Genomic DNA, 70,111 nt, shown 5'->3' with positions numbered 1-70,111 from the left:
AGGTAAAGCAATTTTGGTTCAACATATTTAATCTGATTTTTTATGTATATAAATCTTATTTAATTTTCCACCTGGAATTAATAATAATAAATACCTTTTTTTTTGTGAAATTTTCAGAACACATTTTACAGATTTATTTTAGATACATATAATTAGCAATAAAACAAGTGAATGTCTCCTGGTTCACCGACCAAGTCAAGCAATTCTGCATAAATCAGCGACAAGGCAGTTCAAAGTACTTTACACCACAAAAGCATAATACAGTCACCAATTAGGAAACAAGCAATAGACTTTACATTTTTGTCATCAAGAAGATTCATCATGAATTACATTTGACACTGACTCAGATGTTTTATTTGATTGCTCTCATGCTCGCAGAAGCCAGCTTTAAAGAAATGGGCTCTCCTCTGATTTCTTTGATCACCTAAAAGCTCGTTCCTTCACTAATTACGCAGATTTTAGTGAAATCCTCCGTCTGCACATCCTTGCCGTTTCATTGTGCATTTTCTCTCACGTGCAGCTACGCTCTCCGCCTGGAAGCCGCCTTATCGCCAGACTCTCATGCATCCCCCAGACTCCACTAATCAAGACAAACTCCAGCCCTCATCTCCTCCAAAAACCCACCCTATCATATCCTCCTCTCATTCCTCTCCCTTCCCAATCTCTGCCTCTGACCCAGAACTCTTTCCCTCCCCTCCTGGCTGCTGGGCCGCACAGGGTCCCACTGTAATTGGTTTAGACATAATTTACTGCCCACTTGGTAATGTAGCATTTCAGCATCTGATAAAAATCATATCAAGTCGCAGCGCTGGCCGCCACGGCTTGAAAGGGTTTCATTGTAATCATTTAGATACCAGAAGAGGTTCCTGCTCTCTTTCACTCAGCTTCGCTCGGTTACTCCCTCCCCCCACGCCCCCCATCAGCCTCTGTACTGCTGTTCTCTCCACCAGGACTTAAATTCACTTTTATGTATATTTCACTCACATGTAAAACTCCTTGATGACATTTCCCTATTTATTTCTTCACTTTCTTTTCTTTTTTTTTTACTGCAAACCATTTTTCAGGGTCAGGACAAAACGTTGAAACGATAATTGTGGCTGCTGTTACTCGCTTGACTTCTCAGGGTAATAATATTCTTGTTTCCCTTTATTCTTTAGAGACGGGGCAGGAGGAAGAAATGAAACTTGCCTCTTGAAGGAGGAAATGCCTAAAAAAAAAACAAAAACAAAAAAAAAACAAGTGGGGAAATTATGAAAGTTTTTATAACTGCTGCAGTGTTTTGCCAAAAAAAAAAAGAAATAAAAAATCAAAACACTTCAAAGTGTTCTCATTTTATGATGTTGCAACGTCAAACTTCAATGTATTGTATTGGGATTTTATGCAATAAACGTACAAAAAGTATAAAATTGTGAAGTACGAGGTAAAATATACATTATCTACAATTTTTTTTACAAATAGAAATCGAGAAAAATGTCTAGCAAACAGGGTATGTAATTCAATCACTGTATGAAAATACTGGTTTGTTAGAAAACATTAAGGACCAATCAGTATAATGAAGATAAAGGAACACGGTAGACAGGTCCGGGGGAAAGTTGTGGAGAAGTTTCATGCAGGTTTATACCAAAGCCTTGAAAATCTCAAGCAGCACTGTTCAATCCGTGACCCAAAAATAGAAAAAGTATGGCAACAGCAAACTTACGAAGTCATGCCCTTACCTAAACTGACAGGCAAGTGGATTATGAATCAGAGGAGCCACGAAGAAGGCCGTAGTAACTCTGGGGCAGTGGCAGAGATCCAAAGGTCAGGCGGGGCAATTTTTGGACAAGAATAACTTTTCCACTGATACACAGTCAATGGAGCTAAACTCGACTCTACATGGTGCAGGATTTTTCATTATAACTGCATAGCGGCTCTGTGTGGGTGGGGTCATCCACGGAGGGCGGCCGCAGAGTCTGGACAAACAATTGACTTAAACACAACAAGCACAAAAACACAAAAGCACCTCATTGTTAGACAACGCTGTGGTTTTCAATCACGCTATTTTCTCTAAAGCTACCAATATGCTCAATCCTTGTTGTAAGTTTTTACAAAAGGCGAAGTCTTTCTCGTGTGACCACCAGGGACTGGAAGTCTTCTGACATCGTGTTTTGAGTGGCATCCCCAATGAAGTAGGTTTTAAAAAAGTAGTCAGGACTGAAACAGACATAAAAAGTATCAAAATGAACGAGAAGTTATCTGTTGGAATTAACAAAACTGTAGAAGAAACAGTCCTGTACACGATTTTGTTAAATTCATAGTAGCCCAGACTCCTCCAGTTAAAACGTTAACAGGATATTGAGATAATTAGCAGGATGCATAAGGATATGAACTTTGGGTTCAATTGCATGTGAAAGGACTTTTCTTCCAGGCTTATGAGAGCGGAAAGGAGACTTATGAACCAGCTAATCCAATGATAACACTGATTGGCTCTTAGCTTGCAGATTTTCAAACTATGTATATACATATATATTTAAGCCAATAGCATGATTTAGAAGACTGATATTTAGACACTGCACTGTGAACCGGTGATGTAGTCTTATCAGTAAATTAAAATTTATAGAACACGTAGAGATTTTTCTGCTGTGTTTTACCCAATAAGCCTGTTATAAAAGCTAATTTCAAAATAACCTAATACTGTTTTCCCTTTTAGAAGGAGTGATTAGGATCAAAATTTCCACCCACCCACCGAGTTGCAAGTGGGTGGAAAACAAATCCTCATCGCCTGGCGGTGGTATTTGAGATGGAAATTTAGTGGAGCCGATTCCTATTTCCAGGTCCTGCAGTGGATCCCTATAAGTGCACAATTTGCCATGTGTTTTATGAGCGGCACTAAATCTGGGTTTTATCAGTGTTAGGGAAAATTCCAGGGGCTCTCCTTGGGTGTCGTTAACATTCGGAGCGACAGCCACGAAGGTCCGTCCACTTGCTCCAGAGCTCATCTGCCGCCTGCCTGAACACAGGAAGGAAGAAACAGAGAACAAAAGATAAGTATCTAAACTCTAAGCAGGGTCTTTGTGCAGAGAACATCTTAGATTAAGTAGGAAGGTGACCAGGTAGCAATCGCAGCCTCAGCACTACCTGCTTGAAAGGAGGTTCTTTACTATAAAATCAGCTGAGTTGAAGTAATTATTTGTTTTGATAAACATTTTTAAACCTATTTTCATGAAGTTTCATCAGATGCTTTTTCTTATCCTTTTGGAAATAATCTCTGCTAGTAGCTAATTTCTCACACGTGCAGCGTATAGTTAACATTTGTTGTCAAATGTTAACTATAACCTGATTTAATCTGTTTCAGTGTCAACATTTAGTCTTTTGAGTTTCAAACAAAAATTCTTGTGAATCAGATTAGCATGAAATGAAGTTCAGCTGTCCTGGTAGGACCTTATCAAACTGTGTCACATTTGCAAAACATCTTGTTCCACCAGGGTGTCAGTCAAGGGAAGGCTGAAGAGGGAAGGAACGAAGAAGACATTCATCAATCATTGGAGAAAACAGGTGTTACAAGAACTGCGCACTTCCCCAAAAGTTTGGGAAAGAAGAGGTGGGAGCTGGTCAGGAAGAGCCAAGAGCGACACTGTCCTACATGGACTGGTCTTGTTCTAAGCAGGACAAGAACCTCCTCTATTTCACCATATTTCCTAGACCAGCAAGTAGGGTTGCGAGACAGAAGCCTTTTCATTCGAAGAGAGCATCCAGGACTAGCAAAAATGTTCCACAACAGTGAAAAACAATGTTGTAGGAACCAAGACTTGAAGCTCATGGCCACAATTTGAAAAGTTTGGCATCACCAAAAGAACAACATGACCACTGTTCAAATTGAACAGAATTATACAGTGAAACTACTTTTCTCCAGATGAATTTGAGGGTGTGTTTTTTTTCTATGAAGTTAGAGCAAATCTAGAACATGTTGTGTGCTTTCTTCTGATGACAGGAAAATGTAATTTTTGGAAAGACTTTGCAAGAGTGCAGAGCTAAATCTGACAGAAAGTCTCAGGCCAACTCAAGAGGACAGAGGACAAGAGGAGTTCTGATAATCTGATAGATTTAGAGAATGAGGCAAAGTAGACAAATATTTCCAAGTCAAGATGTAGGATGATGATGTACTGATTTTGGGAATCAGGTCTGTGAGAAGTCAGGAAGACATGCCTTTTTTGTGTGTCTTTTATTACAGAGGTCCAACACGGGACATGACATCGCCAAACTGTTTCACCAGCGAGTTCATAGGAAAGAATCACTTCCTGTTCAACTCACCGCACTCAGTCAGTCCCAGCACTTCTCTCTCTGCTCAGTTTACAGACATCAAACATCAAGCAACCCCCCTAAAAAAAGTCTAGTATTTTCTTTAAAATAATTTTTATTTTGTCCATTTTAAAACATAAACTAGCAATATAATGAGTCACTAGAGGGTTCATGTAAGCTAATTATATTACAAAACTGTAAAATTTGATGTGAAAATAAGAAGTTTTGCTTTGCACAATAGTAAATGTTTCAGAAATTTAGATTTTTTTTAAACAGGAATGTAAAATAAAACACCCCAGAGAAATGTAAAAAAGTCTGGTTATTTTGAAAGTCTGTAAAAGTTCTTCTTTTTGAAGAACCAATGAACAGGTTGACGATGATTGTGCTGTTTTCTCAGCGTCCTCAGGGAAGCAAGTCAGAAGAAGACAACTGACCTTGCTTGATAAATGCAAAGCCAAAGTTTAGTTCTATCCTAATTATCTTTTAATGCATCCCTATTTCCTTTGGTTTTGCTTTTTTTTCCTGCGCGATTCTGCTCGACCCGAGGGGCACAAACAGGTGGGGAATATTAGACCATCATACGAGACTCTAATGGGATAGCTTTGCCTTCACTCGACGGCCTAAACAAAGTGCCTTTACTGGAAGAATAACCACAAACCACCAACCAGTCCATGATCCAACCATTTAGGTTGTTTGGATGCATCGGTGTCCACCGGGCTGCACGGGCACCAGCCTGAATCGGCTAAATCAGGCGTCAGCTGAGGTTAACCTTCTCATCTGTTTGGTGTGCCTGTGAGCCGTCAAAATGCTGAAACTCTCCACCACCGCAGGGCCGCCATCCAGGGGTGAGCCATTAGTACTCATTGTGAAAAGTGAGTTTTTAAGTGCTCGCTAAATCAAAGGCAGGCTTATATTTTCTGAGGAGGAAGGACTTGGGAGTAAATAGGTGGTTTTCCTGCTCATTCCAAAGTAAATAAGATAGAAAACTGCTTCCATCTACTTCGGAGCTCAGCCGTCTGGGTTCTATTTACACCGCCAGCTATTAGCCATCTCGCACCATCACATTTATGACCGTGTGCACAGATGAAAGGTATTTGTACGCATGGAGAAAAACCTTGAGAGAGGCCAAGTCTTGTTTAGCTGAAATAATAGAAAATAGATTATCGATGCATGTGGTTGTCTGCTTAAATGCCCAACCTCTGACTTGATAGTTTTAACAACTTAATAGCTTGTACAAAAGGGCAAAAGTGAGGCCCATTATGCTGGGAAAAATGCAATCTGTTCACAGGACTGGAAACAATTTCACAAGCCAAGCTGCAAGTTAAATGTTTTTTTTGTTTGTTTTTTTTTATTGCTTGGGCTCGTTTAGAACAGCTCTTAGAAATCAGGTGTCATTGGCAAACAAAGTAATTACATTTTAATCCCAACTAATATGTTTCAAAACTGTGTAATGAAACAATTAATAAGCAGCGCCGCCTCCAACCTCCCACGCCTGCAGGCGATGGAAAGCTGCCAAACCTTCGCAATCCTCGGCACCGTCAATGAAAACACAAATGAAACTGTATATCCGTCGGCGAGGCGGTCGTCGACTCTCTTCACACGAGAGTGTGCACTTGATAAGACTTTGTGGCCGCTTAAGAGGCTTTCTAGTGGTTTTCATCATCTGTCAGGTGTCAAGTGTGGTTCTTTGGCTTTGTTATAATAAAATCCCAACCCCTCCACCCCCTTTAGCTGTCACTGATCCACAGAGGTCCCCTCATCTACCGAAATTCGCCCTAATGTCAAGCCATGAGGGATTAACTTCAGGGCAATAACACGCAATTAGATTTATTTCCCCCCTCTTAAGCCTATTAGGCTACAGCTGAGCAGTCGGTGGTCATACTTTAGCTGAATTTAATTGTGTTTCTTATGCCCAATGAGCTGTGTACCGCGGGGGGTGGGAGGGACGAACAGATCCTCGTTTTGCAGGAATACGCACCTTTAAAGAGTTCACGAGTGGACGAGGTGATCGTGGCTCTGAGGCAGTGGTGTGCTGCCAGCAGGGGAGAGGTGGGGACTCTGCGAACTGCAAAGTGAAACTGACACCACCTCTAATCGTTTCACTTTATATGCCTTTCACCGACTCACTAATCCTGTTACGCGAAGATAAAGATGTGTCTTCCACTCTTAGCCCCTGTGCTGCTCTGACAAAGGCCTTTTTTTGTGCCTTTGTAGATGCATAGCTTCATCCTTTCTTTGCCGGTCGAGGGGCAGAACAGAAGGGAGAAAACATAGATGCAAAATTGCTGCTATTGGTATCAAATGTAAGAAAAGTGCTTTTTTTCAGCAACGACTGGTGACCCGAAAGTGGGAAGGTGCCTCTAACATGAATAATTACTGACATTTTCTTTTTCTTTCCAGACAGGACAGTAAAATCAACACTCTTTGGTGTGGAAATTGTTACTGAGCAAAGAACAGTAGACATTTCAAAATGTTTTATTTAAAAAGGAAGTCTTATTCCCTGTGACACATCTAGAGACCGGTGTGGCTCTTTCAAGCTGCAGGAGAGTGAGAGAGAGCAAAACCACAGCAGAAAACAGGAAGGCTGAAGGGGGATGCAGTTTTATTCTTTGAGCTTTCTGTCAGATACGAGAATTAAAAATGTTGGCAGCCCTCTGGACAACTTTCTCACACATGGTACCAGGTCGACTTTGCTTCTAATATTAGTAACCACTGAAAAGATATAAACAATGTCTTGACTACAAATTATGTATTCTTTTCTAAAGTCCCTGATGAGAAATCCAAAAGAACTATAAACTTCGGTTAGCCAAAGCTTTACACAAAAACAAGAATAAAAAATTGACAATAAATATCATAACAAACTATTTGTTCAATTTTGATACAGATGAGAAACAAATTTACTACTTAAGAAATCATTCACAAAAGGATATAAATGTGTTCAGATGCATATTTAGAGTAAAACATCAAGAAACCATGGTTCGCTGTTACTGCTTTCACCAGCCTTGTCCGATGCACAGCTTTAAAACGGCGCATTGAGATAGGCATGACTAATGACAGTCTCACGCAGTGCTTTGTTTGCTCAGAGTTAATCGTCTCCCAGGCTTCGGCGCGACCCTTCGTTCAGTTCCTGATTGTGGCATTGTCTCTCTCTGCCTTTGGTACGGTCCTCAATAAACTGAATGCAGCTCAGTCACACAGCAGAGCAGTGCATCGCAGCAGCCTGTGAGCCGCCACACAAACTGATTTACTGGTGCCGAGACGCTAATTCGCTCACTTTCTCTATATGTCTGGGCATGAATATAAATCTAAAGCTGCAAAAGTACAGAAGCTTTAAGTCTGTAGCCGAGGTTAGACGTGGATGCCCTTCCCCTAAAGCCCATTTTATCTAAATCTTTGGGCTTTGCTTTCCGTCTAGCTGGACTTTGTCAAAAGCAGCTATTCAGGGGTTAAAATCGGATTCGCGAGGGTTAAAAATAAATTGAACATGGCACAAATTGCACCGTATTCCAGGTTAGAAATGTCCTTTTCTAAACAATGATTGAAGAAAAAGTTAGCTGTAGTGCACACCAGAAAAATTTACGTATTTGGCCTAGTGTGGCGATGCAGACGGAAAACGTGTAACAAAAACAGTTTTTCCCAAAGAATAATTTGAAAAGTACAGCGTTCATTTGCCCTCAAATGAAGTCAGCTGGTTATAGGGTCAATATGAGTGAAGCTTACTCTCAGATGATCCGTGAAGGGCTTACATGTTGAAGGCCAAAGAACACAGCGGTCAGGTCAGGGAGAAAGATTTGGAGAAGTAAAAGCAAAGATAGCTTACAAAACAATATCCAAAACTTTAAATATGTTGCAGAGCTCTGGTCAAGCCAGTACCCTACAAATAGAAAGAGTATGGCACAACGCAAACCAATGAGGCAATAAAGCTTTGGAGGAGGTGCAGAGATTCCCTGCTCAGGAGGGAAGGGTCTCCACAAATATGGCCTTTAGTAAGAAGAAATCCACTATTCAACATAAGCCATAAGAACTCCAGCTTAAAGTTTGTCATTCATGTTATTCTAAAGGTTTTATGTGGCAGATAACACCTCTGTGGGGTGAGCGGCTGACCTTACTGGTTCTGCAGACGGATCCGGAAAAAGGAGGATCGGCGAGCCACCCAGTTTGGAAACTTGTTTACTGAGTTTCCTTGCTTTGTCCAGAACCAAGCAAGTCTCTGTGATCCCTGTGTGCAGCCCATGACACCGAGTCTGGGAAGACCCAACAAATTGCTGCCATTAAAAGTAGATCGCTCCACCCATAATGAGACCAGCGAGCACTCAGAGACCCATCAAGCCTCACGCAATCCAATCAGAACAAAAACAAACATCGTGAGCAGCGAGCCCTCGTTAGGCCATCATCTCCCCCAGACCCTCGCTTTCAGTTTAAAACACTGCCTGATGACTGAACAAACAAACCCTCAACATCTTTACTGTTTGGTGTTTGGGGTTCTCAGGGCCAGATCAGTAATCATATCTCTGTCCTGTTATTCTATGTCTCAGCAGAGGGGAGGAGGTGTGAGACGGTGGCTTCCAGCTACAGGCAAGGAGAGGGGCCGGTGGGCTTTCACTGAAAACATAATTGGCATGGCCCCAGTGACACTGTCCATCAGATTGCGCTGAGCCTCTCTGTGTGCATTCGCGGGGCCCCTGCAAGGTTTCATTAAACAAGGAGCAGAGGCCTCCGAGGAGATGTTTGTGCAGTCTCAGTGGCTCCACCACACAGCGAGGAGCGCAGCTTCGTAAGCGCAGCCTCGCTCAGAAACAATTAGCTTGGGAACTGTATCTAATAAGGAGCCTAAACGTTTTCTCAAGCGCTCGAATGTGTCTCCACTTTAAGGTCTTAATTTAAAAAAAGCTGATTTTGGAAACTATTTGTGATTATTTTAGAGAAAAAAAATTATATTTTAGCCCCATCAACGTTAGCTAGCATAACTAGCAATGATATGACTGAAGAAGAATTATCACCCACACATGAATATTTTCAAGCATGAACAGAACCTTAATGTTCTTGACACTGCAACCCAACTGGAGTGAAGTCCAGACTTTGACTAGGCCACTGGTAAACCATACTTTTTGAGCCATTCAAAGCTGGACTTCCTATTGTGCTTTAGAGACCATCGTAACCCAAACACACGCAGGAATTGATACATTTTTTTCTGCTAGTGAGGAGAATTTATAGTTTCATTAGTTATGAAAAAAATTGACCATGTCTTTAAGCGGCACAGAAGCCAAACACCATAATATTACCATCTCTATGTTTGACTATAGACATCATGTACTTTGTTCTGAAATGCTATTTTAGTTTTACCCCATATAAGACAGGTTGCGCATCTAAAATGTTTCACATTTATCTTGACAATGCACAGGATATCATCTCTTAAGTCTTGGGGATCTTTAAGATGCTGTTTGTGAAATGTGTTATCTGTTATTCAGCAGTGTTTTTAGACTTGGTACAACTCCATAGATGCCATTTGCCCCAGTTTCATTCATGTTATTGCATCATGAACACTGAACTTTAAGTGAAGTGACCTTTGGAGTACTTTCTATGCTGTGACCTCCTGGATGAGTCGTCCATGAAATCCTAAAGTAACTTTGGTTCACTGGCCACTTCTGGGAAGGATCAGCGCTTCAATGTTTTCTCTATGAAATGATTCTCACTGTGGTGTTAAGTCCCAAGCCCCTAAAAAAAGACTTTGCAACCTTTTGATAGACAGATGTAAACTACTTTGCTTCACTTTTGTTTTTTAATTCTTTACATACTTTAGCTTGTCAGTCAAGTTCTGTCCAAGTTATTACTTGATTGTGTAGGGAGTTATGTTCACCACTTGAAAACGGGACAATTTATTTAATCAGGATATCTATGTCTAATATTCTTAATTTGATATTTAAGTCTGACATGAAGCTGAAACAGAAATCCTCAATATATTCTTGCTTTGAAAAGCTTAATTCTTAACTTAAAAAGTGCATAAACTTCACAGTCTTTCTTTTACTCTCCTTCTCAATTGTGATTTAATGTAACCTTTTGTAAAGTTATATTCAGTCAACATAATGTTTTTGGTCAGCGAAGAAGACGCTGACCAAACATGTTTTTTGCACTTGAGATTGCTGGTGAAAAAAAATAATTAAATACATTTAAATGTTACAACTTTAGGTGTTTATTGCCTATAGCAGGAGTGGGCAATCCTGGTCCTCGAGGGCCGGTGTTCTGCAACTCTTAGATGTCTCCTTTTTCCAACATACTTGAATCCAACAGCTGAATCACCTCCTCAGTGCAGTCTAGTTCTCCAGAGTCCTGCGAACGACCTCATTATTTGACCCAGGTGTGTTGAAGTAGAGATGCATCTAAAAGTTGCAGGAGGCCGGCCCTCCAGGCCTGGAGTTGCCCCCCCCCCTGGCCTATAGAGAAACCTTTACCCTAACCCTAACATGTCTGGAAGGCAAAATGTGCTACTAACAATATTTTTGCTTTGATAAACTACTTTCTCATGATAAGAAGGAACATTTATCAAGTCAACTGAACACCACGATGAGCTGCTGAATAAAGTTTTTAGATAGATAGCGGTTATCCAATGATGCTGCCTGAGCTGGTTTGTCACCAGTCAACTTTCAAAGCCAATCCTTCTGTAAAACATCTGTACCTTTTGTAACCAAATATGCATGTCTCCAAACAAGTTTGTAATAGTTCACAGCAATAGCCAACAATCATCCATTGGCGTCCAAACCAAATGCACAACGGTTCCGCTATGACACAAAAAACATGAACCGAGATCCTGCTCTGCATAAAAGAGCCAAACCCGAAGTCATGGGCCTCAGCAAAGATAATCATCAGAGATATTGAATAGGAGGATAGAAGAATAATATGAACCGTAAAACCCAGAGGAATCCGTGTGGCCTTATAAGGTCTTCGGTGATGGAGAGAGGGCAGAGAGGGTAAGTGAGCCAACAAAACACCGGACAGTACCAGCCCGTCCGTGCATGGGAAAAACCTCGCTCTCTGAATGTGGAACCAATGAGTTTAATAAATAAAATCACATCCAAAAGAGATTCCATCGTAAGTACCTCACTTGGGTCTCAAAGCCTGGGTTGAATAAGTCAAGGTACAGCCAACTTTTCATCCTAAGAAGAAAGAAAAAAAAAAAAGAGGTTAATATTTTCTCTTAAGTTACCCTTAATTCCAGCGTTCAAGTGGCTCTTAGCATTTTCCACTAAGTCATCCAATCCTGTCCCCCAATTAACAGCCACATTCATCTCTAAATAGCGCACTTGTAGCTCTCAGTATGCTCATCTGTCCATCAGGTGAAATTTAATAATCATATTTGTGTAACTCGCCCTCATAATTCCCACGCAGACACACTCAACAGAAGCTAAATATACACCACTTCAGCTGGCTCCACAAGTCTACTTGTGTCTGCTAGCAATTAGTAAAGCAGGTTTGTGCGACTCCATTGTTTGGACTGCCGGCCTCTCGCGGAGATAATGAGCCTTAATCGTTGAGTGACACCATAATTGCCAAGGTGTATGGTGACACGACAACAGACGCAATTACCCTACTTTTGACATCAATGCTCTCATTAAATGATGTCATTGAAATGTGATGCTTTGGATACACACCCAGCCACGCTGCCTATACTATGTGCGCGTACACACACCTATTACGCTGACTGTGTACGAGGTTTATAGGTAGAAAAGTACTTGCCTGCCTGGGAATCCAAACATGATGCTTCACTATGTGTTTTTTTGTTGGTTTTTTTTGCTCGTTTATTTTTGTTTGAGTCAGTGTTTTAGATGTATATCAGTTTTTTTGCTAATGTCACTATTGGCACGTTTATGGTTTAAAAGTGTATAAAAATGAAAGGAAATACAGATTTTATTTTGATTTTATTTTTTTTTTGTGCACCACACTGAAAGATTTAACATTTTATTGTAGTCACATAATCTCTCACTGAAAATTTTAGAAAGAGCAAATGTTTATTTTGAACCGATCAGAAAGAAACTATACATAAAGACCACACACATTTCTGCTAAAATAAATGTACAAATACATTACTTAACTTTAATCTAATGGACATGATGCACTTTTCAAAAATGATCAAAACATCCAATTGACCTAATGCAGATGTGGGGTCTGTCATTGTTGGTGGAGGACCAGAATGCAGGCAGGATGCTGGCAGAATAAAATGAAAAGTTTATCTGGTAAATGAACTGAATTCATACTGACCAATCAAAACACTTTACCCAGAGCCACACACACACTCACAAACACACACACATTCATACACCGAAATGCAGACTGGAAGGCAAGATTGGGAGAAGAGCTTTGCCAAGGGGCACACAGACAGCAGGAAGCTGGAATCATGCCCACAACTTGGGAATTTCAAGCCACTGAGCCACTTTCAAAGTATTTATAGATGTAAATCGAAAAATTTAGAACATCGAGAACACAGTCCAACAAGCCAAGGCAGAAACAAAGGCTTGCGAGAGACCGGCAGCGATGGGAAACAAAACAGGAAACAACAGGAGAATCTTACAGGGCGGGGGATGAAAACAGGGACTTTATATACTAGAAGAAGTGATTACTGGAGTTGGAACAAGAGAAGCCGATTAACTGAATGAGAAGCAGCTGCAGGACAGCATTAAACTAATAGAGCTAAATGCGGAAATAAAAAAAAATATGAGCAAACACAACAATAGCGAAAGTAAACAAGCACTAAAGTAACAACAAATGCCAGATTAAAAGTGACAAAGCAGCTTAGAAATGCATGCTACAGAGAAAACAGAAGGAAATAAAACCAGTGTGCATAAAAAAATTACTAATATAAAAGAGAATCTCCACTCTCTCAAAAGCACTGAAAAAACTTAAAGTGCAAAACAAAGCTATAAGATAAACATAAAATCCTTCAATTTCAACTTGTGACATGCTGGTCTTAGTTGTTTTAGACTTAAAAATATCTGTAGTCAGAGCAATAATTCAAACATTTAAAACAACTGAGATGAATGCACTAAACAGTTTTTTTTTTTTATATTCTGGAGCAATAAAACGTAAAAAAGTTAAAATGTGAAGTTTCTGAAGCTGGGGTGAAGTTTAGATAGTGGGAAAGATTTGTTGTTTTGGCTCCTTTGGTTGGAGAGCTGCGGAAACCAAAGAAGGATCTTGGGGTTATCAAGTCTCCATAACAAAAGCATCTACATGCCAGCTGGACTGTAAATAGTTTTGCTTTTTCCTATTATGAAAAAGACATAAATGTGTGAAGTTTCCTAAACTCCACTGGAACGCTTTCCCCCTAGAAACACACGATTTGGCTGAGACTGAGATTGTGTTCTCCTGAGGAACAAGTTCTCCAATCGGAGTTAAAAAAAAAAAGCTCATGCCCACTATATGGAGGAATACGGAGGTGGATCTGTGATGCTGCAGGCTTGTTTCTCTTTTGAAGGCCCTGGGAAGTTTGAACCTTTGAAATATTTTAGAAAAATAAATCTGGTGGACTCTGCCAGAACCCTTAAAGCGGGTTGTCTTGGGGTCTCTCAGCAGGATTAAGATCCAAAACACATGTCCAAAACAGCAGAGAAAGGATTCACCTGACAGAACACCGACCTTTTTCAGGACCATCTCATCCCCTTCAGACCTGAATCCCACAGGTTTGCATTTGCAAAAAGAAAAAAAAAAAGAACATATTTGAAAAGCTTTCGTGGCATCTTTACTAGTGGTTCCTACAAACTTTATAAAACAGACTTGGCACAGATTGATATTTTTGGCACCTAAAACAAAGGCGCGCCCTTGTTTCTATCATTCGCCTCTGCAGACCTTAACGCAAGCAGTGTGACTGCAATATTCATTTCTGTTTTCACTTAAATAGGGCTTAGAAAGCCATTTACAAGGTGCTTTTGCAAAGCGTGCAAAAGTGTTTTTTTTTAATGATGTGCTAGGAGCTGCAGTTATGTTGGCTACCACTTAAATATATGCAGTAAAAATGTGTCAAGCAAATCGCTCATTTTGCGTTTATTGTCACACCTAACACCTCTGCTCCACCGAACGAGAGGCAAAAACAGTAAACTCAAACGCATTCAGTAATTGTCACCACTACAACTAATATTGTTTCACATCTTGGTCCCCACAAGGAGCAGTGGGTCCCCACAACGTCGTATGTGTCAGGAAAATGGTCCCCACAAGGTATTACAAACAAACGCACTACACACACACACACACACACACACACACACACACACACACACACACACACACACGCTCACAGGACACAGAAGCAGACAAACAGAAAACACAGGCAGAAGTCCGAGCCTATAAATCAACAAAAACGAAATTGTAAGGTTGACTTTAGCAATTGCATATGTGAAGGAGAATTTACCTCCATGTAACGTTTTAATGAGCTTCAGCTAAGTAGAAACGCTTTCAAGAAAATAGTGATAATAATTAAAAGAAAGTTCATCAGTCAAAATCCGCTCTTGGTGAAACTCTATAGCGTGTGAAATATTTGTCCCCGGCTCCTGTGAAAGCTTTGCAGAGATCCGTGGGTGCCATAAAACCTGAAGGCAATTAAAAGTGCTCATCTTTCACCACGTTTCTAAATTCTGTAGCAATTAATCTGCCCAATTTGATTATGAACTGCACAAATTAAACAATAAAGACCTGTCTAATGAGGGATTAATTATGGGTAGCGGGAGGGGAGAGGGGCTGGAGCCGCAGCCATGTGTCAGTGTCTCCTGCAGACAGCGCAGAGCCATAAGGAAGACAAAGAGGCTCGGCGTCCATGTGGTCCGGCACTGATAGGGCCCCCCTCATCACAGATCAGTAGATCCGCAGCCAAGAGAGCCCATAAAAGGCCCGGCCGTAATTGAAAGTGCCAAAATCAATAGCGCTGACAGGCCTTAATTAAATTAAATATGTCTCCCATAGGAGAGGACTGGGGCCCAGGGGAAGAAGAAAGGAGAGCAAGAGCTGCTGCCTGAGTGAGCTCACTGTGAGAGGACTGCTGAGACATCCAGACTGAGTGTCCATTACGGAGCAGTGACTTTACATAACTGATAGGAGATCAGACCAAGGAAAGGTGTGTTTTAAAATGCCAAATCATCAACGTAATCGTGTTGTTTTGTTTACCAAATTTGACGGTGAATTTTAGATGTAAACTGTGATATATATTTCCAAGCGTTGTTACGTTGAGAGCATCTTTCTCAACGTTGTTTAGAGTGTAGTGTTGGTTTTTATTTTTTGTATATTGATGAACTCCTAATCTGTAAGAGTCACTGTAAAAATGCTACACGTGTGTTACATTAGTTCCACTGCTTTCTTGCTAATCAATGACTTTGAGTCAACAGGTTTACTTTTACAACTCTTATTGCTATCCCCAAAAATAAGATACTGACCCGTGGAAGCTCTCCGTATTTAGACACGTTACAGTTGCAAAATTTCAAACATCTTATTGCAGTTTATTGCAATTTAAAAGTGCACACTGTAAAACAATAAACTCTAGTTTTAGTGCAAAGTAATGCGCTTTACTTAGCTCCGTTAATATTCCCATTAGCTCTGACCAGATTCCCTCTCCTCGTTGAAGAAAAACACCGCCACAGCATATTGCTGCCACCACCATGTTCTCCTCCCAGTTCTGGGTAATGCATTGTGCAATACTGTCCGACATCATTTTACTCCTTCAAAGCACTGCAATGTGGATTTAAGAATATGTTTTTACTACATCCGTGTTTTCAGACGTGAAGTGTGCTGTAATTTCTAAAGGTTGTGTTTCAGGATTACCATGCTGCTGGTCACACAAGGGCATCACCTGGATGAAGAAACAGAAACTCCTCATCATTTCAGGCTTTGCCCACATTTAAAAGATTAAGCATCAGGAGTCAGTGAAAGGTCACTGGCAGTGTGTTGCTGTGCGAAGAGGTGAGCAAAAGACAGGAGGTTGGTACGGAAGGGTGGTGACTGGGGGAAGGGAGGCAGGGTGGGGCGATACAGGAACCTCAACCCCTCTGGATAAACTTGGGTTGCAGACGGTTGAGACTTTTGAGATTAGAATGGAGCCAGGTCTGCAGCAGACTGGTTGGAGGACGTGGGCACGGCACGGCTCAGCCCCGAAACGTCTCAGACAAACCTTCCCTCCCAACCCCTCCTCGAGTTCACCCCGTCCTCTTCTGCTCTCATTTGGTTTACTTTGACCAAATCCACAGAGCATGATGGCCAGGAAGACTTAAAGCTTTTGTAAATAATAGTCTATGTGTATTGGGTCAACACAAGGGCAAGGCAAGATAGCAGGATATTTTTAAAATAGCTTACCAAGTTGCATATATATATATATATATATATATATAGTATTTAAATATCTTTGACCAAAGAAAATACACATACCCCCAAAATCTATTAATATATGGGTTTTTATTGTAATAATAGAACAAAATTGATTTAATGAGTAAGCTTTGTAAATTAAAACATTGTTTATTTTAAATGATGTTTTCCAAATAATTAAAATAATTTAAAACATTACTCTTAATTAAAAGATTCTTAATTAAAATATTCTTCTTCACATTATTATTATTATAATGTTTTACTGCATTGGTAGGTAATAAAAAATACATCTTTTACATAGCAACAACATTAATTAATAATAATAATAATAATAATAATAATAATAATAATAATAATAATAATAATAATTAGAGCTAGCATAAAGCTGTACATGTTTTTATTAGTTCCAAACGCGTGTGGTGGCGTTTCAGCGCTCCACTTCATTTAGCCAATCGCCGAGCATCTTTTTAATGACCAATCAACTGGATGATTTGTTTCCCGCAGCTATTGCTTGTTTCGCGCTTATTAAGCATTTAACACTAATTTGATTTCTAATCAACAAGCGCACTCTGCGTCTGGGGGCCCCCACCGAAATGATGGAGTTATCAAACGCTTCGCCATTAGTTAATCAATCCATTTTTTAGATATCATGTTAGCCAGACCAGTGATTTGCAAACGATTTCACCGTGCAAGGATGTTTAATGGCGTGAGAGAAATAAAGGGGAAGGCGATAATTTAATTTCACACCAAAAGCTGCACCGCGGGTAATTGAGATCTCTTTGGCTGAGCGATGAAATGTTGTAAATCTTAAAAAAAAAGAGAGAGAGAGAGAGAGAGAGAGAGAGAGAGAGAGAGAGAGAGAGAGAGAAAGAGAGAGAGAGAGAGTTTTTATCTGGATTTTACAGGGCATTGGGCGACAGGCTCAGGGAGTGATACGCCTGCTGGCACGGTGAAATGATTTTGATTTGGAAGTCAAGCAGGGGTCACAGCGTGAGGGATGCTGATCCTATCAGGCTGGGCGAGAGTGTGTGAGTGATGCTGGAATAATGAAGAGACGTGGAGCCTATGGAGCCTCTCAGCAACGCACCGTATACACAGCACTGGACCATAATGTGACTGCTAAATCCAAAATGAACCCAAATGAACCCAAACTGATTGGATCGGGTTGTTATGAATTGAACTGAATTGATGTTAAAGGAATTTGGACCGAATTGCGCTCTTTTCGATCACATATTAATCGCCTTGAGATGACGTCACCTGTAATTGGCGCTATATAAATAAACTGAACTGAATACAAAATTCCCGATAATTTATTTACGAGTGCTATTATTATTATTATTATTATTATTATTATTAATAATAATAAAAGTAATTGTAATAATAGTATTATTTCTATTAAAAATATGTCATATTTTATGAGAAATATTATTTATACTAAGATAAAAGTGATTTAACCAGCTACAACTTATAAAAGCGAAATGTCTGGGTGATATGGCTTTCTGCCCTGGGAGGCATGACCTTGGAGTAAAGGGGGTAAAAAAAACGCAAAACACCAGGAATTATTTGACATTTTTAAAATATTTGTCATTCTTATTGTAATAATAGGAGTATTTTTTTTAAAATAATATCCTCGGTTTAATAGGCATTGTTCCCCCCCCAAAAGTATTCATTGCTGATAACATAATTTATTAAACTGACAACATAAAAAGCATTTTAATAGAAAACTGATCTGAATAATAATGTCCAGATACTTTATAATAAACTTGTTAAACTGAAATATTATCCAACACCACGAGTGCTTTTAAACAGTTGAAATATCTAAAAAAAACAAAAAGGAGGGGAATCTCTCCGACATTTTAATTTATATCTGTTGTTAGATCAACACTTAATTGGCTACATAATAACATTTTTAAATGCATTTATTTACTCCCAGAACGGGTTTGTAAGGGTTTACATCGGTTCTTATACAACCAAACCCCTACAAACACTGATCAGTGTGGAAGCAACTTTCACTTCTTTTAAGGTGGACATACTGGATCCGTCACTCCTGTCAAAATTACAACCACATTCCAGCTCACAAGGTCAAAATAAAGTGCTGCTATAACGACTGATAATTATTTGTTGTCGCCGTTGCTTTTAGTTGGATTATTACCCCAAACATTAACCCTCTTGCAGACCGTCTACCAGCGTTGTCCATAAATATTAATGCTTAAAATTGTGCTTCATTGGTCAGATAAAGTTTAAACACCTCTGACTGCGCCGATTACGACAGAACTGTGAATTTTCCTTCAACCAAAACCCCAAAGTTTGGATAACATTTCCACCTGTATCTCGCATCGGACCTTCTTAAATCACCGTGCCTGATTCTGCAGGCACATTTTTCTTTGCAGAGCTTCTCCTCAGACAATATGCCCCCCCGCTAGTCTGGCGACAGCCGAGCTGAGAGAGTTTTTTTTTCTTCTTCCCCTCTTCTTCCCTTTCCTCTGAAGCGCAGAGAGTTTTTTTTTTTTTTTTTTTTTTTTTAATCATCCCCATCTCCGCAGGGACGCATTCATCCAGCCTGTCAGCTCGGGAAAAGGTGAGAAAAGATAAATGGGGAATAAAATGTATTTTATTCTTGGTCAATTTAATAGACTTAGGAAGTTAATAATTTGAGCAGGTAAAAAAAACAGCAACCATTCTTCTACTTTAGGAGGAGTTTTAATTGTGGAAGCTTTAAAATAGTTTATTTCCTTCGACGTGCCTTGATATCGGGACTTTATTTCTCTGCTTCCTCCCGTTTGCTGTTCTGCGAGATTTATTATCTGTAACATTAAAATCTGGACATAAAGTATAAAGTGAATAACTTGTGCCTTTTGTTTCCGTCATGACTTGATGGAGGCACGTCATTTCAGTCACACTGACAAGAACTGGCAGAACAAATGAGGCATTTTTAATATTTTCTTTCTTTCTTTCTTTCTTTCTTTCTTTCTTTCTTTCTTTCTTTCTTTCTTTCTTTCTTTCTTTCTTTCTTTCCTGTCCCAAGTTATTCCATGCAGACTTTTTTGTGAGCCATTTCATTGTTACTTATATTTGATCGTAAGAACAACCCCAGGTTTGTAAAGAAAAAAAAAGAAAAAAAAGAAAAAGAAAAAAGTTCCCTACCCAAGCAATATGGCGGACAGGGGCTGAGTTATCACATTAAACTGGAAGTAATGTTGTTTCCACACATTTGAACTGACAGCCGGTCCATATTACTTAGGTCATTTTGTGAAACAAACACAAAACTGTGAGGATCAATTTCGCAGTTTACATGGGTCAAAGTTATTTATTTATTTATTTATTTATTTGCTTATGTAGTAAGTTATTTATTTATTAAAAACTCACTCGTCTTAAACGTCTTATACACATAATAGCTCACACTAATCAAAAAAATAATGCAAAGTACATTTTCCAATTTTATATTTTTAAAAATTTATGATATGCTTTTTTTTACGAGAGAGAGAGGGTGTCATTAATTGTATTTTTTTTTTTGTAACAGTTATTCGCAACATAAAACGGATCCTTTATGCTGCCACCTAAAGCGACGAACAATTAATCCAGGAATTTGGAAATATGTACCGACTAATCCCGGACTACTTTTTCTTTCAAATGAACGCTGTGGATGGACGTTCACACAGGTACAGCTACACCTGCCACGCTGATTGGCTGGAGCGCATCCTGAAGCTTAAATGACCGAGAGGCATTGTTGCTTAGTGGCAGCAAAGTGGCCCGCTCCGCCTGATTGCGCTAATTGCTCTGAAACAGGATCCATTATGTATAATTATGGAGACCTTGGGCCGGACCGAAGGCTGCTGCTTTCATCTCTCCGCAGGGGGAAACTCACCAAGAGAAATCCACTCAAACAGTCACGGAGGCGGCGAAGTCACTTTTCTTCGAACATATACTTGAATCTTCTCATTAACAAGTAAATAAATAAAATAGCATACCTACCCGTGCTTGAGTGTTACTGTCCCCGGATGGAAGTCACTTTACAAGCACCAAGAGCAAATATTTAACCTAAAACAACAACTCCTTTTGACATCCACTTCTCTTTTCATGTCTTTACAGTTTAAATTGACAGAGCTCGCATGAAAAGGGTTAAGACAACTTTCGGAGGCGGCAACAATGGGGCCTTTGTCTGCAGCCCCAGCCCCCTGCGGAGGAATCAAAGGTAGTTTATGAAGTTAAAGAAAGGCCCGATGGGCCTTAAACCTTTTTTCTGTAACTTAACTCGGCCCTCATTTGTTGCCCCGGGATTTAAATAAAACGGGATGGTAATCGTCTCCTCCGTGGCACATCAGTCTCTCTCTCTCTCTCTCTCTCGCTCTCTCTCTCTCTCTCTGTCTTTTTTTTATATAAAGGCTCGAGTTTGGGATGTTGAATGGCACTAAAGTCCCGCTGCTGCCACATGGAGCTAAAATATACAAAAGTCTGCAGTGGAGCGCCTTAGGGGCTCAAAAATGCACGTATTTTTATACAAAATTGTGTTTTAGTGACGACTGAAGAAAATGTGTCCGTGAAGCAGACACTTGTCGGTTTATAATTAATTCATCGTCTTGACGTGTTCATAATGTTACAAAGCAAACAAACACGCAATTTCGCATTTGATTCATTTCTCTGCATAAACATGAGCCGCCTAAACCGAGGCTGCTTCGTGCCAAACATTAGTAAACTCAATTAGCCTCTTAATTATTTTACTCACATTAGTCATGTCTCGCCTTCTGTTAATACCGCTGTGCATCTTTTTTTTTAAATTAAGTAATAAATAGTTTAACAAATCGTGTGACTTTGATGTCATGAAAAGCGTGGTGAAATATTTAAAAGTACGTGACATTCTATTTTCATTTCTGCTGCTCATATAGTCCCTCCCTACCGATTTTTTTTCCTTTTTTGTTTTTAGTCGTTTAATACCTTACTGCGTTTCGTAATCGTTCTCACTGCTGGTGAATTATAATGTTCTGGATTCCACTTGTGATTTTGAATGAAATTTGAACTGATGTATCATAACTAACTTAAGATGTGACAATTATATTGTCACATCTTAAGAAATGTGACAATAACTGTCATATTTCTTAAGAGTCAATTGGCCCCAAAGTGGATCAAAAGCAGAGTAAATGAAAATAGTGTAATCGGGTATTCAGAAAATAAGGTACATTTCAATTAGATAATAGCAATTTCTTAACAGTTTTTTATTAAACCATGTTACCACAATTCTTGTAACGACCAAGAATAATAAATTGGTAGGCAATAGCTTATTCACATTACGTGTTTGTTTACATGTACGAAATGGAAGTATGAAGGAACGAAGTGGCAGCGCGGGGGCCAATTGATCCGGAGCTTAAGAAGTCATCAACTGATGCCTCCTGTGTATTAGTGTAAAGGCACACTCCTGCACTAAGGTAAGTGTTTGAGCCCCCAGGCAGAGAGGTCTTCCTTCGGCTGACGGAGCCCTGGAGCATCGGGTCTCTTTTAAAAGTGTTCCGTGTTGCAGGTTTTGGTTTTTTTTTTAAAGTGTTTCCAAACGCACAGCTGCACAAAGCACATGCATCATCTGCAAATGCAGGATGTGCATCTGGGGGGAACGATTAAAACTAAGACAATAATCACCTGCAGCTGTCAATAAAAGTCCAAAAAAAGAGGGGAAAAAAACCCCGATACGTACCTTGATTTTCATGACTTTAGCAGTCAAGTTCTCATTAAAAACTAACATCGGTTTTCATGGCCCTCTTAACCGGTCACGACAAGCCTCTCTCTCTCTCACACACAAATAGCAGATTATTTACCTTATCTGGCTATCTTTATTGCTTTGCAGGAAAGGTCGGCCGGGCGCCTCCGTCGCAAATCATTGTGTCACCTTGAATGTTAATTGCACTTTATGAGAAGCGGTTTTTTTTTTTTTTAAACGTTTTAACCATTTCAAACCACCGCAACAAGCCCAGACTTAATGAGGCGGCGTACCGCCAAAAAGGGAGGGAGATGTCCCTCTGACCGTGGAGAGCCGCACCAGCAGCTCTCCGTCCATCCACAGCCACGGGTCAGCGGCGGTGTGGAGACTTTATTACGTGCGTCCCAGGAATCCTTCATTACGTCGCTGCTGCCTGCGCCGCTCGCGCAAACCTGTGGGCGCCGAGCCCCTTCCTCCACATACAGCCTGACACCACACGACTCTGGCGCTCATTTGAATAGACTGCAGCGGCATGTGATCAGCTGAGGACGGACTAATTTCTCGGGCTGAATGGCTCAGTGTCCCTGGGCTAGGGCGGACAGAGGAAGAGGAGAAGGAGAAAAAGAAAGAAGAAGAGGAGGAGGAGGAGGAGAAGGTGCCGCGCTCTCCCGGGTGCGAGCGAAAACCTTTTTTTCCCCCCCAATAGTCTCCCTAAAAGTGCAGCCCTTTGATCCGGGCCGCTGCTGGCGCCTAAAAACAACATAAGTTGTCTGCCCATTAGAGAGACTGACAAATCGTGACAGATTGTTTGTGCGTGGTAATTAGCGGTGCTGACGCTATAGCCTGAGAACTGATGCAATATAAAAAGACTCTACCTGCCTTCACTGCAAGGGAGTTAAATAAATAAATAAATCCTATTTTTCTTTATCCCTCTTTAAAATAGAAAAAGACATGAGTACATGCCATTCCAGGAAGACTGACATCAGCATTTCTTCTTGCATAAAACTGTCCATACCCTTTAAATGACGACAGTCATTTAAAAAGTTTGAAACAACTCGATCAGTGAAAACAGAAGGCTGGACACTGGCTTATTCTGACATCAAATCAAAAAACTGTTCACCAAGGTTTATTGTGTACTGTAGTGTCCTTTAATGGGAATGAGATATTACATGCATTTGTTTGGGAGTAATGGGAACAGAAATAATTTTCTTCGCTACCATCACAAATGTAAACATGTTGACTTTAATGATGCGTTGTTAGACAGCAAAACTCCAGATGGGACTGTCTGGCGCAGAACAAAAATAGATATGTGGGGGGAAAAAGTAGCTCAGTGGAGGATCTGTGATGCTGTGGGGGTGACCTCTCTTCCAGTAACCATGGAAACCTCACGAGAATGCAGAAGGAAATCTTGGAATGAACTATTTCATTTAAATAAGAAAAAAAAAATCGGTGATCTCTACCAAAAACCTGTAAGTGGGTCATGTCTCTAATACTTATTGAAGACACATTTCTCCCCAGAGAAATTATTTATTAGAGGCAATATCAACCTTCTCCCATATGTGGGTGAGCTAAGAGAAGGGAGATAACCTATATGCTCTCTGGACAATTTGGAGTAGTGTGCTTCAATCTTCTAGGGCTGCCCTAGTGGCAAAATGGAATTGTACACCAAACCAAACCTTGGAAACCGGCAACTTTTGCTGGTGTTAAATTTTGCTCATGTGATATTTTGTTTTCTCACCAGATTCTGTAGAATAAACAATTTTTTTTTGTGTTCAATGATGCGACTGCAACAAGATGTGAATTTATTATTCATCCTAACGACGAGTACCAAGAAATCTGTCCACATTTCAGTACTAAAAAAGAACGATAAGGTCAATCTTGCTAGCAAGCCGATCTTAATTTGATTAGCTCCAATAAATGACACTTCTAGCAGCTGTTTTCAGGAAAAATGGCAACTTCTTGGAATAGATTTTAAAAATGCTATGTCTTTTTCACTAACATGTTATGATTGAAGTAGCTTGGCCTCACTCACTAATTTTGACATAAAAGGACAAACCAGGTGCCAAAAACGACAACTATGTAGAATTACACTAATTTAGCCAAGTAAGCATATTTTAAAGTTGCCTTTACATTACATACAGCAGAATCTTCGATTGGAGTCAGTCCAAACACACTGGTTAAAATGTAGCAGTGTGTTTTAGCAGTATGAGAAAAAAAATCTTATTCTTTCTGTTCTTGGATATAATTAGAACCCAAACGCCATTTGGGAGCGCTTACTCTGATTAAACCACGGATCATAAAGAGTTTGTTTTGTTTACGTGTATTTGAAGTCGGTTATATTGCTAAACTTCCTCTGTCTGATTTTTTTTTTTTTAACCCCACATCTCACTTGGTCCGGCCCCCTGTCCACGCTGATTGGCCGCCTCTCTCTCCACGCCTGCTTTATTATACAGCTCTTCGCTCCAATCTGGCCGCATAAACATGAGGATGCCGTCACTTTAGCAGAACTCTTCCCACGGCCCGCAGTCACAGTCGAGACTTGGGGAAAAAAAGTCGTCTCTCTTTTCCCTATATTATTTATTTTTTTATTTTTACTTGCGCACAGTCGGGACCTGTATGGCCCCATCGATCGCCATGTCAGCACTGACCGCCGGTGTGAAAAGCGAAGACCTCTCCCCCCGATCGGCGCTCGTCAATAGAGGCGAAATGCAGACCAGCCTGAGCCCCGCAGAGGAGACCGGGAAGCCCAAAGTCGCGATCCTGCCTTTCAGCGTGGAGGCGCTGATGGCTGACAGGAAGCCCAGCAGAGAGGTGCCATCTCCGGACGGCGCGGCCGGGACGTCCCAGTCGTTGGGGAAGGGGACGCGGATGGGCGCCTTCGCCGGTCTGGACGCTTCTGTTCCCGCTTTGCCGATGAACTCTGCGTTTTCTGTTGGCGACATTATGAACATGTCCGATGATGTGCTGATTAAACCCGAGAGCCCGGATAGTCAAGAGAGGACTTCGTGGATTCAAAGTCCACGTTTCTCCCCGACACCCCCACGTAAGTCCCATTTTAAAATGCTTGTTGTGAGAATTACGCATGGGTAGAGTTTACATTGTACATAGTGTAAAACTAACGCGTAAATTTAAGAGACCAAAATGCGCCAGCCCACTTTTTTTCGCAAAGTTTTCAGTTGCGCAGAGGTAGTAAATGTTTTTATTATTACTGTTATTATTATTATTGTTTTGGTAACCGGATCGCTTTGTTGTCGTTGCAGGACGCTTGAGTCCTCCCGCCTGCCCGCTGCGCAAACACAAGACAAACCGAAAGCCTCGGACTCCGTTCACCACGTCCCAGCTGCTGGCCTTGGAGAGGAAGTTCCGCCAGAAGCAGTACCTCTCCATCGCGGAGCGAGCGGAGTTCTCCAGCTCCCTCAACCTCACGGAGACCCAGGTGAAAATCTGGTTCCAGAACAGAAGAGCCAAGGCCAAGCGCCTCCAGGAGGCAGAGCTGGAAAAACTGAAAATGGCAGCGAAGCCCATGTTGCCACCGGCCTTCGGGATCTCCTTCCCCCTCGGCGCACACGTTCCGGCGTCCTACGCGGGTTCGCACCCGTTCCAGAGGCACTCGCTGCCGGTGTCTCCTGTGGGACTGTACGCCGCGCATGTGGGATACAGTATGTACCACCTGGCTTGACAGGGGTGAGGAGTGAGATGGGGGTTGGGGGAACACACAAAAGAAAGAGGGCACCAGCAGGACTACGTTTTAAAGAGAAATTGGGCCCCTTTTGGACCTATGATGCGACAAATGAGAAAAGCATCCAGGTGGGGAGGTCAGTGTCGCGTCTGGTCAGGGAGGGTGGGAACAAGGCCTCCTAACGGACCCACTCTGACGACGCCGTGTTCTCTTCCGTTTCGACCTGGCCAGTAAATTCCCACGTGTGTGTGTGTGTGTGTCCATTTTAATCTGAAGTCTGAGATGTGTCAGACAAGATCTCTGAAGATGGATTTTTTTTTTTTTTTGCAAATATGGAAGATGACTTGCAACCTTCAAACGTATTGTGACCTTAAAGTCAAGTGTGGACATTGAACAGGGCGTCCATGACAGCCAGGTGAAAGGTGACAGGCCTTTTTTTTTCAGAGATCAAGGCGCAGCTTGACATATTTTTTTTGTACCTACGAACTTTGACTGGGCTTAAAAAAGACAAGCTGATGTCAAACTACACACTAACATCTCCGCAACTTTGGAATCGGTGTTTTTTTTTTTTATGTTTTCATGTTTTACTTTCATATAAACGCGCAACCGCAGCGTGTCATTTAGTCCGTAAAATCTGGAAAATCACAGCGTTTGTTTTTTTTAATTCTTTTTTATTTGTTTTTTTAATAACAGCACTGTCTGTTGTTTCATTGGTTCCCTTATTTTGGAAGGGGAAAGTGTACTGTAAAGTAATGTATATTTGAAAAAAATATCCTCATTTATATTCTGAATATATTTGTGACATAACTTAACAATAAATTGTTTATTCTTTTTTCCCCATGTTTTTCGTTTTAAATTGCGCTTTTTCATTTTAACTGCAGGAGGTATTCCTTAGACCTATTTAAATATATTTTAGAGCGATTTAACCGAAAAACAAATTATGTTTGGTGTTATAGATTTTAAACAAGAGATTTGGGTTAAAAAACTGAATTCTTCCAAGCGGGTGACTTTCACGGGTTATGAAGTGAAAAAGGGCAAATTTTCAACTTTTTTCTTTTTCTTTTTTCTTTTTTTAATAAAGACTTGTCTACACAAAAGACTTGTGTAAATCTGACAAGTTGGAGGATGAGACTCTTTTTCGCTGGTCAAACTTAAACATCTTCAGGAAAATGCATAATAGATGAAAACAAGGTGCATTCAGGAAAATATATTTGTAAAAAATGAGTTATTTAAATGTCACAAAGAAAACTTCTGATCTCATCGATCCCTGTCATGGTCTCTGATTCGGCTCATCTCAGCGTCGGTTTGAAGTGGATTTAATCAAGTTCCATGTTTTTCTGCGGTAAAGTTACAATGATAATGCTTTTGTTCCGATTCCAGTTTTTCGATTTCTTCCTATTTTGACCGATTTTTTCCCTATAATGTACAATAGAGGAAACGACATTCCCCTGTTGGAGGTAGTGGTTTTGAACCCAACTAAAATGAAGGAACTTGAACACTATGAGTATTTAGGCTTCAAAGGAAGTCTTTCTGATTTTCAGGACTGAAGATGTGATTAGCTTTGACGCATATAATGAATGATGGTGGTGGCAGGGTTCGATTTATCGAACATTTGATGTGCTGAGCTGATCACAGATCAGGGTCGATTGGAAAACTGGTCAGTTCGATTTTAAGCCAATTGTTCGGTACAACTCGATATTTTCTTAGCTGTGCGTGTGTTTCCCTTCGCCTTTGAATCACCTAACCCAGATATTAAAGGCGCCACATGGAAGCAGGAGGAAGAGTGGGAGGTGGACAATCACTTTTGCTGACTTCAAACCACAGAGATACACTCTGAAAATTGCCTCTCTTGGGTGGAAATTGCTCGTAAACAATCCGCCGTGCGACTGTCATTACGTGCGTTTAAGGGTGTAAAGTGAGCCGGGTGGCAATTCATTACGACATGAGGTGGACTGAGCCATGTGTCGGTGAGAGTCTGGAGACGAGTTTCTGACGCCCTGGAGTAAACGCAGACAGAAAAGTATCCGAACAGAAACTTAAAGTCGTTTTCTGCCATCAGGGAGGAGGGAGGGGGATGAGAGGAGAGGGATCAGATAGGATGGTTGGGGGGAAATTACAGACCGCTCCGCGGCGCTTTTAAAGGCTTTCTCCGGACTTTCCTGCCATTCAGGCAGGGGTTAAACTGGAGTAAAATAATTGCTGTAATGAGCAAAGGCAATCTGCCGCAGACAGAGGCCGGCTCCAGCGAGGCTGTAGCTCCAGGCAAGGCGGAACTTTTATCATTCCTAAAATGTCAACTGGGGACTGGGACGGGCAACACGCTCAGCTCAGAGCGCTGTGGTGAAGCAAGCAACCAGGGCAAGAGCCTCTTCACTTATTCAGGTAGAATCATTTTATTCGTTTTCATTATTTATTGTTTAGACTCATTTCGACAATGTTTTTTTTTTATTTTTTCGACTCGGCTCCTCAGATCACCTACGCTCCGTCTCGTCCAGCATGAAGGCATGAATTAATGTATAATCCCCGACAATAAGTTCAAATCACACGGATGGACGCTCCTTCTGAAAAGAGCAGAAACTTGACACAATGGAGCCAAAGGGGACCGGTCCTCTCTTCTGAAGCCTTTCATTCCTTTGTCCCCCACTGTTCTCTATGCTGCCCGGGGCCAAACACAAAACAAAAGTCGCTTGTTTATGTCGTGGAAAAGATCACAGGAGGTTTTTCTTAACTCCCTGGTAAAACCTCTTGATCCCCAAAGGAGGCAAATAGGTTATTATATTGGATAAATGATGATAATAAAAAAGAAGATAACTTTAATCGTTGAATGGACGGGGTATTATGGGCAATTTTAGCTTGTAAATGTAACCTGGGTATCTTTTTAAAAGCTTGTTGTCCCCGCTAAGCCCGTGTCTTTTTTTAGAGTTATGTGGGAAAAAATTGAAAGAGACTGACAAATAAAGCAAGCTGTCATATTTCTTTCAGAAACTCATCAAATGAACCGTTGAAATTTACCTTCTTCCTCTTTTTTTTTTTTGAAGAACATCTAATGATCCCTAAGCAATTTTTCACTTTGAGGCCTAATACTGTACACAATTACATGTATGACTCACTATGACTCAAATAACCCCAAGACTTTGAAATTCGGTCATAATAAGCTACGCTTAGTCTCATATTATACGAAAAGAAATAATAATTCGGCTTTAAATGTGCAATTAAGTGATATTTGAGTATTTTTGAGGGAAAAAAATATTGCAATTCATCCCAACTGCTTAATCACGAATAAAGCAATAGAAAATCAGTAGGTGTCGTTTTACCAGTACGAAATGAAATCATACAGGTACGAAACGGCTTCACTTTTGAAAAGACCAACCATGTTCGCAAATTTTTATTACACTGTAAAATCATATTTAGTAATTTTACTTATACGAAATAACATAAAAATGTCAATAAAATTCCAAAAACTAAAATAATTAAAAAATAAAATCACGGGGGGTATTTCTTTTTCAGCATCACTTTAAAGAACTGGGCTTTCACTGGTTCACGACCGGCATCCTCCATGACAGATCCCACACCACCACCTTATGTCCACAGGCAGATTAACAGAAGATACACTGCAGCAGTAAACACGCATATGGAACCACGAGTCCATTACAGGCTCATTTTCTTCCATAACACACATATTATTATTATTATTATTATTATTATTATTATTATTATTATTATTATTATTATACATATATATGCAACCATCAGCCCTTCTTTGATCTCACTACGATTTCCTAGAAGCAAAATAACCCCATATAATTACTTATAATGCAAAAATAAAATCATTTGAATTGAAAGTGTTTGAAATTTATTTCATGTTCGAAATAAATTTCAAATAAATTTCAAAGAAAAAAAGAAAAGAAAGTGAGCCAATTTCACCTGTTTATGTCCATGCGTGTAACTACACGCCTGTCCAGCGCCACATGCAGCCTATAATAACGCCACATGAACGTGATAAATCATGGCTCAAAGATTGCCATCATCTGCAATTTCTTGCGGATGTCTCTCCACTAAAAGCGAGGAGGCTAATAAAACCTGGCCTCCTGCAGAAAACCAGATGTTGACGTTTTGACGGGAATATCGCAGCGCATGTTTTCAGAAATGAAAAATCGCAGTAGTTTTTTTTTTTTTTTTTTTTTTACCATGGAGTCAGCTCTGAGAGAAAAGAAGAGATAAGGAGAGATGTAACTACTACTTTTTTTTTTTTTGCGTGATTGTGATTCGGCTGCTGAAACCTCATTTAAGCGGATGCATATATTATTGATAAACATTAATACACAATCACCACGGCTGCTTTATTATTTCACGTGTATACGCTATTCGAGTTATTCTACACAGGATATGTTGGTCTATATTATGAAGGCTGACAAAACTTAACCTTACTGCAATGATAAGAAAATGAGCTAATGCGTACCGCTAGAGGGCAGCACCGTATTGACCTCCATGCCATGAAAGGTTGACATGTTTTGCGCTGTCTGACTTTGCTCAGCCATTTTTGTGCTGCGCAGAGACAAGAACACAGTCTTCAACGACGAATTTGTTAAATCTTTCCACACTACATTAAAATTAATTAGATTATTCATCATTATGTAAGCCAAAACCAAATAAGATGTCTTTAGCGGGGGATGAATATGAACAACGTGATATGTCCCTTGCTATTGAGACAACATTGCTAAATAGCAATAAAAGCGCTAAATGCTATGAAACCCCCCAAAAAGACTCTGAAACGCAAAACACATGACTGCCAGTTCAGTGTATGGCTGCACTGTATTATAAGCTTCAGAGAAAAAGTCAAAGCCAAATTGAGAAGCTGCCAAAAATAAAAAATATGGCAAGAGGGAAAGCCACTGTTCAAAGAAAGTCATAAGTCTGACTTCCAGTTTGTCACAACAAACACATGGAACAAAGTGCTGTGGTCAGATGACACAAAAAGGTAACATTTCATCTAATAACATGTGGAAAACTAACATTATACCCCTGAGCACACAATTTCCATAGTGAAACATGGTGGTGGCAGCATCGTTCTGTGGGGGTACATCAGATGGTGACACGATTTGATTCAGGTGTGCTGGTGCAGAAATGCTTCTAAAAGTAGCAGGACAGTGGGAACTTTTTTATTTTTTGGAAAATCTTAAAGAAAAAAACAAAAAAATGGTATAACTAATCACCCACTTTAATCTAAGTATGGTTTGATCACCCTGAAAGTTATTTGGGCCTATCAGAGTAAAGTGGGATGAATAGATAACACATGCCACTCTTTTGCCTGATTTTCTTTATAAAAACGTTCAAAACCATATATTCTTTTTACTTAATTTTTTTCCCCAATATTGTAGATGAAACTTTGGTTTTAGTGTCACAATGAGTGGAAACGTTAGAGGGGGAGACTTTAGCAAAGCTCTACAGCGAAATAAGGTGAACACTTAGTCTTGTCACTAGTGCCTTGGATTTTCTGAAAACCTACTCTTAGCCTTTATCAGTATATAAAACAGCAGCCTGATAAGGTGTATTTAGTGTATGCAGGGGGACAACATTGTTTACCACAACACAGCCTCTCAATCGCCTGGTTTACTGACGAGCACAATTATTATAAACAGAGTAGAGAATGTGCCGGTCATCTATTGGGGGAAACATTTCCTTATGCGCACTAATGAGGCAACACTTCTCTAAAAAAATGCAATAAAAGCGCTAAATGTGATGGAAAATTGCCTGAAAGCCCTATAAAAGAATCGGAATCTCAAACTGCATGGCCGCTACTTTAATGTGAATAAGTTTGTGATGTGTTCTTTATAAGGGAATTTTATTTTAACAAAGCAGAGAATGATTACTGATTGCACAGCATTTGGGGTTTTTTTTTTGGGTGCAGTACCTGAACATTACATTGCCACGGCCGCCTGCGGTTTTAATGTTCTGTTCTAGTTTTGCTTTTAAGAGTAGGTGCATTGTGCTGCCCTATAATTATGATTAATAAGAACAGCAATTAGGCTTTATGAGCGCACTGTGGGCAGGTTTTCTCAATAAGCCACATGGTGCTGACTAACAGTTTGGTCCTTTCAGGGTCAGTTTATTATAGCTGCGAGGAGTTCGGACATGATGGTTCAGAAGCAGGGTCTACTTGGGGCAAAGTAAAAATTGGTTTGATGGATTCTAGGGACTCTTCATGGAGCAGATGTGACTCAGTTTCTGTTCCCATCAGACAGTTTTCAATACGGCAAACTGCAAGCTGGATATGGACAATAGTATCGAACAACTTATGGAAGACTAAATATCGGAGAGCTAAAATTTGACAATGATTTTACTCAAATATATAGTGCTCTTAAAACGTGTTCAGAATTTTTCAGATCTTACGTGGATGTATCACCTTCATGTGGTGACCTGACCAGCCCATAATAAACCCCACAGCCTGTTACTGCCACTACCGTTTTTCACCGAGTGTTTATGCTGAGAAGGAATTATAGATGGGTGGACTTTTTTTTTTTTTTTACTCATTACATTTGAAGGCAATTGGTTTCATTGAATTTTATTTAGGGGCACCAGGGTCAACAGGGCATATACCTTTCTCAGTCTGCTTCACAACTATGCAGAACTTTGTCTTGGTCTACTAAACAACATTTAAGCAAGATACCTTTAAGGTTATGGTTGATTGATGAAATGTGGAAAACTTAAAAGGATATGAATACTTTGTCAAGGCACTTTTCATAGTCAGAGAGGCTGAATAATCAATAAAGTCTTGTCTTAAGCTACTGAAGCATTAAAAATGTGATCCAATTCTTCTTCCAGTGTGGTACCTGGTTGACTAGCACCATCTGCTGATCGATCCAAGTACCTTAACCCTGCTGCCAAAAGAAGACCATGACTGCAACTCTACTTGTTCCTGAAAGCCCTCACGATTCTAACTCTTAAAAAATGGATCAACTGCGTGATTCCTACAGCAACCATAAGCTCAAGCTGGCTAAAGGGATAGACTGCAGAGGTGAAACATGACCATGGAAACTCAGGTCAGAATGAAGATTTTTACGTGAATTATTGAGGAATGAAGCCAATCAGACAAAGCAGCAGAAGCAATGATGCAAGTATTGAATCAGAGAATTTTGAAATGTTAGTATATATTTTTAAGTGGAATCAATGAACTGATGATTCAGTCTTTATTATAGAACAAACAATGTGACGCTTGAATAGTTTCTATTATTGAAGACCTGACTCAGCTGAAAGTAGCCTTGTTTTTAGTAATCGGGTCGTCCAACACGTTCTTCTTCTCAGGATTTCACAACTTTAGGTACCTTTAAATCAATAAGTAATGGCTAATTTGGTAAAAAGTAGATCTGAATGTGCGTTTAAACTGTGAAAGGTCATCAGGACACGCAATGAATCGTCATTGATATTTGTATCGGTTGATGTCAGTAATTTTTTAACATATTGTTATCGAATGTTAAAATGACATTTTAACATTCGATAACGATGACACCTTTTCCCAAATCTTCTGATTTGGGAAGAGGTGTGGTGTTTAACTGAAACAGNACACCTTTTCCCAAATCTTCTGATTTGGGAAGAGGTGTGGTGTTTAACTGAAACAGAGAAGAAATGTCACCTATGTGGTTGTTTTTTTCCTGGTGTCCAAACGGTAGGTAGACATATAATATCGATATTGTTTGGTTATTAGCCATTGCAGCAATATTAGTATCAGGTTAAAGTGATGGGTGGTAGAGTAATCTAGGGAGAATGAAGATAGCAGCCACTGTTTTAGCTCTTGTATTTATTGCTGTTATTCCAATATGTTGAGGTCATACATTTTTAAAGCAGCTTAAGCATCAGTGAAACTGACTGCACCAGCAGTTTCTGGGCTATTAAAAGTAGAGACAAAACACATTGAAAATCTAGTTAAAAGCTAGTCTAATTCAGTCTCCATGTAAGGATTTGAGTTTTCTGTGTGTTTATTTAGGTTTCTGTGTTGGTTGAGTTTCCCTTGACTACCCTCTGTGTATTTAAATCCACCTGTATCTCTTGTTTGTGGTCAGGTCCTCGTCTGGTGTCACCGTTTCTAGCTGAGTTACCAGTCGCTACCAGTGTCTGAGCTCTTAGCCTTCTGCTCACCTGTCCTGCCTGGATTTAGTGCTTAGTTCTTCATTAAACTATTATTTCCACTGCGTCTACCTCACCACTCTACTACTGCACAACATGGCGCTCCAGCTGGTTCATTAAAACACTTAACAGATTCAAAACAGCACCAAAAATGGAGGGAACACATTCCACAAACCTGGGTCCCTCTGTTCTAAATGGATCTCTCTCTGTCCAAAAATATATTATGGGAACCTTTGACAGCCTTCGACCAGAACATGCAGCAGAGGATTGGGAATCCTTTCTACTGCTGTTAGCAGTTCAGGGATACTGCTGGTGGGTTTAGTTCTGGAGGAGGAGAGAATGATCCTTGCACCTAGGGGAATGTATGTGGCATCAAGGGAAGGTTTGGTTCTTTCAGAGAGAAGCAGAACTGATTGAGTGGGCATGTGGCAACACCAGCGGGGAGCAGAACTGCAGACAACATCCTTGGGAAAGGTGAGTTTTCCAAGTAAGTTAATATCATGAGGGGGATGTGACTCTAGAGGTCTAATGTGAAAGCATTTTCTGCACTAGCTTGACCTGGGAGACAGAGTGAATAAGTCAGATGTGGGCAGGGGATAACTCAAGGAAATAAAACTGACCAGAGAACATAAAAACTCAAGAGATAGAAAACACACTGAAGGGCCTGACTCCACTTCACAGGCAGAGTGGTCACCCAGCTGCTTCTTTTATCCACAGAGATCTTGATGATGAGAGGACTGGAAGGTGCCTTCTTCCTGTTAAGGACATCACCAAAGCTAACATGGCTTCAGTAAGATATGTTTAAAATCAATCAGGGATAATGCTTGCTGCATTTGTGAGCAAACTGAGCTCAAACACAAAGTAAAGATTACATTTCATTATGTCAATAAACAAATCTAAAAATCTGATATCTATGCCTAAGATTCATGAATTTATGGGATGCCCCTGGTGGCCTGGAGGCCGTAAGCAGCAGCTTCATTTGCATATGCGGTGGGTCGATTCTGACTCGCATAAATCAAAATCAGGACAAGAGGGAACCAGCAGATAAAAGCCGTATACCATGCGTGTTAGTTTTGCCCAGAACAGACTCGTACTTTTCCCCGTGAATCGAAATGCAATGACGCAGTTCCGTCAGCAGAGGTCAGCAAAGGATAGGACTGAAATCAACAATCACCGGTCTAATGGTTTAGGAGAACTTTGGGAAGGCAGAGTTCATAATGTCCATAAGTGGGATGTTGATAGACTCCTAAAAAAAAGAGTTGATCACCTAAATCAAATCGAAAGGCATTTCAACAAAATAGTTAAAAAGCTTAGAAGATTTTTTTGTTCTAAAAGATTTGTTCATTTTTTCCATGCAGGACAAATGTCAGACTATACCAAGCACTAAAGTTTGTCTATTTTGGGTCACTGGGTACTTTTTACAACCAGATGACTTAGAAGCAAAATAAAATATAAAAAAGAGCTGTTACACTTAAGAAGGTTTTGATGAGATTTTAATGGCCCCTGTTCATAAAATTGCGGATGCAACCACGCTTGTGTTTTAACCAGCCCCACCACAGCACTGGACTCATACTTGATTTTTTCTTCTTCCATAAAACCTATCATTTACATCATTTAGTGTTAATTCATCGGCTTTTCCACTGTTTATTCAAAGACAGGAAGAAGAAATGCGATCTGAATGATTTGTCACCGGCATTTTAACGCAGCTTTCACGTTCTTGCCAGAGCAACATGTTCCTCAAATGTCAACAACAGAAAATCTCCTTAAAATATTTTTGTCAAACCAAGTGCCTTTTGCTGTTTCTTTCATTGGTTTCACATTTTTCAAAGGAGAGTTTGATCTTTTGTGCACCAAAACCTGATTTACACCTACCCAGTCCGCTCTACTTATTGGTTGACCTCTGAGCTAAAAAATAGCATAAATTGTAGCGGATGCTAGTGGGTGATGTCGTAGTGACTGGCACAAATACAAAGGGGTATGAAAAGTAACTAACTCAGCTGAGGGAGCAATAAAGTAAAGACTGAATTATAAATGTAGTTATTTTTAATTATTTGCGTATCAGATGAGAGCTGGTCATTTTGATTCTGTGCTGTTTTATCATTTTCTCCTTTAGTGTCAAACATTTTGGCAGCAAAAGAAGGAGCTACATCCCACAAGTCACCGGCATACAGTTTACTGAGTCTGAATCAATTTGTTTGTTTTGAAGCGATTTATATGTGAGATTTTGTTTCACATAACAAAAACATCACATTTTAATGGAGGTGTGTACTTTAGAGATCCCACCTCCATTAGAGTGCAGAACGATGGAAAGAAAACACGGACATGGAAACTGGTCGGAAAATAACTTTTTTTTTTTTATTACTTGAAAAAGAATAACAACCTCTACTGATTGCAAGTGTATACATATTTATGTGAAAAGTCGTTGCACTTCTTATTCACAATAACAAAGTAGCAGAAACATCACAGCTCCTTAGATGCTAAATCTATTCAAGAACATTCAGAGAGATACAAACGGTACAAGAAAGAGGAAGGAAACTACATTTGTTCTCCAACATGTTCGGCGTCCATGTCGAAGCCCTCAAATGTTTACAGGAGGCCACCCTGTAAACATCACAGCTGCGTTACTGGGAAGCTCCCAGTAACACAGCCTATTCCACACAAACCTTTGATCAGCCCCGGTAAAGAAACAGAGGTCAACGCTGCACACACAAGCACCTTGTACTGGTTTATTATTTGAAGGTTTTCATCGGAATGGCTGGTATTCAGCTAATTTCCTGTGGAAAGTTCTCCGCTTGCTGCTGGAATGTGACCACACGTGTCCCCCGACATGCAGCCGGTCGCCCGGCCCTCAGCCAGCAAACATGCAGGACGTTAAAACAGCCTCGTCTTCGGTGGTATATGCTTGCTTTTACTGCTCTACATTTGGATACAATAGATTTTTTTTTTTTTTTTTTTTACGAAGGTATATGTCTGTGTGAATGAGTGCGAGCCGTCTCATCTGTCCTCTTGCAGCAGCTGCAGTCTGTCTTCAGCCAGGTTTGGGCTGCTGCGTCCGGTGTCGATGGCCTCACAGTCGTCTGTGAAAAACACCAGGTCCTACGACGAAACAGCAGAAAAAAAACGCAAGTTTACGTTTGGTCGAGCTGCTCCGGCTAAAAAGTAGGGAAAACACGGCTGAGAGGCTCTCTCACCCGGTAACAGACTCTGGTGATGATGCTGTACAGCTTCTGGGTTTTCCGCTTCAACACGACCATTCTTGGCTTGTCTCTGCAGCTCTGGCTGGGATGGTTCAGCACCACGTAGAGAAAGTCACGCAGTTTGTTGGTGATGCATGCGTTCTAGAGAGATAATGGTATGTTTTTTTGAACTACTAACATCTTCATTTAGTTTGGTGTTTTAACCTTGATGCAAACAAACAGTTTGATTGAACGTAGCTCTTATCTGACAATCAATCATGTTCATCTGAAACAACCCTTAATGCTAGGATACGTACAAAGACAAAAAAACAACACCTCTATAGATGTTTTTTCCAACTTACATGCACATCAATGTGGATGACAGGTAGAACTTCAGCACACGCTTTCTACAAACCAATCAACATAGCAATTAAGAATTAGACAAAGTCAAAGCCTGAGGTCTAACATGAACACTACTGCAGTGAAGCGCTCTTACGGTTCGGTAGAAACTGTGGATCTTGTCCAGCAGGGTCATGATCTCTTTGCTCAGGCTAAGCGCTCTGGAGTAGCAGGTCGGAGGAGTGCAGTCGCACTGAAGCACGACGCTGAAGAAGCAGAGGAGAGCCGTCAGTCCCAGCCTCATGTCTGTCAGCTCCAGAGAGGTCCGGCTGCCTGTACGGGGAGTTCAACAAGTAGGCTGCAGAGAGAACGACTCGCTCCACTTTTAAGGATGGAGAGGGAGTTTAAAAAAAAAAAAAAAAAAAGAAAGAAAAATGAGGATGACGTGGAAGAACTGGAAGGTTCAGCAGGGAAAGAGAAAACAGATCGACTGCTGGAAAGGAAATCACAGAGGCTGTAGAAATGAGTTAATCTTACTCTGCAATAAGCAGATCCAATATTTTTTTAGTCGCTGACTGTTCTGGTTTGTTAATGCATACTATGGAGTACAGTCCATGCGGAAAACGAGACATGTTTCAGCTAAGGAGATAAGAGGTAGAGAATATGTTTTAAGAAACAAAAGCCAACACTGGAGATTGTAATATTTCCAGCAAGGGTATTTAGTTTCATGACTGTTTATACCAAATCCATATCTACAAGCATTACTGTTTGAACTGAATTACTGAACTAAATGAACATTTTCTGAAATGTTCCAGTGTCTAATGCAAATAAATGACATAAGGCGTAAAAAGTCAGCTGCCTTTAATTGAAACAAAGCCAGATGCTGCATACATGATGAAAAGTACAAAAATACACAACATAAACATTGGAAAAGGCACTGTGTTAGCCTCAGGTTGCAGGAGCAACTGAGCCTTTCTTGAAATTGAGAAAATTCCTCTTCTTTTTCCTTTCTGGGATGACAACAGAGTTACTGGATTCAGGTGGATCCCGAAACACAAACAAGCGCTCTCCGGTGGCGAGGCTGCCCGCTGCGCCGCAGACGGAGTCCGAGGTCACGCTTTCCCCTGCAGGGCCGTGCGCCGTTTCCTCCGCCGTGTCGCTCTGCAGCTGCGGAACGAGCGCGGCTGGCGTCAAAACATCCTGCGCACCTCTGTTGTCAGTTAGCGACGACAGTCCGGCATCTCTGGGACGCAGGAGATGGGATCTAGGGAGCAGCTTTTCCACCGCGCTCCGCCTCTTTTCCTCCAGCCTGACAGAGTTGGAAGACAAAGGGGCTGCTGTTAGCTGGGTCGGAGTGTTTCTGTGTTTACCTCATGCTTTTGCGGCCACTGGCGCCGAGCCACAAACATTCCTCTGATCAGAACCATGTTTCACTTTAATTTGGGATTTGTCAATGATGTTGGCGAACCACTGATCCATAAGTTATTCTCTGCGGTAGCTGAACATCAGGCCTTCATTTAAAAGCAAAGTTGATGATCACAGAAACGTGCTGAACCCACCTCTCTCTTTCCACAGCGCCGTTTGGCGTATTAACGATGGTTTTCCGCACCGCAATTTCTCTCAGCCTGACAGGAATGGCTCTGTTCTGCTCCCCGGCACAGCTGGGGAAAAAACATCGTCATCATCGTCGTCTTAAAGCAACTCCATGGCTTCACACCAAAGAACCGTAAAGTCACGTCTCTGTCGTCAGACGCCTTCCCCCACCCGCCCCACAAAGCAGTGTTCTCATTCAGAGGTGACTTCGGGGAGACCTCTTAAAGTAAAAACATTCAGTTCGCTTCACACTGCATGATGCAAAACTCAAACTCTGAGAGCATAAAAGCAGCCGTGAGTGAAGCTTTGCTTGTCCACAGCCCAGTGGAATAAAAGTTCCCGTTACGGCAAACTTCCAAAGGTCATGTTCATGTCTCTAAATCTTTTCTCCTTTTGACACATTACAACCACACACAGTATTTTATTGGAATCTCATGTGAAAATCACTGCAACAGACTGTCTTCGTGAATCAGACTAATTAGTAAGCAGATTCAACCTGTGAGGGTTTTAACCTCATCTTAAATGCAGCTGTTCTCTGAAGGCTTTGCAGGTTGTTCAGGGAACATTAGTGAACAAGCAGCATTGAGAAGACCGAGGAGCACAGCAAACAGGTCAGGGAGAACGTTTTGGGGGGATTTTAAAGCAGATTATAAAACAATATAAGTTCTCTTCTTACAGAGAACATTTGCATTGCTCAGATTCAATCTGAGCGACTCAACGTGAATCGAAAAAAAACAACAAAAAAAACAACTAAATCTGAATCAACATAATTTGAAATCCATGTACTGCTTTGGAAATGATTGTCACTAAAACACAGCTGGATTTAATATTTTGAAACTTAATTTGATTTGAAATATTTGTTTTTTTTCTACTTCATCTTCTTGAAAGATGAAATAAAAAAGTAATTGAGCGCAGACTGACTGAACTATGTTGGACTTCGAGGAACGAAGAGCATTTTGAGTTGGAATGGGACACAATGGGCTGGTCAGTCATCAGATATCATTCGTCATGTCAAAGGAGCTGCAACCAAACTTTTAAGGTGATGCTAAGCAAATTACATGTATAAGAGGAAGAGTGATGTAAACAAATGCTAAGTTAGCACAGTTTATCCCCGGGTTGGGGTCAGTTTTTAAAAGCATTTATAAAAGTTTAGCAAAGCAAATTTAAATACAACTTAATTTCAGTTTCTGAGTCAGCAGGGGGATCAACACTTGTCATAATGCGACACTCTCTGAATCTCTTCTTGATTTCTTGTACATCTTTCGCACTTGGTTCTAAACCCTACTGTTCACGTCATCTCTCTTTAGCAGGAGTATAAAACGGCTAGAAAAGACAATTTTTATGTAAAACTTTGAAAAGAAGAAAGACCTTGAAAGGGAAAACAACACATTGCGTGGCTTTCCAGACACAATATTTTCTGTTGGATTACTAAGCAACCTCCTGCTGGAGGCATTCCTCATCAGGAAGGCGAGCCAAACTCAGCAGGAGACAGAAAACAGCGTTCCAGGCTATTAGGATAAGAGAGGGAAGCGAAATGAAAAGTAAAATCGTTAATCTTTTCATCTTAGTTCAGGGGAAGCAGACTGCGGCGATGTTATATAAATTAAAGATCTCACTTGGAGATTGTTGTGTTTCAACAAGCTTTGATTAGAAAACCATCTTAACGAATCTGTTAGGAACAGAAGCAACACGAAGCAGCTGATTCGTCCAAAGATGTGTGCTAGCTTACGCTAATTTGTTGGTCGCCAAAAGGGCTGAAAGAAACAGCTGGCTCTGTTTTCAGTAGGAAAACAGATTTTTTTTTTTTTTGAAATGAAATGAAATGAAATTTTATTCGAACATGATACAAATATAAAATAAAATAGTGCACAGTAACAAGAAGTGCTTTTTTTAAAAAAACAAAACAAAAAAAAAAACAGATTTAAACTCCTCCACAGATTTCTCATGCAGTTTAAACATTACAATATATTTCATTATTTTTATATCATGTTAGTTTGACGAGGCGTCCAGATAGGACTCAGTTTACGAATGATAACCATTTGTTTTTGTTTTAGAAGATGTTAAAATGACTTTTTATGAAATTAGAGAAATACTCCAAAGGCTACTGAAGCAAAACTGATTATTTTCGGGGTTAAACAGAAGATCTCTGACTGACCTAGATTGCTTTTGTTAACTTAAAGTAATACTGGTACAACCTGTGTTTGCAGAAACACAGGTTGCTAACACTATCACTGTTATTTTTCAAAATTATTGTCCACATATTTTGGACTTAATTTTCTTTTTTCAGTCTTCCAACTGAAGAGTTTTTAATTTCAATCCATTCTTGGCAAATATTCCTCAAGAAATGATCAACATAGGTTTCTAGATACAGGTGTAGAGCCATGAATTGGCGGTCTTCACACTTCTTCGCTGTAGAGAAAGGAAAAGAAAACACTTCTACCCACTTTCCATCAACGAATAAAATAAGTTGATAATTTTAAATTCATTCCAGGAGGTTCAGTGTGTTAACGTGTACACTGACCCGATTTAACACCCTCGTCAACCCTGAAAAGTTTCTAAAAAAAAAACAAAACAAAACTCAAAAATGGACAATCAAGCGGATAGATTTAACTGGTTAGATGCCATCTGAGACGGGTTCTGATAAGCAAGACTACTTTCAAAAGGCACTGACTGATGTGAAAGAAAGTTAAAATGTATGGAGTTTCTGTTTAAATTGACAGAATGGTTTTTGTTTTTGACATGCAACACAGACTTAGACATAGATTTGGTGAGCAAAGGGAGAAAAGAGGCGAAAAACAAAGAATTTCTCTGGAGTTGTCTAATCATATCAGATTGCCAGAAAAAATCTAAAGTTTTTTTTAACGACTCAATAAAAATCAAAACTTTTATCATCATGTGATCCAATACAGTAAATCCTAAAAGAACGTGACAAAAATGAGGCTTTGGTCGTCTTTGCCAGATAATAAACCACAGACTCTCCTTACCCGGAACGCTCTTGCTCTGCAAAAGCAGAAACGGGACGTCGTTTGCGGCAGAGCGCGTCACCGAGCGAGAGAAGCTCACTCTCGGGCAGACTTGGGAGGAGGAGACGCAGGACCTCCAGGAGAACGTCGTCAGAGACGCGACTCTGCTTCACCAGCTGGGAGGCGAACTCCAGGTCCTGCCAAGTACAGACTCTCTTTACGCTCCGTTAACCGTCAGCAGGATTTCCACTGTGTATTTAACGTAGAAATGAACAGGGAATAAAATCCGACCTGGTCACAGTTTGAGTAAAGCCTTTTGAGCTCGATTTGTTCTTTTAATTCTTCCTTGACTTGATTGCTGGTGGAAATCTCTTGAAACCTGAACAGACGAACAGTTTCAACACCGGGAATGTCTAAAGCCTCATTTGACCCCTAAACCGTTTTATCAAACATTGTTTCTATAAAAAACATCCAAACACAAGGAGACCTGTAAGTTTTTTTTTGGTTTTTTTTTTACATAAAATTAAGGGGGAAAAAAATACACAGACAGTTGAATGCTAAATTAAAACAAATGAATAATTAAAACCAAAACTTCCTGAGTAAGCTACCTCTAAAATATGAATGTTTTCAGTCCTCATAGGAAGAACCAGATAGATTTTGATTGTTACTAGGGGAACGGTATTTGCTTTACAAAACCAAGTCCACTGTAAAGTTTAGAGAAGAAGAGCTTAATGAGGCGTACAGACTGGGTGTGTTTAACGTATGTTTATGTGTTGCAGTTGGGGGGGGAATGAAAGACATTTAGAAGTTTTAGCTCAGTGGCTCACCTTTCAAACGTCAAAGCAATGACCTGCTCACACTTGTGAAGCGCGTCCTGGAGGATGGACGTCATGCTGCAGTCGGGCTGGAGCTCGAACACCTCATCTTCCTCTCTGCCCTCCTCTCCCTCAAAGACGGTCTGGATCTTGTGTGACGGCACCCCCAGCCTGTCCAGCTCCGTCCTCTCCGACTGAAGCTGCTGTTCTGGTTCTTCTAGGCTCTTTGTGCAAGATTAGCAAAAATTAAAAACCCCCCTTGAGTTTAAAAGGCATAAAAAGAGACAATGGACGATTCTCGAGACAAGATCTACCTACCAAGCAGTGGCTGTGTATACTCTGAGCCACATCTTGCAGTTCTGAGATATTTCTCTCCCTGAGCTGTTGGATGAGCTGGCTTTGCAGGGTGACCATGGCCTTGGACGTCTCCAGCACTCTGGTCCAGCGCTCAGCCTTCTGGAAGACGATTGTAGCCATCTGCATTGCCAGGTTGTCTGCCTGACAGAGCAGATAGTCTTCCCTCTCCCTCTGCATCTCCTCCATCACCTGCCAAAAATCACAATGAATTTCATGGGCTGGTTTGATATGGAGAATTTATTGTAAAATGTTAACTCCAACTGGACTAGCTGTAAAAGTGCCTGGAAGTGAATCAAAAAAGAAGACGGCACTACCTTGTTCATAACACTGTTCTCCATCTGCCTTTCTTTCTCGAACAGATCAATCCTGTCCTGGAGCCGTTTTTGGAAACGCACCACCTCAGATGTATCTGCTTTCCTCCTGGCCTCTGTGCTTTTCCCCTTGGATTGCATATTTTCCTAAAAATAATAAAACAAAAAAAACCCCAACATAAACCACAAGTATTGTTGTGAAACAACTCCAGGTAGAGGGTTATGTTGTGATTAGAAATGAAACCACCCTATAAGTCACGTCTAATTTCTTAACGACACGGAGTCATCCAGAAGCCACGTTCTAATAGGCTGCAGCTGTCTTGTGCTCCCAGCGTACACCGCTCACCATTCCTCATCTATTTAAAGCAGCATGAGCCAGAAGAGTCTTTTCATGTAGCCCAAGTAATGTGGTTTAATGGAAAATATGGAGGAAAAATTGGATGTATGTAGTTGAGTTTGGAAGCTACAGCTAACGAAAAAGACTATAGAAATTTTAATTTAAGAGAACTACGACATTAAGGTGCACATTATAGTTTCTGCTCCAGTTCCGATCAGCGTTGTTGCTTCCAGGACTCTTATTTCTCCAAACAACTGCATCAATATAATGCTTTACTTTAGAGAGTCATGCAGGAACTGCACAAGACTTGCTTTTCTTCACATAATAAGTTTATCTTGTACTGCATTTCCCTGCAGAGGACATTACTTAAACCCTATCAGTCCATTTAGTCGTTCACCCACAACAACTTATTTGGCCCTTAATGTTCACCGCAAGTTCCTGTCACACACATGGTGGACTTAAAGGGATGTTGAAATAGTGGTATACAAACAGCTGCAGTTAAATGTTCTCTGCTTCATTTGGCTAAGACACAAGGAAAAAAAAAAACTAATGATCTACATCATTGTTTACTGGAGGGAGGGGAACCATGAAGGACCAAATTTGGAGAGAATCTGTTAGAATTTCACCCACTTTTGTTGCCTAAACAATCAGATCTTGGTGTTGGAGTTGTTTACTCCATACTTTTATTCTGTGGCTTTGCACACATTCAAATCATTGTAGTTTATCTTTGTCAAGTCTAAAAAGAAAAAAAATCTGTTTCATGTTTTCCAAAAGAGATTTTTATAGGAAGCCTCTACAAACTTTACATCTGTTTCACTCTGGATGAAAGTATCATTTCTGGTTCGAAATCCAGACTCAAAAAACTTTTTGTCTTTCAGAAAGACTAACTCGTGCTATTTATTTGTCACATTCCTTAGAGTTTTTTTAAGTCCTCCGACTCTAAAACACTGAAACGTGTTGGGCACACTTGTTTGATTTTATATTTTGAGAAAACAGAGGTCACTAGAGTCAACGATTTTTAACTGGGTCTGTAGAAGCGAATAAACTGATGTCTGTAATATGTGATTATCTATTCACCATCTCCTCTTCGCTCTTTGCTCTCCATTCAGCCAGAGCAGCATGGAGTTTAGTTCTGGAGACGGCGTGGGGAAGCACCAGACAGCGGTCTATTACAGATAGACTCTTCTGAAACTCCAGCTTCATCCTGAGCCGGTCGTCCTCAGACAGCGTCAGCTGAGACGAACACAGACACCTAAGTGGGGAAGTTGGAAATGAACAGGAAACTTTATACATACGAGGTAAGAGCTTTCTTGACAACGGAGCTGAATAATGGCAAATAATGCTGTTTCCGTTATTCATTGTTTTAGCCAGTCAATCATCTAGTTTCAGCTGCTTCAGTAGTTACTGGAGAATTTCTCAGCGTGTAATGTGGAAAACAGGGATTCAGATTGTGACGATGGAAAATCTATCATACAAAACACTCGGGGCGCACTGATTGCAGTTTTCTGGCCGATCGCTAATTACCAACTGGCATGATCTGGTGGGCGGGGCTAATAGTTAATTTTTAGACCTTGCTGAGGTAGGTGAGATCGGGGAATAAGATCGGCTTCACATGTAATTATCAACCGATCATCAATCTCCTAAAATTAAGGGAATTGGCACCGACAAATCAGTGCACTCCTACAAAATAATGCTCTTCTTTACTTCCTTTAATGCAGCTTTTCCTATATTTGGATGTCATGACTCATGTCATCGCATTGCTGACCGAAAGAAATCTCTCCAGTGAGCCCTGAGCTCCTTCTGTTCCCGCAGCTCCTGCTCCATGCCTTCCTGCAGAGACTGCCTGGTGCAGCTGAGGGTGCGCAGCGCCGCCTTGCCTTCCTGATGAAGCCTCTCCTGGCCCTGCAGCAGAGCACCGCCCCCTTGCCCCGCAGACTTGCCAGGCCCCGCCTCGGGTTCCACCTGCAGCACGGGGTGTTTGGCACCCAGCGGCAGCAGCGTCAGCACGGCCTGAGCCGCGGCAGGCTGGATAGCTTTCACATCAGCCATCACTCCCTGGATCCCTCGCATCGTCACCTAAAGAGAAAGCAGAAGATAAACCACAGATGTTCATATTTCACCATCCAGCTCGATTATATCACGGCGTCGGCTGTCCGAGGGGCACCTTGCGGATGTCGGCAGCAGCCTCCTCATCCAGACTGTTGATGAGCTCTGCGAGCTCCAGGCTGTGAGCGGTCAGTAAGTTCTGCCAACACTGCAGATGGTGCGTTTCGTCCATCTTCTCTTCCAGACTTTTGGTGATGCTGGACAAATCCCTCTGTCTCTGCTTGTGGACCCTCAACTGGAAAGGAGGAAACGGGGAGATTACTAACAATGCAATTTTAGTTTAGAAATGTTTTTTTTTTAACAACCGGTCTCCCTGTCTGTGCCCAAACTGACTGACTGAAGTAACTTCATTTGATCTCCTCACCATGTTCGAGATGAGCTCTCTCCTCTTATTGATCAGTCCACAGCGCATCGCTCTCTTCTCCTGGTTCAGGGTCTCATCCAGTCTTTGCCTCACCATGACGACGTCTTTCTGGGCCTTTTCTTGCAGCTGATCCAGCTGCTCTGAAGGTACAGCGCTCCCCCTGGTGGTCAATGCAAGCGACAACTTCAAATAATGTCTGCGATCCACAGTGATTTTAATGTACGGTAGAAAGTAAGGATTCTACGATACATGTCAGAGATGACACAACTGTTGTGTGGAACACAAGTAGATGCAAAATACGACAGAAAAGGATTTCCAGAAGTTTCGTTGGCCCTCTAACGAAACAAGTTGTGGGCGACTTTGCAACTCTAAGTATAAAAATGATGACATTTCGCCCAAATGTCATGTTGGTTGATTTGAGAAGTATCTGAACGCTGTGTTGAGTGAACATGCTGGTGTTAGCGGGACGGGGGAGAAATGGGTTGCGGCGCCGACCTCTTGATGTGGGAGAACCAGCTGTCCAGGTTGCTGGAGGCGCTGGAGAACGTTTCGGAGATCAGGTCCTCCAGGCTGTGCAGGCTGTGCACCAGGAACTTCCTCTGAGCGCTGCGTTCAGCCAGGACGTACCGCTGATTGGCAACAACCACATCCAGCACTTCCTCCAGCTGATCCTGGTCAGAAAGTTACATAATACTGCAATGAGTTAATAAAATGACATTTTGTAAATGTGGTATACATCCATGGTTTCTTCTTCAGTGCAATTTTGGAGCCATCTCACAAAGATTCAGAAATCTGTGAATCTGCCGTGCCATGCCCTGGTGGAGAGGTTTTTTTTCTTCATGTTTTTAATTCCTGTTTGTTTTCATTCAAATTTTTACTGTAAAAAACTATTTAGAATATAAAGAAAGGTTCCTAATGTTGTAAAAACTGGATCCCAGGTTCATAACATATTCATCTTCAATTGCAATTTCACGAGAGCCAAAATGCTTACGAAACTCAAAGTGTAGGGCTGGAACAATCAGATTCATCGTGATGAATCGATTGTAGAAATCGACAATTAAAAAAGGAGGAAAAGGAATTGAATTAACTCTCCATTAGTATTTTGTAATATGTTTCTTAACTTGCATAAAATAAGCTTAAGTTGTTAAATGAAAAATCTGCAGAAGGTTGACTAATCGTCAGTATAATCAATATAATAATCGATTGCTAACATGATGTTCACCTGACAAGCGAAGTACTCATGCTGCAGTCTCTTTGCTGTGCTCTTCTCCAACTCGCCCATCCTCGTGGCCTCCTCCAGCTCTTCTGAGAAGATCTTGTGCAGCTCCACCCGCCGCCACTCGATGATCTCTCTCTGGACTTTCGCTGAGCCGTCTTCATGTCGGACCAAGAGGACGCGACGAAGGTGACTCTGGCTCTGCTTGTGCAGCTTCTCCAGGAGGCGGCTGCACTGGAGAAACTCCTGGGAACATCACAGACAGAAGGTCAGCGAACGGGGTCATTTTAAGGGCATCTCTCCCGACCGAAACACGTTCTCGCCACCTGCTGGTCCGCGTGCTGACGAAGCCTCTCGGCCTGGGCCTTTTCAGCCTCTTGCTCCTGATGCTCCGCCTCCATCTCTTCGTGCGTTTCCAGGTTGCACCGTCCGGCCAGGGCAGCCATGCGGGCGCCCCGTTCCTCCTTCAGGCGGCCCTCCATTCCGAGCAGCTGCCCGTGAACCACACTGAGCAGCCTCTGCTGGGCCTGGGCGCTGATCTGGGCCCGTGACCGCAGCCCCCCAAGCAAGCAGGACATCAGGTCTTTGTACATTTGAATGCGGGTGGCCTCCAGGTTACTGGAGGCTTGCAGCAGGGAAGACGTTTCAAGGCTTTCAGGAAGAAAAACAGAAACAAGTAAAGCAGTTTGATTATCCTCAGAGTTAAATGGAGGGTTTTAATAGGAGATTTTGTTTACTGACTTATCCAGGGCTTGGTACATGTTCTGTGGATCCTCCAGCACCATGACGTCCACCATCTTGTCCTCAAATGCAGCCTCGTCTTTGATTGAGTCACTCATGCCGGACTCTGCATACTCGGGGTCCAAATGGCATCTGATTCTCTGCAGAACAAAATACAGCGAGTGCATGAATAATAAATCACACATTCACAGAAAATAAAAACAAACATATGTGTATTTTAAAAGTACATAAAAAAATAAATACTTACAGCTGAAACACCATATTTACATCTTTTGGAATATTTACAAAAGACACTTATTCAAAGATAGAAGGTTACAAACCAAAATACTTGGCACAAGTCATGCTGTTTAAAAGTCAATAACTCTTAATGTCAGACAGTCGAGAAAAAATATTGTTTTCTGATTTTACCTGTAAATATATATATTTTTGTTTTTATAAATGAATGAATAACTTATCCATATCTTTGAATTTTGATACCTTTTGCTGAAAAAGGCAAAATCTTTCTCTGGAACTGGTGAATTTAATGGCGAGAACCCCCAGCAACAGCAGCACCAGTGTGATGAAGACACCAGCAACGAATCCAGCAAAATGGACTCCATGGTTGGGATAAATCTGGAAAGAGTTTCAACAGAACAAGATTTATTATTCTCATGAAAGAGAAAACTTAAAGAAAGTTCACAAACAAATGCTTAATTATGCAAGAAAAACTTACCCTATCAGTTGAATTTACTGTCAGTGTCAGATTGGCTCTCTGTGGCCCAAACATACTGACGTCATTCTGTGGGGCAAAAAGGTCAAAACGCAGAAAACATACTTGGTAAGATTGCACTGAATAATCCTATTATCTTACTCTGAACAATTGTTGAGATTTTGAAAGAGTTGGTTTGGCAAAGGTACTAGTTAGAGTAAATAAAAATATCATTAAATAGAAGGAGTAAAAAAAAAATGTACCTGTGATGCATTAGAGAAGGTCAGGAAAGCAGGAAGATCAAGGAGCTCATTCTTGTGACTCCTTATGTGAGCGGTGTAATTGACCACAACATGAGATCCGGCTAAATCAACAAAATCCTAATCAATTTCTGGTTCCCAGAAAATACGTTTTAAATGTTAGTTAATAATACTATAGAACATTCTGATGCTGTTACACACCCAGCAGTGAATCAATAGTAAATGTCTGGTAGCCTCTTTCGACGACCCTGCCTTCAGTTTTGATGGGTTTGATCCCAGATATGGAGTCTCGTACGGCCACCTGAGACAGGTTGGTCCCGCCCAGGGGGCTCAGATTGTGGATCTGCAGGAAGAACGTCAACTGGGGGGGATCGGTGTCGGGCTTCACCTAGGTCGAGTTGATTGACAAGGAAAGGTATGTCTTTTTCTCCCAATAAAGTTCATTGACAAGCAAAACAGAAAAAAAAGTTTTCAAAATGTATAATGCATGCGGCTGATGTACCTGGGCGCACTTATAAAATCTAACCTCGAAGAAAGATGGAGGTGCAACATTCTGAACCTGTGGAACCAATAAAAAAAATATTTAATTTCTGACTATTTCTAAAAAACATATAAAAATTATTCCAATAAGCTTAACATTCAGATCAGAAACAGACGACCTGAGGAGGAGGCTGGTGTGGGGTGTGTCTGATGAGTGTGCTTCTGCTCTTTCTGAGGTGCAACATGTTTGAAACGTAGCTAAAGGAGGAGTAAATAGAGTGTCCCCATGGCCCTAGGGGAGCCGACGACGAAGATGGCCCCCATCCATAAACAGACAGGAGCCCGCTGTCCATTTTACCTAAAGACCAGAAGAGACGTGTATTTACAAAAGTATAAAGAGTCAGCATTTGTCTGCTATTGTTCACACAAACCATTAATCCTGAGCATCGTCAGGCCCGCTGACGTTCCTCCTTGGTCTTGATGCTTTGCATGAAGGGTGCAAAGGTTCTGCCAATGGGGAAAAAATACTATTATGCATTAATTGAGAAAATTTGTAGCTAAAAGAACAGAAAAACCCTTCATGGAAACAAACACATGACAACAACAACAAGGCAAGTTACTTACTCCATATTTTCCTGAGGTAAGAGGTGTTGTGTCCCATTTTGTACCCACAGAGGTACCGTTATAGCAATAATGTTCATCATTGTCCTCCGTGACACCGGCGCACAGTTTCACGTCGTGACCGCAGCCAACATTCAAAAAGTGCGAAAACAAACACAAAACTTTGATATGCAAGAAAAACGAGCACAATGTCCGTCTTTGTGCGATTAAGTGTACCCGAAACATCCGTAATTTAGTGAGCTACCAGCGGCTAGCTAACTGTCCGTCTAGTTTCTGCATTGTGCCGCGGCTAAAATCTTCTAAATATTTACTCAACTTTGCTTTATTTGCAATAAATGTATGAGGGTGTGTAGCGAACAAGAACATCGTTCCTGGTTGTCTTAATCTAATGACGCAGCATGGTAACAGACACACACAGCTTACAGCAGACTTCTTCACCGTAGACAAAATTATAATTGGGGGGGGGGGGAAAAAGATGTCTGGAAAAGTTGGAAAAGATGAAAAAACAGACTACTCCTTTAAGAATTATCAAAACAACAAAGTACACCATGAAGCTTCCTGTTAAGCCTTTCAAAATAAAACATACATTGAAGTTGAGTGTTCAAGTATCTGGCTCTTGCATAGATGGACCCCATGGGCTTCCTTTTCTAATGTCCAAAAAAAAAAATAATAATAATAATAATAATCTTTTGAATATGCTTATTTGTTCTTAAATCTTAAACAGCGTTCAAAGACTCTGTCAAAATTTTCAGCTGAGTCTTAGTATTTATGATTATCTAAAATACTCCAGGTGTTCAGACTAATTAAAAAGACTTAAATAGACTTTTAATTATTCTGGGATTAAAAGCCCTAATCAGATTCCAATTTCAGAGTCATCTACTTTTGTAGTGTACAGCTAATGCCTATAGGGGTTGTACTGTATATACAAAAGGTGGATAATTTCTCTCAATTAATGAAACACAGATAGAAGATAGAAAACCTACAACGCATCACAAAGTGCCACAATTCTTAAAATATGAAATCATTAATGACTTACTTTATTCTGTGAAAAATTGAAAACAAATGTTGGAAAATATTAATATATAATATAGCATGATTTACTTTTTTTTTACATTGTGTGCCCCACCAGCCTATGCTGCCCTGAGCAGAAAGCCACATCCATCCATCCATCCATCCATCCATCCATCCATCCGTCCGTCCGTCCCCCTAGTGACCCTGGACAGGTCCATCGCAGCAGAAAGCCATATCCACACTATTTGTTTGTGCCTTTATTTTGAAAAAAACATGCTTAAGATTTCAGACCTAATTTGCTGGGTTTTGTGCGTTGACGCAGGAACGTCCTCCGTGAATCTGGCCCGTTCATCGACTACAGCTTGAACTTTGTAAAGTCGAAACGAAAATTTTTGAAGTGACTTAAAGAATTTAAAGAACATGTACGTCTTCTACGAAAGATTTGAGTCCGAGGATTTCAGCTTCTGCGATGAAGTTGCGGCTCTTTTGAGGTGTTACAGTATGAACCCAGACAAGGTCCGTGATCTGTCTATGTAGATTAAATCTGTCTGAAATGCCAACGGCGGAAGTGTCTCTGGAATGCAGCACCGATGTTCTGGTCAGTGTCGCCGAGTCGCTGCATGTGTATCCAGGACTGCTGACGGCGGCTGCAGTGTGTGGAGGACTGTCCGGCATCCTGGCTGCAGCTCTTCTCTATGTCTTCTGCATGAAGCCTCTGTTGTTGACCAGACAAGTGAGCACAAATCGAACAGCATTATCCCCCTTAATGATTTCCTTTAACCATAAAAGGCTACATTGACCCGTTTTCCTGCAGGTTTACAACGCAAGGAGGCTGCTGGAACCTGATATTGGAAATATTGACTATAATCAAAGTGACTGTGTCAGCAACAGAGAGAAGGAGGCCCCGGGTGGCTCCGCCAATGACAAGGTGTTGTTTATCTGGCTTCCTCTCAAACAGCATGTCCGAGTGACTTCATACATATAAAGCATCTCAGAACAGAAAGGGTTGAAAATAAAAGAGTAGAAAACACATTTTACTGGAAGTCTTAAAAGAGAAAAATACGGTATTTAAAAAGAAAAACATCAGTGTGTTAATATCTTTTTGCTCCTTGCGTTGTCACCTCTTTCATTACCAACAATGCATTTATAATCAGCTGATGGAGTATCAAGTTTGTGAACCTCTGAAGAAATTACTACATTAATACCAATTTGTTGATATGTCCTAATCCATGATGATCTAATAGCATATTGCTTATCTTTAATTCATAGCTTGCAACAATATCTACATCTTTAGAAGGGTTACTTTCCCATTATTCATGTGCGATGTGCAGGAAAAGAAGCGTCCTCCTATGAATAGTGATGTGGCTGCATTTGCTTCCAGAGCCAAGGTGGTTTACCCAATCAACCAGAAATACAGAGTAAGTCCTTTTTCTGTGTTCTCACACGCGACTGAAAACCCCGATATTTAATTTTTTACCAAAAATACTCTTTTGACCCGACCTAAGCAACGTGCTTTAAGCAATAGCAGAGTTTTGTTTGAAGATAACGTTAAAACTGAAACAAAAACTCAAAATACTGATAACTGAAAGATATTTAAGTGGCAAAATTATTTAACTTCATGTTATTTTGTAGGTAGTGAAGTATGTGAAAGCCAAGCAGCAAGTTATTCTTTATGATGATGATTTATGATAGTACCTGCAAAGTATTATTTCAGGGGTCTTGAATAGAAACAGATGCCACATCTTTCAGGATGTTTATTTGTGAAAGCAACCTTTTCCTTTCACTTAACAATTATGCTTTACTTTGTTTTGGTCTCTCACACAAAGTCCCAAAGTGGTGCTATGAATGTTTTAGCATGCATTTTAATGGCAGTACCGATACAAAATTCTAATTTTTTTTAAATCCTTTTTCTCCATCTACTCATCAGCCGTTAGCAGACGGCGCGTCAAACCCGTCCCTCCATGAGCAATCAAAGTTGCCGCCGATGCCTAATGAGGACTCGTCCTCCGATGGAGAGTCTCTCAGCCAGGAGCAGGACAACAACGACAGCAGTCAGTTCCTCTCCAACATGGAGCTCCCTAAGAGCCTGCAGAACCAGAGTTTCACCAGAGTCTTCCACTACCCCGACACACTGACACACACCGGGTGGGAGCCCCACACCTTCTGGAGGTTATGTGTTACCGAGACAACACGGCATCCTGGTAACTGTGTTGTCTTTACAGCTTTGAGGGCAGGATCAGCCTCTACTGTTTGGCCTTGCAGGAAGTGCAACAGCGCAGCTTTCAGCTTCAGGAAGAAAAGAATCTGGTGAGCTTGTGATGGTAGATTAATTTGTCAGTATGCTTCACAAACATGCACAAATGATGCTAATTATTGCCATGTTGTTTTACTGTGCACTTCAGATTTTCCTGCAGATGCTTAAAGTTATATTCAGCTCTCGGTTTCCAAAGGACAAAAACGACGCGGACTTCGCCAAGGATACACTTCTGATGCAAGAAAAGGTACAAACAGATGTTTAAAATCTGTTTCACGCCTTCATTTTATTGCATTGAAATGAATTTCTCATCTTAAGAAACTGAATGAGTTGAGAAAACCGCTGGCGACGGGCCAAACCACCAAAGAGACGATCCAGGATGCTTCCTGTTCCCTGGAGGAGATTGAGAGAGCTCAGAAAGATCTCCTTGAACGCAACCTTCAAACGGTAACTGGAGCCCTGATTCCCCCCCCCACCAAAAAAAAAAAAAGTGTCGTAAATCTGCTAGATAGCTTAAAGGAGGAGTGTGACTCGTATTATTGTGTCTTCATAGTCTAAAAGTTTCAGCTCACAACTGGAGGATTTATGTCAGCTTCTGTTGAGGAGGAGAAGCGGCTTCTCTCCTGAGGAAGCACACGATGACATCCTGTCCGTCGTTCAGACTCTCTTGTCAGCAGAGGAGCACCTGACGACGTTACAGGAAGCTGATCTGAAGGTAACGCAGCATGTTTTTTTGGTCGGGGTGTCATTCATTTTCTTGTCTCATACTCTTTTGGATCAGATTACTAGTCCTTTGAGGAATTATTTAGTCTCTGATTCCTTAAAATTTTGAGTGAATTTCACATTTCATGAATTCCAAGAAAAAAAGAAAAAATATTGAAAGTTTCACCGAGAGAGACCAACACTAGTTGGTGCATAGCTGTGAAGAGGAAGAAAAAAATAATTAATAGTTCTCAAAGCTTCATGCAAATCCAAATCTGAAAAGTGTGGCATGCATTTGTATTCAGCCCCACTTAGTTCATACTTCATAGAGTCACCTGTTGCTATTACATCTACACATCTACAGGTTTTTTTCGGGATATATCTCTAACATTTTATCCATTCTTCAACCTAAGCTGTGAATCTCTGCAGCTCCTCCAGAGTCAGTATTGCTTTCTTGGCTGATCTCCTTGTCCAGCCAACCAGCTTTGGTTTATTGCCATATTTTGGCAGTGGATAGATCGTTGCTCTCTGACATTACCTTACTTCTGAAGACAGTTTGTTGCACTGGAATTTCTTTTTCATTTGTAAAAAACACTCGTACAAATCCTTGCACATATGTTTTTTTTGTTTTTAGAGAACATTGGAGAGGTTGCTGTGGTGGGAGGAGTTGTCGGGGCTCGTCCAGTCCCAGCCTGCCTTGCTGAGGTGGGAAGTGACTCTGAGAATGGGTTTGATCGCCACAAGACTGGAGCAGCTGACGAACGGCAAAAGCTCGAAGCTTAACCCAGCGGAAACGATTCTCTCTGAGATTCAGGCCGCTCTGACCGAAGGGCTTCAGCGGAGCACTGAGGGTAAGATGCAGAACCTAAACATGTCATGGAGGAATGGCTCCAGATATAAAAGGATAACTGCATCAGTGTAACAATGTGTGTGTCTTTCTGCTCCTTTCTGGCTGCATCTTGCAGTGTTCAACATTCAGCCTACTTTTCTAACTTTAAGGACCTACTCTTTTAAAATAGAGCATTTTCTGGGATTCCTCTTTAGCTCCTCCAATAAGGCCAGGTTATTTTAGGAGAGCACACAGTGTCATTCATAATAATGTCTCCCAGATTCTTATGCAGCCTCTTGTGAAACTGTCCTGCAGGCACTATGGGTATTCAATGAAACGATAACAGTGTTTAAACATAATCTGGATTTGAAGCACATAGCCGACCAGCAGTTTATCACTTATTTCTTTACTCACATTTAGTGATTTTGTTAGTCACTTTTATTCCTAATGTTTATAATCTCAGTAGTCTGTGGAGTGGCGAAGCTGTTGCTAATTGCTCAATCAAAACTCCTATGTTCTGCCTGTATTGAAGCTTGTTTTTATGGAAATAGTTTTAGGTTTGCTGTTTTTATTTTACAGAATGCACAAAGAAGACAAGGGAGCTGGCGGCTGAAAAGTGCCGCAAAAAGGAGTCCAAGAAGAAGAAGCTTCAGAAGAGTCAGATGAATGAGAGGAGTAAAGCTCTGGAGCTGGGACTGACTCGCTGTGACCTGCAGGAGCAAACCTCTGTTAGAACACTTTGCATGTTTCCTGGGTTATAATTATCTGTTGGGCTTTTTTTTTTCTTTTCTTTTCTTTTTTTAAAGCTGTATTTATTGAAACTTGTAGCTGATTCTGGGCTAACTCTGACCTCAGATCTACCAGGAGCTACTGATGAGACAAAGGAAGCAGATCTCTGATTTGGAGTTGCACCAGGATAACAAAATTGCAGAGGCCCTCTGCAGCCTTTGGAAGGTAAAGCAATTAAATTGTGAGTTGTTTAATTGTGTGCTGATGATGAAGAGCTGACCCGTAAGCTGTAGGTGTTGTTGGTTGTCAGAGGCTGATATTGGTTCAAGTTAAAACACCCTTATGAACACTTATAGAAATGCCAAGGCTCTTCAAGTAGCCTATAAATCCTAAACGTAACGGCGACGGTGCAGCCAAATTTGCAGTACCGTAATTCTGCCACACTTTGCGATATCTGAAAAATTCCAACGGTTACTGAAAGGGGAGATATTGGCTCTACAGCCAATATCGGGTTATTACGGTAAATTCACTCCCGCCGAAGCAGGGAGTGAAATTAATCTGAGGAGGAATCTTTTAATAGACAGTAAATTGTGAAACTGACTTGCTTGATATTGAAAGCTCCAGTTGTTATGGATATATGGGAAAATATATTTACTCACAGGACATTTAAAGAACTGCATGTATTAAAATAAGCAAAAATTAAAAAAAAAAATCCAGGTGGAGATTTTAAATTTAGGACATGAAGGGTTAACCTCCTCTTCCTAGATAACTTTCTACTAGCAGTTCATAGTTTGTAAGGTAGCCACAATGTAACTCAGCGATATGAAAGAAGCTTTACCTTTGGGCCTGAACACTGTTTGAAGAAAGGAATACATAAAAACAGCATTAACATATGCAGGTGCATTCCAGCGACATGCAAATTCTTTCAGTTCCTAACGCTACCAGGTGAGCCAACAATAACTATTTGGTGCAGAAGTTTGAGTTGATGGGAGATGATTTAAAGTCTGCTATTTCTTTGATGGCGTTAATAATTTTGTTTTTTCTAAGACCATTCAAAATACGCAAAAAGTCGGTATCGGCAAGACAGAGATTTAGAAATTAGCTACAACAAAATGTATTGGTGCGTTTCTATTTTATTTCTACCATACTTCACACTAAACTAAAACTGGTCCTGCATGCTAATAGTTGTATAAAAAAAAGGGGGAAAGCTCTTAATATAAACTAAAGCTCAGATTTGTGATTAGTAGATTTATGAAACAGTATAAAAAAAAAAAAAGGTTCTCATGGTTGGTCATTGCATAATATTGCAAGTCGGTGTTGAATATTTCTTTTTTCTAACGTGTTATAAATGTGCAGCTGTGTCACTCAGTCTACCAACCTACTGTGTGTATTTGCACATGTACGTGTGCTCATGCTGATGAGATATCCTGCGCCTCCAGAAACTTCGGGCCCTTTGGTCGAACAGGCTGAGTGAGATAGCCAGGGACATCTTTCTGGCCTCTGTTCCCACTCAGCTGAGCCTCACTACTGAGCGCTGTGAGAGTCTATGGCTGGAAGTGGAGCAGGAGCTGGCTGATGAGCTGCAGCAGGCAGAGAGCACCGCCAGGCAGCAGCTGGACGACATCAGGACCGAACTGGAGAAGGATCAGCAGGTAGACACCAGGCTGTGAATCAAATGTCTCTTTGGCAGTCGGATTCCTGTGAAGAAAATTATGTATCTATCTAGTTTTCATCTTAATTTGCTCCTTCACAGAGCTTGAAATGCAGTCTGTCTTTTTGTAGGTGTGGATTGAAGGGATGGCTCTGGGGCAGTGCTGTCTCAAACATCTGGGTGAACAGCAGATGGAAATCATTCAAGCTATGGTGGCCAGACAGAGCTACACTCTTAGCAGGTGAAACTTGGGGGAGAGGGCGTGTCAGCATTGCAACCACACTGACGATCCACATAAACACACATTTAAATTAACGGTAGGGTTTATTTTTTTCCCGGTATGGATATGTTCCCTTATTAATGCTGCGTGATTTTTCTCTTAGTGACATGGGAAAGCTGATAGAGAAGAAACACAAGCACCTCTCGCTGCTGATGGAGCGGTCCTTTACTGTCCGGCACTTCAGTCTGCAGATGCTGAAAGAGATGAGGCTCTCCAAACTTAAGGTGTTCTCTCAGACTGACTTCAGAGCTCTGCTAGCAGAAGAGCCCAGTAAAACCCAACCCTGTGTTGATTCAGCTCTCAAGGTAGGAAAAGTGATGCACGTTCTGGTTGCACTTACAAATGATGTGTTCACTGATCAGAAAAAAAAAAAAAAAAGAAATAGGATTTTTAGTTTCTAGCCTGCGGTCGGTCGTCGATTTCTTGATGCATCTCTGTCTGAAACAATTGAACCACCTACTTTTCCACAAGTTTCCTCTGGGATGACACACCGTCTTAATTCCCCCAATTGTCTCCACACAGAACAGCAGGGCCAGCCTCGCAGAGAGGCACCTGGGTCCAGAAAGCAAGCTACTGGAGAACAACCTCCAGCAGGAGTTCCTGTCTGAGCTGGAAGCCGCCACGGAGCTTCTTCAGAGCCACGCGCAGCTGGCGCTAGGCAACGCGCTCAGCCACGCCATCCATCACAAGATGGAGGCCGTGCCCACACAGTCACAGAGTTCCTCTAAACATGACCCGAGCCTGAAAGTAGGGGCTTGTTGGAATATCTTAATTTGAGAGTAGGAGTAATTGGTTTCAACCAAAATACAGAACTTAACAGGGTTTTTATTTCCATTATTTTTTCCGTCACCTTAGCACCATCTGACTGAGGCTGCAGCAGAGAGCGTCTACTTGACCAAAGATTCTCTCAGGGCGTTGGTTCACATTTATTACTCTGACCTACGAGACATTTCTAGTAATCTGCAGCTGGATCAGTCAAACTTAAACCACGGTAGGATTGCCTTACCAGCACGACGTTTAGCTTCTTGATCTAAATGTTCTGATGTCTGTTGTATATCGACTGATTTTCTGCCTTTTTGCGCAGGCTGCCGTATGTATAAAACGCTATTGCTAAACCGAAAAATAAAAAAGAGGCTTGACTATTTCATTTTGTTTTTGCAAACTTTTTCAGAGATGAATAAGAGGAAAGATGGCAGGAGCCAGCTGAGCAGAGCTTTGCTGAGAGAACTTATGAACTGGGGCAAGAGACCCGCCTCTGCAGAGTTTCAGCAAAGGTAGAGTTCATCAGGAATTATTGTGTTAATCAAGACCATCATAGTGGATTTTAAGAGAGCGTTATGTGATAGAGCAAAAATTGTAGCATGGAATCACACTAAAGTATATCAAAGTTTGCCGTTGTGATTGGATAAAATGGAAAAGGAAGTATTTTGAGAGGCAGTGTAGAAAAACGCAAACAGTAGTTACAATTTTAGATGGACTATGTTAAGTAAATAAGAATAATTAACTCTTTGTGCTTGTTTTCATGCACGGTTAGGGTGGAGCTGAATAAAAAAACGCTCCTTGAGCAAAGTCATCTGGATCAGGAGAGGATTTACGAGGAGCTGAGGAAGAAAAAAGTGGAGCTGGACCAAAACATGGAGCGGATCAAAGCCCAGTTAATGGTTGGTGTGCCACTGTAATTTTCTGTTTGTCGGCAGGTGATTGAATTTGTTTATGTTGCAGCGATGCTGACTGAGAGCGCTGTGTTGTCTGCATCCATTAGGAGGCAGAAGAAAGCTTCATTACCGAGCTGGCAGCGGTAGCCCGCGTTTCTGTCCACAGTGCAGACCAGAAGTCCAGCAGCGAGGAGGACAACTCTGGTAAGCAATCTTACCCAGGGGTAAGAAAGTTTAAGGTCATGCTGACACTGAGAGAATTTATGTTCTTTCTGCCACACACAGAAACACATTTATGAAATCCTGATTATTCCTGGATATTGCTCTAAAGGTTTTTGGTTGCTATGTTCATGTCCAATGTAAAGGTTCAGAAATTAACAATGTAAAACCATGTTTTTAAGTACTGAAACTAAGTTTAATACATAATTACACTTTTCTTCCTTTGTGTCCATATTAAGTTTTTGTCTTTAGCACTAGAGTGTATCTAAATAGGACTTAAATCGAGTGATTACTTGGTCGGTGACAATGTAAATATCATTTCATTGCTATTTGTGCCACAAGTCACATGTACTTAAACACTGTCTGATATTTTTTATTTCTGTTGTCCAAACTACGGCACACACAATATCAAGAAAGTATTTCATTGTGATACTACTGACATGAGGTGCAATGATAAAATCAATTTATCCATATTTTGTTGGATAATTTCCTTCCTTTACCATCAGACAATTTCTCTACTTCCTTCCGTTAGCTGTAGCATCTCAACCACTAGAGGTAAACATCAGGTTTTAGCAGTGAGACTCCATCCAGCTGGTCAAATATATCGATGATTTGCTGGGTTTGCATGCCTGACACTTCATCTATAATGTCCTGACAAGTATAGCATCTGAGCAGTCTTGCAATTGTAATAACGCACACATGGATATTGCGAAGACGACTGAAATTCAGTATAATATGGAGCTCTCGCCTGAAACTTTTTTTTGTCTTTTGAAACAATCCAGTTTAGAACTATTCTGGAATTTCTGAATCATTGTTGTGGGGTTATCACCAAACCTTCTATTCTTCAGAGCCTTAAACGATTCACTGAAAGTGTGTACGCTCGCCAGCCTGCATCCTGCTGCTTAACAACCATGCTGTTTGCAGCTTACCACCTGTAGTTTTACAACTGCATTTAAGCGATATTGGATGAAGCTTGTTTAGTTTCCAGTTTGCATCAACAGACGGCAGTGCTTCTTACAACTGGAGAAACATCCAGTCATCCCAGCACTTTATCTGTAATCCTGTGACTAGGACTTAAAGATGTGGGAGTAGTATGGCAGGAAATGTCAACACAACTGAACTGAATGCCCTGTCCTTCATCACATGTTGTTTTTCAGCAGGTGAACAGAGTACCAAGATACTCGACCTTCTGGCCCTGAACCCAGCATTAGACCCAGCCTTGAATCCTTCTTTGACTCCACTGTTTGCAACTCCTGTGGTGAAATCAAAGCCAAAGAAGAAAGAAGAGAGAGAGTCTCATCTCTCCTGAAATTCCTACAGGACAATTGGAGTACTTTTATAGTATTGATATTTTTATACCATCTGGACTGAACTGGTTTATGTGAATTAGGTTAATGTAAGTTTATCCTTTGTTTGGATGTATTTTTTTTTTCTACCAGGAAACAATAAAAGTCGAAAATAATGAAGTGGACTGATCTTGTCAAGCTCTGTTTCTTCTTCTCGTCTTGCGATTAGAACTGCAATACAGCGGACTTGACACTAATGCATTACTGGCCATACTGACACCCATACCATGGCTCGTTCACTGCATTGATTCTTGAGTGCATGGAAATGATGGATACCCTGCCCTCCCTCTCGGCGAGTTGTTAGATGAATTAGAGATGTCCTTCCTGATTGTAGCAGAGTGCTGCTACTCAACAATGAAAGCCTCGCCCTTTTTCTTGCTCTAATGGAGTTTTAAGTACAAGCCCTTATGGACGATAATGCAGAGTAATAGTGAAAAGTCTGGGAGTCTGGCAGACATCTCTGTGTGCAGGAATCTAGTGGGAAATTTTAGCCCAGACCTTTGTGTTTCCTGTCAGTGCCGATGTTTTATGTGTGTCAATTAACAACCATCAATTTTTCATCTGCCCCTTTAATTGTATTGCTAAGCTTGCACCCATAACCAGCTTTTGTTATGGTACCCTGAGAAAATGTAGACCAGATCCACTCACACGTCCGTGTTGACTTGCCAAGGTTATCTGTGCGTGTTCAGTTAGATGTGTTCGTACAAGCTGCTTTGCAAGTGTCGCGGCTGCTGATCTGTGATGAGGGGAAACCGTTTGGATGTATTCTGAGGTCCCTCTGGGGCCTGCAGGGACTTGTGGGAAGATGACCTGATTTCTAATTTTCTCCTCTCCTGCCTGGGCTCTGGGCTTCTCGCTTTCACAATCGGAGAAAGCCGGAGAAAGGACCGTGAGGGGATGATGAGTCGACCCAGCCAGAGCTTCTTGGACTATGCAAACACACTAATGTGGATTTTGTTGATGGATCCAAGAGTGGCTTTAAATCTTTGCCAGTAGATTCAGGTGAGTAAAAATAGACGCAAGTAAATGGAGCTAGAGTTGCTGCATGTTTACAACTTCTATTGGATTTTCAGTGATGTCCTAGAACAAAAAAATGTGTTGATGTACCTTCATTAAGTGTTGGAAGTAATGGCTTGCCCTAATTAAACTTATGCTGTCTTTAAATACAGTATCAAATCATCATCATTATATGGTACACTTGCAAAGTGGCACTTATGGCCTGAAGCTGTTAATAGACATAAGTGGAATAAAGATGTCCAGAGAGGTAAAGATGTGCGCAGTGTGACGGCGTCATTAAATCAGATGACCAGTTATTTTAGGACCACAAAATAAGGTCGCTCCTTCACTCCATCTGAGAAAGGCATTTTTCCTGCAGTTATGCTTAGAAGGTTGCAGTATCAATTCAGTTGATGCATTATAGCTGAAAGAAACCTGCAGAGTAGGGAAATTAAATATTCTACTGATTATTATGTTTTAGTTAAACCTGCTACTGTAATATTGCTAATTAAGCAATAGAGAAGTTTGTGTCATTTCGATTATTGGTGGCTGCTTCTTTTTGGCTGTCATTTACAACAAAAGGACTTATGATTAATTGCACTAAGCACAGTTTATAGGGCAAGTTTTTCAACATTAAGCTACAACCTGTTAATTTTTTATTTTTTTTTTGCTTACTATTTGCTCTCCTAACAGGTGAGCTACAATGGCTGACTTGCAGCAGGAATATCCTGTGGTCCTCCTGGGCATCCTTGAGGAGCTGGCCAACATGCGACAGTGGCTGACATTCCAGGACCTTTGTCGGATGGTCAGCACCCGCTTCGACCTCGAGCACCTCGTCGAGCTCAGGGCTTTGCTGTTTGCTGCCGCCAGCAGGGATCCCTGTTTCCCCGCCACGCTGTTCCGAGATCGGGTTTCCACCAGAGGCCAGGGACTTTCACCCATAGGGGTCGCTGCAGACATCGTGACTATCTTCAATCTCATTCAGATGACAGGTGGGGTCTCTGAAAGCAACCAGCCAATGAGAGCCCAGACAGTAATCCCTGTCGACCAGTCGCCTGGTCCCAATCTGCCTGGTTTACACCCCTTGAACATTCCTGGTCGAGAACGAGCAAGCACTCACATTGACTTCAGTGGGAGGCCCATCGACCAGCACTTGCTTTTTCCAAAATCAAATTACTCTGCTCGTAAGCGCGGAAGTCTTCCCCCGGATCCCATTTCATTTGTGTCCTCCCCTCCCACCCGGACGAGGGCTGTATCTTTTGACTTGCCTCACACTACATATTCATACTCCAGCAGTCCAAATCTTAATGAGGTAATGAAGAATATCTACCTGCCTCTGGAAACAGACAGTGAGTCAAGTGGAGAATCTGCAGCAATGGAGGTGTTTGAAGCTGAACCGGGATCATCGGTTGACCAGAAGAGAAGCGCCTTTAGAAAGGACTTCCACAACCAGCCTCCTCTGATACCACAGGTGACAGTCAGCAGTGAATCTCCTAGTCCTAAATCAGGGCATGCAGGCTTTGACAATCATAGCTTTGAAATGATCCCAAATCCTTATCCATCGCCTACAGCAGTTCATGTGTCACCTGAACAGCGTGCCAAAGCTAAACATGAGAGCTTTGATGATCTGCAGGATTCAACCTATTTTGGACCAGGCTCAATGCCAGAGCCATCTCCCCGACACCTTCAACCGCCCAAGACACAGAGAGCCATCTGGAGTAATAAGAGCCACAGTCTGGAGGACCGGATAGGCATTGGCAGCATCGATTTGGGGATGGAATCACAGACAGCACAACTTCCAAGGCGATCTACCCCTGTTATAAGTGGGTCCTCAGGAGGTGAGAGTATAGACAGTGGACTGCCAAGTGGAGGCGATAAACTAAAGGCTCAGGCAACACAGACTGACCCACCGGATCCACGGAGACTCCGGAGCCTGGTTCACGCTGATCGCCTCTCTTTCATGACTTCATTAGATGACCCTGAGTTTGGTGAGGATGACATCAGTGCAATCTTCCGCTTCTTAGATGACATAAGCATGTGTGGATCCACAGGAGTGCTGCACCCCAATGATGGCACCTCTAACCAGGACACCCCTGAAGCCCGACGTGGTCGCTTGGGTCAACTCCAAAGACTTTTCCATTCCCTGGAGAGCAGTGATGACGGGCTAAAGGCCAGCGTCTGCAAGCTGTTGCTTCGTATGAGTCAAATAGAAAGACAACTGGAGTCATTGAATGATGTGAAGGCTGAGATTTCTCAGGTACTCTCTGCTTTACAGCGATTGGATGAAAAGATCCAGCACCCTGTCCTTGGTGGTGGTCAAAGCACAGGTGATAGATGGCTTGAGCCTCTCAGTGGGGTGTCCTCTTTTATGAGCCACCCTATAACTCCCTCTGACTCATCAGAGCCTCAGCCACTGTCTGCAACCGGACATCTGTTTCCAGGGACCAGCACAAGTAGCCTGGACTGGAGCCGATGGAACCCCACTGGGGATCAGACGGAAAGCAGCAAAAGCCAAACAGATTCCAAAGGGCAGAAAGAAGGGAAGAAGGACGCATTATCCCTCCGTGCCTCCAAAACCCAGCTTGACGATAAAAGTCCCTCTGATAGCAAACAACTGAACATCCCTAATTCTGCAAGAGACTGGTCGGTGTCGTTTTCAAAAAATAAAGATGGTAAAGGATCGCAAAGGAAAATCGGAAAGGTAAAAAACTTCTTCTTATCTCAGTCAACTTATATACCATGTTTTACAGACTGTAAGCAACACTTTTTTTTTCATAATTTTGCTGATCCTGGAAATAATACAGGTTTTGTTTTTATCTCCATGACATGTTTTGAATAACATAAATTCATACTGACTGACATAAGCTCAGGATTTAACATTTCCATTTGCCGTTGTGCGGAAAGTTAAACACAGGCTGGCAAGACGGCCAAAGCTCGAAAAATGGGCCCAAATTAGCATTTTTTTGACTGGTGTGTCTTTTACACCTTAGTGACTTATGGCTTGCAAAATACAGGATATATTTTTAATGAGTTTCTACAATGCATCGTGATGCAATCTATGTATCTTTTAAGTTTCTCAATAGTAATAGAATTGTTTTTGCATAATCTGCACATATTTATTGTATCCATCCGTGTCCATTATGTTTATTATGTGGATGTTAGAAAGATTAAATTAAAAAAATGATTTGCTTTTACTTACGATTTATGTAAAATCTATGTTTGGTCTGTTTTTTATTCCAGGGAGATCAGTCAGACAGCACTACTAACCTGCTTTCCCAAAAGCCTGCCAGCATGGTGGAACAAGTGTTTAACTCGTCCCTGTTCCGTCACAAAGATAGCAGCTTAACAGGGGGGCTTGGGTCTGGGAAGGTCATTGACCCCAGACTGGCTGAGGGAAGAGGGAGAGCCATATGGACAGTAGATGACAGAGAGGCACGAATTTCCCCTTTGGACCTACAGGTAGGAAATATTGACTGTATAAGTGCTACAAGCATTTATTGATATTCTCTTTGTTATATAGTACCTGGTTTAAGACATCAGTAATTTAGTCTGTCAATAAAGAAAAAAACAAATAGCATTTTATTTTTCAGGGTCAGGAGTCTCTGAACCCCAACAACATGGAGTTCTGGATGGATGATATCTACACTCCAGGCTATGACGGTCTGCTCAGGCGTAAAGAAGCCAACCTCCGCCGACTCAAGATATGCAAACTGGTTGCCCTCATTGCCACCATTGTGGCTATTATCCTTGTCATTGTCATTCTCATTTGCACCATGGGCACATGAACACCCTTACAGAGAACATACGCTCTTGCCTATTCTATTTTCTTTTATTCCTTCTTAACTTTCAGCAGCCACGTCATGTACTTGGAAACTTGCACGGCATCCTAAATGAAGACTAATAAACGAGAGACCCTGACTCCTGGACTCTAAAACTAGACTGGTGATTTGTAAAGCCTGAGTACTTCCAGTTCTTAGCATGATATGTCATGGCTTATTACATCAGAAAAAAACAGCCTGAAAATGATTTCCCATCCCATTTTTTTACCCATTGCTGAAGTTAATTTGAAGATGAATGATATCAGCATAGCAGATGTTTGCAAACAGAACTCATTACATACGAGAACAGTTCTGGTTGAACATAATTGAAGCTAACAACACTGAGCCAATTGACAATGGTTTCTATCTATTTTATTGTTTTGTGTCCACTCTTTTGGTACATTTGCATTGTATTTCAGCACTGAGCACTGCCTGCTGTTCTTTTGAGAACAATCCAGGGCTAATTTCTCACTTATGTCAGATAAGAGTTTTACCAGTAGGTGAGAGTTTGGGTGATTTGCAGTATTGGATAGCGTGTCCGAGGGTTGTTTTCTTTTAGTTGGGATGTACTTGAACTTCCTTTAAGCTACATTACACACTGCTCAAACAAGCTGGAATCAATAAAAATATTATTTTTATAGAGTTCTCTCCCGTTTCTTTCAAACAGGAAATGTAATCTGCTTAATCCGCTTATCTAGGGCGCAGGGTGTTTACCGGAGGTCAGGTTTCAACAGTCAAAGATGGTTGTTGTCGATGATGCTTTGGATGTGGAGCAGTGAAGGAAAGCGGACGCCTCTTCCAGTAAACACTCTCCGAGTGGGAGATTCCACTTGCAACTCAATTGATGGGAAGACTGAAGTGCACCAATGTGTGCATTATCTTTTGACAGGACTTACTTGCCCAGAGCTTCTTTACATACCTGCAGACTCACTCAGCACCATCAGAGTCTTCTGGTTTTCATTCACCTGTCGGGTCACATCCCATTAATTGCTAACAGTCACAAGGTTAACTTAGGAAAGCAGGTATATTTGACAAGATGTCTGAGATTGAGCGGTGAGAGTAACTCAAAGCATTTAGGCTTCCAAAGCCCACTTGGGTCAATCAAAGAATGTCAACCCTTGGAGTAGATGATCTACTGAAGAGAAGACCGCAGGTGTCGCTCCCATCAAACCGAGGTTAGTGTGACAGGCTCACTAAAACTGGGCAATAAAAACTTTTAAAATGTGGTTTGGTTTGATAAGTCTCTATTTCAGCTGTGGCATTCAGATAATAGGGTCTAAATCTGGAGTAAACATGAAAGCATGGATCTAATTAAGGATTCAGGCTGGTGGTTGGGGTGGTATAATGGCATGGGGGATATTTTCCAGACACACTCATTGCCACTTAGCACAAATTACACATTGTTTAAAAACCATAGCCTACCTGATTATTGGTACTTATGTCCACTTCTCTATGACCAAAGTATAGCATTCTTCTGATGGCTGTTCTCAGAAGGATAATGCACCAAGCTCAAATGGTCATAAATTGGTTTCTTGAACATGATAATGAGTTCACCATACATCAAAAGCCTTCATAGTCATCAGATCTCAAACCAAAACAGCATGATGTTAGGAGATTTGTGCATTGATATATTTTCACAAAATTATTTAATATGTATCAGAATCTCAGATGGAATCCCCCCGATAAAAGAATTATCATTGTTCTGAATGAAGAAAGAAAAAAAAAATCCAGACAGGTATGATGAAGGTACACCTAAATAAGGTGCAAGTGAATGAATAGCTGCACAACAGGATTGCAAACTATGGTTCAAGAATGACTAGTGGTGCTTGAACTCAGAGGAATTATTTATGTTTTTGCAAGGCAAATACAAAGTTACACTGATGTTGAGCTAATAAGAGGAAACTTCAAGCACCCTGATGGGTGCTCTCACTTCAAAGAAAAGTGCATTTGGGGAAAAATGAAAACCCTTCTAACATACGGAAATAGTTAATAGTGAATCCATAATAAATGATCCAGTTACCTCAAAAAAAAAAAAAACAACAACAACAAAAAAACTGCCTCTAGGAACAACTTTTAACCCAACTCTTGCCATGTTTCATGTCAAAAAACTGCGGAATTTTCTGACATTTTCAGGCGGCCAGGCTAACTGGTGTTAGCAATTCAAGCTAAAAGCAATGCTTGTCTCTGCAGTTTTTGTTGCTGTTGTGATTGTTTTTTGTTTCTTTATTTTAATGAGACTTTATGTGGAAAAGTTTAAGTCATGTTGCAAAGCTATTAAAATCTATATAAGTGTAGTGATATAAGTTGAAAAGCTTATTATTTAAGCTGCAATGTTAGAATGACCCACATTTCTGAGATTTTCCCATTAAAGAAACTATAGCATACACAGCCAGTAAGGACAGGCAGAAATTCATTGATTGTTTCTCGTATCCTAAAGATTTTTTCTTTGCTTTGTGTACATCCACAAGTATGTTAGCTGGATGTGTTCTGCTCCAATACACAGTCCTTAGTAGCTCAGCTGCATATTTGCCAAGTGTTACCCATGAGGCTGTTTATGGATCCATTACCCTTCCAATGGTTCCACTGAGGAGGGCAGACCCAGGAGTCAGCACAATCTGCAGGTGCTTCCACTTCAACTTCCATGTATTAGTGGATCCTGCTACTTTTTACACCCTCTGGAAAATTTAAAGTCATTTGAAACTAGGACGTTTTCATTGTATTATATTTATACTTTTTATACATGCAAGCAAAGAACAACCGTACCTTTGCAGTAAATATTGCTGGTCTGCAATGCTTCATAATTTTGTGAAGGTATGTTGATTTATCGTATCTTTCTGCATAAAAGTGGCAAAACAGTTGCAACTATTTTGCAGACTTATTCCGAAAAGTGCTCCACAAATGTTCAAGGGAAAAACCTTTATTTTATCACACTCAAACCACAACTCTTGATGTTTTTCTATTGGGATCTATGTGATAGATTAACTTAAAATGGTGCATAATTGTAAAGCTGAAGGAAATTGATACATGGATTTCATGTAAGCCAGATGGAGCTAAATACAGTTTTCAAACCGTTGTATCTACTGTAGCTCCATCCAGCTTCCAGCTTCCTTGTTCCTGATGAAGAAAAGAGTTCCCCAGATTGTGTGCAGAGCAGCATGCATTGTTTACTTTCCACCAGACGTAATGCCTTGCATGTTGACCAAATTGCTCCGTTTTGTCCTTATTTTACCAAAGCACCTTCTACCTGTCTGCGGTGTCCCCTATGTGTTTTTAAGGGGGATGGAGCATACTTGGACCTTTGTTGACTTTCTTTCAACATAACTCTCACATGAAAGCTATATTAGAGGTGCATGACCAGTAGTTGTGTCATCAGCAAACTCTCCCACTTGACCTGTAGATCTCTGCAGCTTCTTCAAAGTTTGCAGATGAGTTATGCTTTTTCCATATTTTGATGTGGAAAAAGCATCTGGGAGATGCTCAGAACTTAAATGTGCTTCAAACTTCTTTCTGACCTGCCTGTTGTAGTCCTTGGTCTTTATGATTGTTTGTTCACTAATATTCTCTATCCCAAAGAGCTGCTGCATCAGATTACATCTACTTATTTGGACTGGTCTCTATATAAATGAGGTTACTTCTGAAGGCAATTGATCGCACAGGGTTTTCTTTGAGAGAATTAGCATAAAGGGTATTGAATGCATTTGCAAGGTACTGCATACTGACAGTTCCCTCTCGGATTTGAAGAGTCAGTCAGTGACTAGTGTAAAACAGAGTGTTAGGAGCTAAATGATCCTTGACTGCAGGAAATGTACCTGTAGACATGAATTATTGATAAAAACAGAAAGGCTGTATTGACTGACAGATCCTATTATCTCAAATCAACAATAATGGACCTGCACTGCTCAGTAGGGATGCATGCTGTACTTGAGGGAAAAACACAGTATGATGCTAAATCAGATGACTAGTGTACTGCAAAGAAAAAAATCAAACAGATGCATACAAAATAGCTGCAGTCTATTAACATAATGTTCAAATGGTTTACTGGATACATATATGTATATATGGACAATTAATACTCTGCATGTGGGTGAGAGTGTTATTCTTATTAAATGCTGCACAGCAAGGTGGTTGCTTCACCCAGATATGCCAACAGTGGCTGA

General features: G+C 41.0%; 5 protein-coding genes and 1 long non-coding RNA gene across 7 annotated transcripts; 3 read left to right on the top strand and 3 right to left on the bottom strand.

Annotated features, from left to right (window-relative positions):
- Window positions 1-1,478: 1,478 nt before the first annotated feature.
- LOC107836477 (uncharacterized) lies at window positions 1,479-12,479 on the bottom strand. The gene is made up of 3 exons (XR_001662383.1): window positions 12,421-12,479; window positions 11,373-11,429; window positions 1,479-2,989 (listed from the first exon to the last, which is right to left on the bottom strand). It is a non-coding gene; the product is annotated as an uncharacterized LOC107836477 (long non-coding RNA).
- Window positions 12,480-24,753: 12,274 nt separating this feature from the next.
- On the top strand, window positions 24,754-27,090 carry msx1a (muscle segment homeobox 1a). Its single transcript, XM_007554229.2, has 2 exons — window positions 24,754-25,340; window positions 25,558-27,090. The coding sequence occupies exons 1-2, from the start codon at window positions 24,914-24,916 to the stop codon at window positions 25,974-25,976; spliced, it is 846 nt and encodes a 281-aa protein (XP_007554291.1). The 5' UTR covers window positions 24,754-24,913; the 3' UTR covers window positions 25,977-27,090.
- A 9,335-nt stretch (window positions 27,091-36,425) lies between these two features.
- On the bottom strand, window positions 36,426-38,357 carry LOC103139548 (cytokine-like protein 1). The gene is made up of 4 exons (XM_007554228.2): window positions 37,770-38,357; window positions 37,636-37,680; window positions 37,289-37,435; window positions 36,426-37,193 (listed from the first exon to the last, which is right to left on the bottom strand). The coding sequence occupies exons 1-4, from the start codon at window positions 37,914-37,916 to the stop codon at window positions 37,092-37,094; spliced, it is 441 nt and encodes a 146-aa protein (XP_007554290.1). The 5' UTR covers window positions 37,917-38,357; the 3' UTR covers window positions 36,426-37,091.
- Window positions 38,358-38,456: 99 nt separating this feature from the next.
- LOC103139546 (limbin) lies at window positions 38,457-51,023 on the bottom strand. The gene is made up of 23 exons (XM_007554225.2): window positions 50,468-51,023; window positions 50,275-50,350; window positions 50,023-50,201; window positions 49,866-49,922; window positions 49,565-49,751; window positions 49,367-49,467; window positions 49,128-49,193; window positions 48,893-49,027; window positions 48,416-48,555; window positions 48,001-48,325; window positions 47,681-47,920; window positions 46,954-47,129; window positions 46,459-46,618; window positions 46,153-46,329; window positions 45,754-46,064; window positions 45,066-45,240; window positions 43,655-43,798; window positions 43,302-43,529; window positions 42,996-43,207; window positions 42,460-42,547; window positions 42,190-42,365; window positions 39,172-39,273; window positions 38,457-38,921 (listed from the first exon to the last, which is right to left on the bottom strand). Exons 1-23 carry the CDS (start codon window positions 50,687-50,689, stop codon window positions 38,561-38,563), a joined length of 4,038 nt encoding a protein of 1,345 aa, XP_007554287.1. The 5' UTR covers window positions 50,690-51,023; the 3' UTR covers window positions 38,457-38,560.
- Window positions 51,024-51,674: 651 nt separating this feature from the next.
- Window positions 51,675-61,262, top strand: evc (EvC ciliary complex subunit 1). 2 transcript variants are annotated; one of them, XM_016672510.1, is made up of 20 exons: window positions 51,675-52,208; window positions 52,290-52,403; window positions 52,807-52,893; window positions 53,403-53,620; window positions 53,698-53,782; window positions 53,878-53,976; window positions 54,048-54,176; window positions 54,283-54,444; window positions 55,066-55,282; window positions 55,840-55,988; window positions 56,116-56,214; window positions 57,429-57,641; window positions 57,772-57,881; window positions 58,024-58,225; window positions 58,443-58,667; window positions 58,776-58,911; window positions 59,092-59,194; window positions 59,455-59,581; window positions 59,683-59,779; window positions 60,955-61,262. In XM_016672510.1, the coding sequence occupies exons 1-20, from the start codon at window positions 52,029-52,031 to the stop codon at window positions 61,101-61,103; spliced, it is 2,901 nt and encodes a 966-aa protein (XP_016527996.1). In that variant the 5' UTR covers window positions 51,675-52,028; the 3' UTR covers window positions 61,104-61,262. The 2 variants fall into 2 exon arrangements, with proteins under 2 accessions (XP_016527996.1, XP_007554288.1); XM_007554226.2 differs by having other exon boundaries at window positions 51,676-52,208; window positions 60,952-61,262.
- A 93-nt stretch (window positions 61,263-61,355) lies between these two features.
- On the top strand, window positions 61,356-66,590 carry minar1 (membrane integral NOTCH2 associated receptor 1). Its single transcript, XM_007554224.2, has 4 exons — window positions 61,356-62,142; window positions 62,830-64,837; window positions 65,377-65,595; window positions 65,727-66,590. Exons 2-4 carry the CDS (start codon window positions 62,840-62,842, stop codon window positions 65,919-65,921), a joined length of 2,412 nt encoding a protein of 803 aa, XP_007554286.1. The 5' UTR covers window positions 61,356-62,142; window positions 62,830-62,839; the 3' UTR covers window positions 65,922-66,590.
- Window positions 66,591-70,111: the final 3,521 nt, after the last annotated feature.

This window comes from Poecilia formosa, unplaced genomic scaffold (assembly GCF_000485575.1).
Source record: "Poecilia formosa unplaced genomic scaffold, Poecilia_formosa-5.1.2 Scaffold62, whole genome shotgun sequence".
Classification (NCBI taxonomy): domain Eukaryota; kingdom Metazoa; phylum Chordata; class Actinopteri; order Cyprinodontiformes; family Poeciliidae; genus Poecilia; species Poecilia formosa.
This window is presented reverse-complemented; position numbering and strand designations above follow the sequence as displayed.

Coding starts and splice junctions, on each gene's coding strand:
- msx1a (XM_007554229.2), top strand. CDS start 24,914: ATGGCCCCATCGATCGCCATGTCAGCACTGACCGCCGGTGTGAAAAGC. Junction 25,341..25,557: donor TTTCTCCCCGACACCCCCAC/GTAAGTCCCATT, acceptor TTGTCGTTGCAG/GACGCTTGAGTCCTCCCGCC.
- LOC103139548 (XM_007554228.2), bottom strand. CDS start 37,916: ATGAGGCTGGGACTGACGGCTCTCCTCTGCTTCTTCAGCGTCGTGCTT. Junction 37,436..37,635: donor TCATCCACATTGATGTGCAT/GTAAGTTGGAAA, acceptor TTATCTCTCTAG/AACGCATGCATCACCAACAA. Junction 37,194..37,288: donor TCACCAGAGTCTGTTACCGG/GTGAGAGAGCCT, acceptor GTTTCGTCGTAG/GACCTGGTGTTTTTCACAGA.
- LOC103139546 (XM_007554225.2), bottom strand. CDS start 50,689: ATGTTTCGGGTACACTTAATCGCACAAAGACGGACATTGTGCTCGTTT. Junction 49,468..49,564: donor TACTATTGATTCACTGCTGG/GTGTGTAACAGC, acceptor TTGTTGATTTAG/CCGGATCTCATGTTGTGGTC. Junction 48,556..48,892: donor TTTGCCTTTTTCAGCAAAAG/GTATCAAAATTC, acceptor TTTGTTCTGCAG/AGAATCAGATGCCATTTGGA.
- evc (XM_007554226.2), top strand. CDS start 52,029: ATGCCAACGGCGGAAGTGTCTCTGGAATGCAGCACCGATGTTCTGGTC. Junction 53,977..54,047: donor CACTTCTGATGCAAGAAAAG/GTACAAACAGAT, acceptor TCTCATCTTAAG/AAACTGAATGAGTTGAGAAA. Junction 54,177..54,282: donor TTGAACGCAACCTTCAAACG/GTAACTGGAGCC, acceptor GTGTCTTCATAG/TCTAAAAGTTTCAGCTCACA.
- minar1 (XM_007554224.2), top strand. CDS start 62,840: ATGGCTGACTTGCAGCAGGAATATCCTGTGGTCCTCCTGGGCATCCTT. Junction 64,838..65,376: donor CGCAAAGGAAAATCGGAAAG/GTAAAAAACTTC, acceptor TTTTTATTCCAG/GGAGATCAGTCAGACAGCAC. Junction 65,596..65,726: donor TTTCCCCTTTGGACCTACAG/GTAGGAAATATT, acceptor TTTATTTTTCAG/GGTCAGGAGTCTCTGAACCC.